The sequence below is a fragment of the Callionymus lyra genome, chromosome 14, assembly GCF_982586985.1.
Source record: "Callionymus lyra chromosome 14, fCalLyr1.hap1.1, whole genome shotgun sequence".
In the NCBI taxonomy this organism is placed as follows: Eukaryota; Metazoa; Chordata; class Actinopteri; order Syngnathiformes; family Callionymidae; genus Callionymus; species Callionymus lyra.
Genome location: NC_141831.1, coordinates 23,270,204 through 23,342,292, shown reverse-complemented (window position 1 = coordinate 23,342,292; position 72,089 = coordinate 23,270,204). Strand labels below are relative to the sequence as shown.

At 37.7% G+C, this 72,089-nt stretch overlaps 3 protein-coding genes and 1 long non-coding RNA gene across 5 annotated transcripts in view; 2 read left to right on the top strand and 2 right to left on the bottom strand.

Moving 5' to 3' along the window:
* Positions 1-3,885, bottom strand: part of nherf4b (NHERF family PDZ scaffold protein 4b) — a 5,703-nt gene extending 1,818 nt beyond the window's left edge. Inside the window, exons 1-7 of the mRNA XM_087807506.1 lie at positions 3,822-3,885; positions 2,621-2,639; positions 1,746-1,810; positions 1,482-1,681; positions 1,213-1,417; positions 187-323; positions 1-125 (exon numbers count right to left, since the gene is read on the bottom strand). The exon at positions 1-125 is cut by the window's left edge and continues 80 nt beyond it. Coding sequence (XP_087663632.1) covers positions 1-125; positions 187-323; positions 1,213-1,417; positions 1,482-1,681; positions 1,746-1,810; positions 2,621-2,639; positions 3,822-3,837 — 767 coding nt within the window. The 5' untranslated portion in view covers positions 3,838-3,885. The remainder of the gene's footprint in view (positions 126-186; positions 324-1,212; positions 1,418-1,481; positions 1,682-1,745; positions 1,811-2,620; positions 2,640-3,821) is intronic.
* A 2,963-nt stretch (positions 3,886-6,848) lies between these two features.
* Positions 6,849-26,614, top strand: cltca (clathrin, heavy chain a (Hc)). Its single transcript, XM_087807953.1, has 30 exons — positions 6,849-7,129; positions 11,790-11,997; positions 14,849-15,117; positions 15,200-15,361; positions 15,443-15,556; positions 15,911-16,084; positions 17,205-17,402; positions 17,500-17,700; positions 17,785-17,937; positions 18,016-18,138; positions 18,328-18,465; positions 18,543-18,707; positions 18,769-18,949; positions 19,320-19,483; positions 20,335-20,460; positions 20,552-20,694; positions 20,776-21,010; positions 21,084-21,206; positions 21,283-21,428; positions 21,489-21,672; positions 21,736-21,928; positions 22,156-22,313; positions 22,463-22,735; positions 22,798-23,115; positions 23,185-23,316; positions 23,385-23,495; positions 23,571-23,741; positions 23,811-24,032; positions 25,354-25,429; positions 25,510-26,614. Exons 1-30 carry the CDS (start codon positions 7,088-7,090, stop codon positions 25,641-25,643), a joined length of 5,037 nt encoding a protein of 1,678 aa, XP_087664079.1. The 5' UTR covers positions 6,849-7,087; the 3' UTR covers positions 25,644-26,614.
* Positions 26,615-27,240: 626 nt separating this feature from the next.
* Positions 27,241-28,395, bottom strand: ptrh2 (peptidyl-tRNA hydrolase 2). Its single transcript, XM_087807370.1, has 2 exons — positions 28,338-28,395; positions 27,241-27,852 (listed from the first exon to the last, which is right to left on the bottom strand). Exon 2 carries the CDS (start codon positions 27,841-27,843, stop codon positions 27,331-27,333), a length of 513 nt encoding a protein of 170 aa, XP_087663496.1. The 5' UTR covers positions 27,844-27,852; positions 28,338-28,395; the 3' UTR covers positions 27,241-27,330.
* A 7,300-nt stretch (positions 28,396-35,695) lies between these two features.
* Positions 35,696-70,244, top strand: LOC148066702 (uncharacterized). 2 transcript variants are annotated; one of them, XR_015713314.1, is made up of 8 exons: positions 35,696-35,981; positions 45,613-45,722; positions 50,035-50,132; positions 56,418-56,468; positions 57,844-57,923; positions 58,473-58,567; positions 62,943-62,994; positions 69,964-70,244. It is a non-coding gene; the product is annotated as an uncharacterized LOC148066702 (long non-coding RNA). The 2 variants fall into 2 exon arrangements; XR_015713313.1 differs by having other exon boundaries at positions 35,701-35,981; positions 50,032-50,132.
* The last annotated feature ends 1,845 nt before the right edge of the window (positions 70,245-72,089 follow it).

Below are 72,089 nucleotides of genomic sequence, written 5' to 3'. Positions count from 1 at the left end.
GCTATGTAAGGCAGATTCTGAGGGAGTGCCATGCTAGGAAGAACCGGCATCTTCTTCTGCTTGTATATCTCGTCACTGTCACCATCGATCACGAGGATGGTGATGCTACTTCCACATTTTTTCATCTGCACACAAGCCTGACGTTGGTCAAACAGTAACAGGAGGGAGCACAAACTGGCAAAGTACCATCCTGCTGAGAGCAGAGGGGGTGAGATCAGACGCCGCTGCTCCATTTATCCAGACTAAAAGATCTCCTTTGTGAACCCCGGCTTTCTCAGCTGCTCCTCCGTCCAGCAAACCCACAGAGAAGCGACTCTTGTTGCCTTCAGAGGGAGTTGACGGACAGAGATTTACCACATCAATTCGTTATTTAGATCAAGAAACAAATGACCACAATTCACAATGATATAATCACAGCAATTATGATAAGTCCAAACCTTATCAAAAAGAAAACAATACTTTAAATCAAACTGTAGGCCTGAGTCAGTGGGCCTCATTTCATGTCACTCTCCAGATGGTTGTCTCAGAAATAAAAGTAGATTTCTGTGTAAAAGGTAGTTATAAGTTGTTAAAAATATTTATTAAATGGTGTCTCCTTTTGTGATTGAGTTCGAAACTTCTGCTTTAATAATTAAGCAAATCTCCCATCGTTGTTTATACATAATAATACGAACAAGCCGTATGTGGCCCTAGATCTGTACGTCAGTGCCATGAGTATATTGAATTTACACATTTAAATGTTAAATTTGTTTTCAGTAAATAATTGAATTCAATAAGTTAGAATTTCATTTTATCCCTTTAGTAATTGAACAAAGCATTTTGAATATTTGAAAAAATATTTTTATTTTTTACTTAGACTTAGATATTCTAATTACAATAATTAAATGTAAATGTTGGTATTCTTTAATAGTACCACAAAACTGAATACTGAATTTAAAATTCTATGAATATAAAAAAATGTGGTCATTTAATTGTTTTACTCAAATTTATATAATAAACATTTAATTATTTCAACATTGACTCAATATTCCAATTGAACTGGTATACTCTCATAAACTGCAAACATCTGCATTGGAGAAAATCCAAGTTTCTTACAACTATGATAAAACTTATCATGAATATCTTATCAGCCCCCAAAGTTACTTGATATTGGCCTCACGTGCCTTGAGTTTGACACATGTGATTTATGTTTAATCACGTCGTCTATATTACCTTCCACGGCGGTGAACTTGATCCCCAAGCCTGTGGCAGGATCTCTGGTGATGTGACAAAGTCGGGGCAGTTTGCGTCCCTTCTCTTCACAGGCTCTTGCCAGATCTTCCAGGCTCTGCCCTCTGGCCTCCACACTCTCGCACTCATCACCGTCCAAGACTAACAAACACACGTTGTGTCCACTTAGCCGTATCTTCCTGGCAACCTGAGAGTCCAAGCAGATTTAGGTAAGACATCATCCTGTGCATACGTGTGCATCAGAGACTCACCTCAGAATGAGAGGCATCATTGACAAAACAGCCGTTGACCTCCAGAAGTCTGTCCCCATTGTTAAGTCCACTTCTATCGGCGACCCCTCCCGGCACCACCTTACTCACTATGTGACCCGAGCGCCCCTTTCTCGCCTGCAAGTGGAAGCCGAACGACTCGTCCTCATCTTTTTTCAGCACACACAATCCAGGACTGTGTCCTGGAGAAACAAATAGCCGTGAGTCATTTTTCCACAGCGACCGGAGAGCAGTTTAAAAACATACCTGCGTCATCTGAGATGACCATCGCTGGGTTGTCGATTCCCTCTTTAGGGTTAAACGTAAACCTTCTGTGAGGAGTCAAGAAGGAAACTCAATAATGTATGACCAGAATATATGGAAGTAGAATATCACAAAACACACTTATGAGAACAAGAAATGGATTATAACTTAAAAGTAGTGTTTCAAAATACCATCTGGATCCACTTATCATTTCTGGAATCCTGGTAAAAAAAATGGAGTGAAGCTTGCTAGAACTTAATGTGTGGTTGACTCAGGTGTGTTCCGGACGAGTCAGCTCATTGCTACCAATTATATTTTCAAATGCTTTAAAATGTGTCTAATTATACAGCTGAAGGGAAGGGCAACAAAACAGTTAAATCCTGCCCATGCTTGCTAGCTCGCGAGTCAATAAAAACATACATTACAATTATACAGAAATAATCTTCCCATTAACTTTTTCGACACTAGGCGATAATAAATGATGTCTTTTATTTTTTATCTCCTGTCATACATGAAATATATTTGAGCGGGATTGGGCGTGAGAAAACGCTTACAATGTCTTTATTTGACGCGCCATTACAGCGCACGATAAGACTAAACCTTCTCTCCAAAAGCCACGTCTCTTCAGATAAGACAGATAATCAGCTAAATGTAATAAAATTGATAGTATCAACACATGTCAGACAACTGTACGTATTCATCTCTAATTTATCCACATTTAATCAACGGCACCTTATCTTGACAACTTGCTCTGTGCCAAAAGTAATGTAATGTATATCATGTTATGTTAAATTAGTTAGTATTACCCTAAACTCTGCTACATATATACAATTAAATGCCAACGGTACATGAAACACAATTGGGAAGCAAACACTTACTCTTTAAACTCCACCAAACCTTGACAAGACAGAAAAAGAGCAGTTAACAGATCGAAATATCACAACACACGGATTGTTCTTGGTTGTCTACCTCAGCTTCAAGCATGAAATGTGACTCAGAAAAACAACACAGCAACCAAAAAGCTGTCGACTTACAGAAGTGCGAATCTCTGTGCAGCCTTCTGACTGACGGGACGGCAACAGAAAACCTTCTCTGGCAGAATAAGTGCTGACTGTAAGCACCATAAAAGAGCATTCGTTTATCTCTAGCCTTTGTCCTTATCAAATCAGGGGTGTGCACGGACGGTGAGAATGTCTAATGACGCTGCTGTTCAAGACACGACAGATAGTCGGAATACAGAACAGAATATAACTTGGATAAGAAAATGAAACACAAACCGAGACACATATCTGTCACTTGTTTAAGTAAGTAAGTAAGTAAGTAAGTCATTTTTATTTGTATAGCGCTATTCCAGACCAGGGTCACAAAGCGCTTAAACAATCAAAACAATACTCAATAAAGTATATACTATAAAGGTCAAGGTAAAACTGATAATACAACAGGAGTTCCAGAAAATTGAGGATAGCGTGAACAAATAAAAATGTCTTAAGATGTTTTTTAAAGGAGTCAGTAGATCCATCAAGCGCAAGGAGAGGAAGATCGTTCTAAAGCTTAGGAGCAACAGCCTACAGTAAGTTTAATTGATAAAACATTGATGTGGAAATATGTATCATAAAAGAAAGGTTTTCTTGGGAACATACAAAGACTGGCAACTCAATAGAAAGGGTTGGGAAGCACCAACAACCACTTCCCATCAGAGAACCATGGTCTTGGAATTAAAGTAAGTCATGATGACACCATCAGAACCGCGGTCCAGATGGTACGATTACGAGATTGAACTGTTAAGATTACCTTTTTTTCCATCAAGAGGTTTAGTTAAGTCACATATTCTGTAAATTGATGGTTAACAGGTTTATCAAACTATTAAATAACACACAAGTAAATACATAATCTCAGACATTTTGACACGCACAACACACAATTTGATTTTTTTTCTCTCAAAAATAAGATTTTACTATACAAATCACACCAGCATCTTGAAATGGTAACAATGTAAACATATATGAAACAACGATGATACCAAACCCATGAACAGTCATGTCTGTGGACGGACGTAAAAGGTGTAAAATATCAACGTACCTGCGCTTGAGTTCATCTTGTTTCTCTGTGGTGGTCACAGATGGACTTTTGTGTTGAACTTCACTTCAAACATTCGTCGTGAACACAAACACACTCAGTCTCCTCCCACTTTTGATACTTCATCAGTGTGAGAAAATGCTGTTCTCACAAAAATACACACACATTGTCGATGTATATGAAGGATTGAATGTATTGTCTTTGAATATACATATATTTATATAGTTGTCAGTTTTAAGTGGGTTGGCGTGTCACTGTTAGATCAGGACAAGGCTGAATGTGAGCACCAAGGTTAGTGCCAGTTTAAAAGTTACAAAACTAAACACACATGCTGCAGGGGGGCTGGGAGATAGCAAGAGTGACACACTGTGAAGGCCTTTAACCATTTTATATTGAAGTGAGGAGAAATTTTTACCGAAATAAATGAAAATGTATTATTGGTTATTCATGTCTGGAATGTGTTCTGCTTTAAAATAAGATGTTTTTTTTTCTACAAAGTAAAATTAGTCAAGAGTTAATTGAAATGAACCTGCTAACTAGTGAAAATGAGTGAAACAAAAACTCTATACGCATTATTTTATAATATAGGGGGTGCAAAAAAACGTTGGGGACCCTGATGTAGGTGACAACAAACGTTCCACTACATTGCGGTTGTAATTCTCTGTCACTAGGGGGAGCCATATTTATTTTATTCACTTGGATTACTCTCACTATCTTGGGGAAAACAGTTTTTTGTGGAATCGCTTCGTCCTTCAATTTCCAAAAAAAGCATTAAGGGTGGGTCAACATGGGCAGAACACACGTCACTAAACGTTGTGACGTAACGACTGTGTCAGTCGGAATTCTAACCGCTAGATGGCAGTCCTAACCAAAAATAATTTGATCTATAAACTGATCTGACCATTACTTATCCCAAGTTAATACGTTATACATTAAAAAAAATAAAATAATATTTAATAATAAAAAAGTGTAATATTAATCTTTTTATTGAGCCGTAAGTAAGACCGCATGATTTTTTTACACGATTAAATTATTATTTATTTATCAATAAAATAGATATATCTCACATAAAAGTATTTCCTGTCTCAGCTCTTACAGCTTTGAATGTAAAGGGATTAACAGGCCTGTGTGAGGTTGCCGGGTACAAAGGCCCTCAGGTCAATTAGTAACTTAACTGGTTCAAAGGTTTGGACGGAAGCTAATGAAAGTTACTTGGCACTTATTATTGAATTCCATTGGACTGAGAAAGAGAAACTAAAATATATATATATTAAACATTCCAAAAACGATTGTGTTGATTTTACTCACATACATGTATATTGCTTAGTTTGTCAGAATAATGTAAAAGAAAAAGGTGAACTGAAGAAAACAAAGAAATTATATTTTAATAGTATAAGGTTGATTATAAAAAAAGGCACATGAATATAAAAGATTGCGTGATATAAGCTATAAATGGCAAACATCGTTTTTACCTTAAGCTGCACGTTCAAATATTGAGTGAAACCAGAAGAGGCATCTAAGGAATATCAAATAATGGCTACCAAGTCCAAGTGTCTCCTTCATAGGAAACACTCAGCCACAGAAAGAGTCTCAGCTCCCATCTGGGCCTGAACCTTTGCCAAAGTGGAGTGTACTAACGGTCAAACATGTGTATCAGGGACACTTACCTTTTTGTCACTGAACCCCCTCGAGACTTTCCCCTGCATACTATAGTTTTTATAACACTTGTCATCCAAACCTGTTTATTTCTCATATATATGTGCCTGTCTTTTTGGGTGTCTGTGATAGTAATGCAGGGTCTGTGTTTAACTAATGGCAACCAATGAATGAATGTATGGTTTATTTGTGTCCAGGGCTCTGACCCGACTTGTATTAATTGTTATGAGAGTCTGGAAAATAAATAAATGTAAAAGTATATATATCATGTATGATTCAAACATAATAATCTTAAAAATGTGTACAAAGCTAATTAACAAATAAAACATTATAGTAAAGGAAGGAAACTGATTTGTACAAGACTAAACAGGATCATTTGGAGTCTATTTTGAGATCTAGTCTGATCAAATGCTGAATTATTTTTCTTTTTTTTTTAAACTACAAGTATAAAATTCTAATTATTTCAACTGAAGCCTGAATTAGAAATTGTTTATCCAACTGCTTACTCTTGTTTAAGGTCGTGTTGCTTTGTAGCAGCCAGAGGAGCAGGCCAAGACTTTCTTCTCCCTACCACCACATATTTTCATATTTGGTCATCCATCGTTCGAGCCCATTCATTTCTAAACGTGCTTTAATTGTAATTCAAATATAAAAAGAAGGCAAACGCCTGTGTTGACTTCATCATCAAGGACCTTTTTTTTGCCACTTCAGCAATCCACTGCTGAATGGACGACCCATTGCCCTTACATCTGGTTTTTAGGATTGAGCAATGGAGTTACATCCTGTGGCAACTGAAATTGTGGATGTTAAAAGAGGAAGCGTTGACTGGGGTGCAGAGCTTACACATAAACGATTTTGCAATTTCATTTCATGAGTATTATGACTCAAGAATGTAATTATTTACTTTTTGTCAGATAGAAAGAAAACACAATAATTATTATAGTGGCCATTCTTTTTTATGAAGGTCACATCTCAATAAATGAATGCACTCATTCGTTATTTTTAATTTCCCAATCTACCTTGTGTGTTAAAAACGTCAAATAATAATATAAATAAAATAATACTGGTTGTCTGGGATTGGAGTGATTTGATTGGCTGAAAGGAACAAGTGTACAAACGTAGTTCTGACGTGAAGTCACTCAGACGAATGATGTGGCAAAAAGCAAAGGACAAACATAAAGAAATAGATCCAGTCGTACCTGACCTCGTACCTAATTTGAGTTAAATATAGCATGTGTTTTTTGTCTTGTGATGTGGATCTTAATATATGAAATTACACGATTAAATAATTAAATTGGAATCGCAAGTAAAAACTTGTACATAGAAAAAAAAAAGCGAGTTGGTATTCATCCGCCTCATTTCCGGGATGTTTTCTCTGTTGGCCAACCTCCTCCGCCATTGCAGGTCCAGGGAGTCGGTGTAGCGGCAGTTAGTCGTTAGCCAAGGGAACCTAACAAGTAAACGCCACCATCGCACCGGCAACCATTACCCAACACCATTCATTCATTGGACTTAAAATCAGAAGTTCCCTGGCTTTCCGGTTAGGTCCCGAGATCCGACGTCGTAGTTAGTTAGCACAAGAAGAACCCGGAGGAGAGTCAGAAGGAACCGCCATGGCTCAGATCCTGCCTATTCGCTTCCAGGAGCACCTGCAGGTACGTGTTCGAACGGATGAATGAATGAATGGAGAACCTCGCCCGACATTAGAGATATACGCGGCGGGATTCACACACACCTTCGTTAGCTTGACGTTAGCTCGCTTGCTAGCCCGGCTGGGTGGATGACGTTTATCTCTGCTAGCATCTAGCTTGCATGCTAACACTCTAACTTAGCCACCCTTTTGAAGTGAGATGTCGACCTCCCTGCTCGATATTACAGGCTTCTAGTGAACGAGTCGTTACACATTTTAATAAATATGTTCGCTCCTCACACTCGAAGGGTCATGTGTGGTGTTCTAGTGGCTCTGGCTTCTCTCCAAGAAGCGTAATAGTTTCCTCGGAGTGAGGTGACGGCTAGCAGTTGTTGATACTCACTGACGCTGCGCGATAAGGATTATCAGTTGACAACTTCACAATGAATTGTAATTCTCTGTCAAATGGGTGTAGTTTCTATAGCGATTCCAGTTTCTAGATCGACGTATTCACGCCAAGTTTCTTTTGGGAACTTGGATGTTCCCAGGAGGCCTTATCTAACATTTCATTCATATATTTATTTAGTGCTCCCTGTACTCTTCAGTGTATTGAGCAACACGACTTCTAAACTTCTCCGGAGTCGTTCGACGTTAAATTATTTATTATACTTGAATATGAATAAGTGTAATTTGACCTACTTATTTACAAGACATTTAAATCCACACCTGACACGGAGAAGACGACACATCAGTTGAATCGGGTTAAATTGAATCTAACGTTTCCCTTTTTAATTCCGAATTCAACTACTTTTCTCAATGAAATATGTTTTTTCCCTTTAAATACATGGAAGGAGTGTGCCTCCAAATTGCCAAGTCTTAAAGACCCATCACATGACCACCATTGCACATGCACGTCTAGATGTAGTATTTTGTTACCGTGCAGGGTAAGTGCAAATAACAGAAAGGTGTTTATAATAGTTTTGTTTACTAACTGAACATAAAAGGCAAATATAGCTATGACTGCAGCAGAGGTAGTAACATTAATGTACCTCTTTTTTTGCAGTATGTCATATAATCCCAATTAGGACGTTGTTTTATCAGCAAACTAATAAAGGTTAATCCTTTTATTTTACTAAAACAAATATATGTACTTTTTCAGTCATCTACTGGGCAACTAATGACATTGATAACAGCTGTTACATATTTTGGTGAACTGTGGATTTCTAAAGTAATTGGTAAATACAATAATTTCACAAACATAAAGCAAATTAACTGGAAGGGATATTCTACAGCTAGTTCTGGTTCCTTTCTGCTCTTGTGATGGGTATTATTTGTAGCCGGCGATGCTGATGTAAGAAGGAGGAAGGAAATTCTTTCTTATCTCCACCATGGTCGTTGAAACTTTAACCTGATTTTAACCTCACCCATCTGCTTTTTCATTGTCTTTGAATCCTATGCTAAGCAAAAAAAAAAGAATATATATATATATATATTCAACCGTGGTTTACAATTTTAATTGCTCATCCAATACCTGTGACTTTAAATACAATTTGCTAAAAATGTTTAAAGTTCATGCATCAACATTAAAAAAAAAGTTACCCTGATAGACTTGCATATACATATAGTTTTTTAGCTCTGTATTTATGTTATGTTGCCTTTTTAATAATTCTTCATAAATTCATTGACTGAGTCAGCACAAAACTTGCAACACACATTCCAGTATCTTGCGTCTCTTTTCCTTTCCTCCTCTTATTCATTTGTCTTCTCTCATCCGCTCAACTTGCACAGCTTGCAATTTTATATATCATCCATTTATATAGTGTCTTCAACCTCAGTTTAATGGTTTGATCATGAGGTAAAAGTTAAGCATGCACTAACCTTATGTTGCTATACACAGAAAAGTTAGTTAGTTTTGGTCACATGTCATACTTGCTTCCAATAGAATATGTACTGCCTGCAATATGTTAAATATTTTGTGACAAATACTGCTGTTTTAATGACAACATTGGATGTAATCTTTAAATGGTATTTATCGACCTGGGTTTTGTTGATGAAATGACATTCCCATGGAAAATTGTTACACATGTTCCAACAGGAAAGCCAAAGTTATTGCAGACATAATGTTTCCAAAACAAGGAATTACCTAACGACAGTACAGTTTATAATGTATTTTTGTACACTTTGAGTCTTGAATTGTCGCTCAAGTTCACTTGACAAGTGTACATCTAAACATTTGAAGACAGTTTTCCAGGTATAAGAAAATGAATTTTTATATTTTATTCAATGTCAAGTCTTTTGGCCTCTATCATTTCACCGTTAACATTTGAATAAAGAACTCTGGATGATAGTTTGGTAAACCTGGTGAAGGTCCTTGACAATATGAAGGGTTGTTTCAGTGAAATTGAATATTTAATCAATATCCAGATGATAGTTAATGGTCTATTGTGGCTCAATCTAAAACTAACCGTACAAGGTCTCCAGACTGCACTTTGAACTGAACTACTAAAAGAGCAGCTGATATCTTGTGACTGACACAGAAGCTGATATATGGAGTATTTGACATTTGGCTGCGCTGGAGAAAAGTAAAATACATTTCAGTGACCACCTCAGCAGAACTCCATGGATCTGCTCCAGAAAAATATGCATTCCTTCCTTCCCCCGTCTGTTTATCTGAACAGTCAATGCAGCCTTCTCGCTCCTAACCCCTGTGCTGGTCACATGACCTCCACCAATGTCACATGTTCGAAAGGGAGGCAAGGCTGCCAGGCCTGTTGTTTCAGTCCAGCTGGACAATGAGCGCCTGGTTTCCTGTTGTAGAACATGGCAATATCGTCCAGCAAGCCTCAGCACATTACATGACACATCCTTCCCTGCTTTTCTTTGAACTTTACATGAATTTGATGCACACATGACTGAGTAATGCTGAGCAAGATTCTTTGTTGGGTTGAAGGAAGTAAAAGAAACAATTGCCTCAACAGATGGGAGTCCGTCGAGTTCCACATAAATAGCCAAAAAGTGTTACAGACTCTATGACTTCATCTTGACTTAAGACATTTTTTTACGTCTCTTACTTGGTCTCATTCTTGATCGTCTCGGTTTGAACTACATTAATAATTGCCAAGATATTCCGTGTTTATTCCCACAGTTGGGTAGGATTTCTTCAAAAGACTGTTATGCCTGAGCTTTTAAGTATCAGAGATGAGTCACAAGACAATAAGTCTTTGCTCGGTTTTGGAATGTATTCAGAGTTTTTATTATTATCTATAATAATAAATCCATTTTATTTTAAGGCGTCTTTCTGGACAAACATGAATGAAACTGTAACGTAAGAATACAAAGGAAGGAAATTTGTAATGGAGAGATTATCCTCTACTTAAAGAGCCAAATTTAGGTTGATTTATAATGTTCAATTCAGTTATGACCTAACTGAATATTCCCTGCCTTTATTGGGATGACAGAACTCTCACCGCAACACTTGGGCTGCCATTTTCCTCCTCCAGCCAGTTGTTATACTTGTTCCGCAAGCCCTTTTATCAGTGTCATCAAAGGAAACCAGGTTACGCACCAGTCAAAAATGTAGGTGGGACAGGGCCTTCAAGAGGGTGTGGCCAATCATTGATATTAGTTTTTCCTATTGCATGCAGAGTCCCGAAACAGGTTTTTGTTTGCTAATTGGGATCTCCCTCCCCTACACACACATGTAGAGTTGTCAGATAAACAATGTTAAATATTGAATTCACAAAGCATCTGCCACGGTAACTCAAAGTTTACGTGTCTTGGCCTTTTAAAGTATATATTTTAACTGTGTATTGTTTTTGATTGTTAAAGCGCTTCGTGAAACTGGTCTAGAAAGGCGCTTTACAAATAACCATTACTTACTTACTAAGTCAAGTATATGATTAGTCTTCGCAGTTCTGCACAAAGCTGCAGTCGCTGCCACCGATTTCAGTTTGTGCTGTGTCAGGGTTTATGTGAATCAGGAAGGATGTTCCTTACTTTGACTCTGTGTAGGTGTCCTTTTAAAATCTTTTGCTTGAATGCAGAAAACCTTTTTTTTTACTTGACACCTAACAGTGCCAACGTTGTGTAAACTCTTCTCAACACAACTGTTTCTCGTTCACATTTAGAGATTCCACTTAGCCCTTTATGAGCTTTAGCTTAACTTCATGCGTGATCCCTGATCCCTAAGTGATAATCTGCAGAGTTTGTTTAAATGTGTTTTTTCTCTTCAAGCTGTAGTTGAATTACAAAGTTGTTGCGTGCTATTCTAATTGTCCAGTACAAACGGTTGAGAATTGGACCTCACATTAGCTATACAAGCTTATAGGCCCCAGGACTGAGGTCAGTGCTGGGTGTGGTGATCGAGTCAACATGTTGTCTTTGGCTCAAGATGGATTCTAAACGGCTGCAAATTGGATGTGTTTTAAAGGTCAATGAAGCAATAATGCTTGTAAAGGGCACTTCTGAAGTATAAAATAACTTCATTTAATCCAAATTGATTATATTGAACAAGGATATTTCTATAGCTTAATGTCCTAAAAATGGAATGATGGAGGATAAAAATGTGTGAAAGTGTAACTGTATTGCTCGTAAAATAATTTAAGCAATGGCAGAAATATAATGCATTCTGTTTGATCTTGTACAGTGTATGTGAAAATGTAAGTAAAAAATCTTCCCGTTTTCAGCTCCAAAATTTGGGGATAAATCCGGCCAACATAGGCTTCAGCACGCTCACCATGGAATCGGATAAATTCATCTGTGTCCGAGAAAAGGTGGGGGAGCAGACTCAGGTGGTTATCATTGACATGGCGGACCCAAATACACCGATCCGCCGGCCCATCTCTGCTGACAGCGCCATCATGAATCCAGCTAGCAAGGTTATTGCACTGAAAGGTACGTTGAATTTTTTGTTTATCAATTGCATAATTTTAGTCCAAAAGTGCTTTGTATTCGTAAGATTCAGTTTATGTATAAATGTATATGATTTTCTCATTTTATCCTTACACGTATAGAGAATTAGGTTTTGTCTTTTGTAACATGGATTTAAATGAAAAACATTTCCTGTTTAAAAAAAGTAGACTTGTTTTTTTTGTCTGGCATCCACGATTGCTTTGACTTTTTGTTTTTCTCTTTTCTATGTTCCTCTCCTTTTTTTTATTTTCTTTATTTTACTGCTTTCTTATGTGTTTGCAGACGGTGAGTTAAAATTTACCTACTTAATTGTGAAAGCGAAATCCTGTTCCCAAGACGGTGTTTGTTTTTTTAAGCAAGACTGAATAACCCTTTTAAACAGTGACTCTTTCTCTTTTGTTAATCACTTTTGTAAACTTAACTTTACATGAAAACGTAACTGTCCAAACAGGGTTTAGCTTTCACAACCTTATAGCTTGCTGGCATTTCATCATTTCTATCAAGTGTTAAGAGTGATTTAGAACAAGTTAATGTTTGGTGAAATATGGGGGAAATTCTTGTACCTTAATTGAAAGATTATTGACATAGAATTTGTTTTAAGAATCATTTCATCTGCCATCTGTGTTGAGATCTAGTTCCCCAGTCTTTTCCATTTTCATATTTTGTCTTTTTAAAACATCTTGCAACCTGTTTTTTTAATCGTATTACTTGAATTGTAAAATCAAAATAGCTTTTTCTCTTCAAAGTCTTTGGAATGGGTCTGCTAAATGCACATTTTATTTAGTCTCCTGGGTTTCCAGACACGGCTAAGGATTATTTTGCAGATTAACTGTACCACAGTTCTCTTTTACACTTGGTTTTTACGTTTTTGTTTCTACTCACTGAGACGGTGATGAGTCTTTACATTTCCTGATGAAACTACCACCATGTGCCAGGTGTAAACTCTATCTTTTGTCTTCATATCCCATTAATATATTTCTGAAACATTGAGTTTTTTTTAGGAATCACTGCTTGGTCAGTGTTTTGCCTAAACTAGCAGTCGTGAAAGGATCATTTGATGTGATTTTTACACATCTTTTGAGAGGATGACGAGACCGAAAAAAATAAAACAAATTATCTTTTTTATTTTTGGGATTAACTAGTGAGACAAAAGCATATTAGTACCAAATAAATTTTACATGAAAACCAAGGCAAAGTGATGGATACATGCATACATGCAACAGAAGTACATTTAATAAGAAAATTGTGGAAACCTCTTAAAATGTTCTGGGTCTCTGAACCTGCTATGGCTTGTTGGTGTACTAGCTTGTAGTAATCTTTTCTTTGAAGTCACCTCAACCCCTCCCTCTCTTCCTAATCCACAAGAATGATGTCTCTTAGTTGACCCTTGTAATGTGACCCACCATTTAGCTGTGATAGTTTCATGTAACAATGTAGAAAGGACTAATACACAGACAGACATTTCTGTTCTCAAATCAATTAGATTTCCTTTGCTTGCTTATTGACATCTTGACTGCTTTTAATTTTGCCACACTGCTCATGACCACATTTCTATGATCAATAATAGCACGATGATTTCTCACTTTTAAATGACTATGAAATTACATGTAAACAAGGAAGCCGCTATGCTACTAAATGAAAGTGTCTCCCCTTAAATCAACTAACATGTAGAATAAAACACAGGTGAGTGAAATAAGATGACTTGTTTAAAGTGCTAGTCAAACAATCCGAATAGTAATTCTAAAACTTGATTACTTTTTTGAAACATATCTCTCCGCCTTAAGTGTGGCCCGTCGTCTTTCACTTCTACACATCAAAACTCGATTGCAGATGTTTGCCTTCACTGTCAATTGTTTGTCACTCCGTCTCCTTGTTTGCCGTCCTATCTGTGAAAAAAGTTTGATGGGGGTGATCCGTGTAGTCGGACATAAAACTAAACAAGTGTTTGTCTTTTAAATCAAAGACTTTCGCGAGTGTGCTGATGGTAACCTGAAAACAGTTTTGATGTCCTAATGTCAGATGAACAATTTCCTTTATGAAACTTGATTCAGACGTAGTACATTTATGTGATGCTTTAAACCAATTTCTTCTATCTTTAAGCTAAAGGTTTAAAAGTCAGAGAAAACATTTTAGTTCCTCATTATAAACACTTGTTCTACCATTGATGAAGTAAAGCAAGAATCACAGCCATACAAATTCATAGCCCTGACTTAATGGTTAAAATATGTTGATGGCATTATTTAAGTTTGTATGTTCCTTAAGTTTGCCACTGCAATGAATAAGATTCACTTTTATTTCAGTGTGTTCTGATTTTTTTTGTTCTCTTAAATAAGAAATCTTATATACAGTAATACTGTTTTTTTTTTGTACCATTAATTTTACTTTTGATCTACTGGTCATGGTAAGTAATTCAGTAAATTTAAAAGGCATTTTGTGATTAAGTAATTGCAATATAAAGTATATGTGGAAACTTTTATTACCACCATTCATTTGAGCTGAAGCACAAGACAATTGACTGAGGGGAAATGAAGATTGGAGTTTTCCTAATTGCGGAAGTAAGAAGAGCAAAGACACCATAAGGTTGTCTCTTGAACATTTTTAACTTCACATTAAACCTCACTATTTCCGACTACAGCATGTGCGGCATCCCCTATCTGACAGTCATGGCACTGTCGCTTGATCTCTGTGCCATGACTACCGGTGTTTCAAAATTCAATCTTTCTTCATAAAAAATGTTTTTTCCCATAAACAAAGTATTCTTCTTGTGTCTTGACAAAAAAGGATAATGTTCTGTTGGGCATTTGCTGCTGCCCTCTTCCTCTTCTCCATCTAGCTGCCAAAACTCTTCAAATCTTCAATATTGAGATGAAGAGCAAGATGAAGGCACATACCATGACAGACGATGTCACCTTCTGGAAGTGGATTTCACTCAACACTGTTGCGCTTGTGACTGACAATGCTGTCTACCACTGGAGCATGGAGGGAGACTCCCAGCCTGTGAAAGTTTTTGACCGCCACTCCAGCCTGGCCGGATGCCAGATAATCAACTACCGCACTGACGCTAAGCAGAAATGGCTCCTTCTTATTGGCATTTCAGCCCAGGTGAGCTGTTAAAGCAAGCATGTGGATGCAAGATCACATTTCTTGATGGAAGATGTAATGGGTTTTGTGCCGGTTCTTTTAGCAAAACCGAGTAGTGGGAGCCATGCAGTTGTACTCCGTAGATAGAAAAGTGTCACAGCCCATTGAAGGCCACGCTGCCAGTTTTGCGCAGTTCAAGATGGAGGGCAATTCTGAGGAGTCGACTCTGTTCTGCTTTGCTGTCAGAGGGCAGGCAGGAGGCAAGGTGAGTGACCTTGAGTCAAACCGGTGTAGTTGTTTCTCTCTGCTGAAAATGATAATATATTTTTCAACATTTGTCCTGCAGCTGCACATCATTGAAGTGGGGACTCCACCAACTGGCAACCAGCCATTCCCAAAGAAAGCAGTGGATGTCTTTTTCCCTCCTGAAGCTCAAAATGACTTTCCAGTAGCCATGCAGGTGTGTATAGTTTATGGGATTCCAACATGCCCTTGATCAAGCAAGAGGTAATTGTTCAAGTTAAATGATGTCAATTTAGTGGAAGGTCACATGTCAGGCTAAGCACAGTAGTGGCATAATGAACAATGAGGTACTCTGAATTATATAAATGTCCTTGAATAACATGTGGTCCGACCTTGACATCAGTCTGGGGAATGTTTGTATGTTAAATATGTAATATTATTGGAGAACATTCTAATCCGATTTTTCAAATTCAGTGCACATTGTAGACATGTTTTTTCAGTAATTATGAACTAATAAATGGTTTACTCACAAAAATATATAAGCTTACACAATGTTTTCTTTCTATTACAGATCAGCTCCAAGCAGGATGTGGTTTTCCTCATAACCAAATATGGCTACATTCACTTGTATGACTTGGAAACTGGCACCTGCATCTACATGAACCGCATCAGTGGTGAGACCATCTTTGTCACTGCTCCACATGAAGCCACCTCTGGAATCATCGGGGTCAACAGGAAGGGACAGGTTCGTCATTTACTGTCTTTCCATTAAAAATACTTACCTTCCAGTAATGTAGTTTATATGAATAAAATAAATGTGTTTATGTTTGACGGTTCAAGCAAAATAATTATTATTATTTAAAACATTTCTTTCAACGTGTCAAAAACAATTCTTAGTTATTTTCCAGTCTCGGACTTTGTAGGAAAACACTGTAAAATACTCTATGGTGTGGAGTTTCACCTGAAGGTGTTTGTGCCTTTGTGCTCTTGTAAAACTGCTCCAGAAAGGAGAACCAGATCTAATCAGCTGATGAATAATCCTGCAGCCAGGCCACACGTCCCATAAATATTTGAGTGAGGATCAGAAAGATGATCTCGGGTGCTGACATATGACACTGTGTGTAGAGCCATTGTCGCAGTCGATGTATGTTCTTGTGTGTGTATGCACAAGTCAACTGCGTTGTTGATCTATGTGAAGAAATGTTGTGGACCATTTGTAGAGGCCAGCATCAACTGTAATCTTATACTACAAAGTTGAAGGAACTGTGATCATTTGAATGAGAGCATGTCAATATTATGAATGCTTTAATTTCGGGCTCATCTATCTAAATAGCTAGTCAGTCATGTCCTTGCCCACATAATATTGGGTCTTTCGAGAGTAACTAAGGTATTGGCCTATGTTTTAAGTCTATGGCTCAGATAGGCTGTGCTGGACTACAGTGGGTCAACACAAGCTGCAATTCCCCTTGGCCCAAATTGCACCCCCACCTCCTTCCACTCCTCCTTCCCTCATTCATTCACTCTGGCGTCCTTTCTTCTTCAGCTGCTAGACCGCTCACAAAAGCCATGCGTTCTACTGACCCACTCAGATGACATTTACATTCAGTTGCTGCAGTCATAGACCCAGAGGCTTACTAATGACTGTGACTCGGTTGTGCTTTAGACTTATTGATGCTGCATATTTGACTTGTGTTCAGAACACTGTTGATGTTATGTCATCTAAAGAATTTGAAGTATCAATGTAATATGCATATTATGAGGTTTACTCAAAGATGTTAATTCAAAGTGCAAAAAAAAGAAAATTAATTCCTCTCTAATGAAGCTTAAATATTTTATCTCGCCTTTATCTTTTTACTTTCTTACAGGTGCTGTCAGTGTGTGTGGAAGAGGAAAACATAATTCCATACATCACCAACGTGCTGCAGAATCCAGACCTGGCTCTGCGCTTGGCTGTCCGCAACAACCTAGCTGGAGCCGAAGAGCTGTTTGCCCGCAAATTTAATAACCTCTTTGCAGCTGGCAACTACTCCGACGCAGCCAAGGTGGCTGCTAATGCACCAAAGGTATCACTGAGACATTTTTTCTTTACTTCATACCATCTAAAATAAACCTTATTGTGTGTTATCATTTGTTAAAGCTTGTTTATCTGCTACTCCGTAGGGTATCCTGCGCACCCCAGATACCATTCGTAGGTTCCAAAGTGTCCCAACACAGGCTGGCCAGACTTCCCCATTACTGCAGTACTTCGGCATCCTGTTGGACCAAGGCCAGCTGAACAAGTTTGAGTCCCTTGAGCTCTGCAGACCCGTCCTCCAACAGGGTCGAAAACAGCTCTTGGAGAAGTGGCTGAAGGAAGACAAGGTACTCGGAACAAAGAAATACACACTCAAGACTTAACGGCATTTCAGTTATGTTTTCATGACGCCTGTATGATTTGTGTTTTAGCTGGAGTGTTCTGAGGAGCTGGGGGACCTTGTGAAGGCTGTGGACCCTACACTGGCACTTAGTGTCTATCTAAGAGCCAACGTTCCCAATAAAGTCATTCAGTGCTTTGCTGAGACAGGGCAGTTCCCAAAGATTGTCCTTTATGCCAAGAAGGTGTGTATGCCAGCCTGACGGCTAAATAACGACGCGTAAGCCTAAGTGAAGAGTTTAATATCTCTGCTTGTGTTGCAGGTTGGTTACACTCCAGACTGGATATTTCTTCTGAGGAATGTGATGCGCATCAACCCAGAGCAGGGACTACAGTTTGCCCAGATGCTGGTCCAGGATGAAGAGCCTCTGGCGGATATTACCCAGGTAAACGCGAGGCATTCAATGAAACTCCTCTTACTGCATGGGTCACATGCAGTCAAAATTGGCTCTGGATATTTTATTTAATTTTTAAAAGTGTTGAATGTATTTATTCCTAATGTCAATTCATAATATCAAAATATTAAAGGGAGATGAATATTAACTGTGGTTTCCTTTTCTTTCTTTTGTGTTCAGATTGTGGACGTGTTTATGGAGTACAACTTGATTCAGCAGTGTACCTCATTCCTCTTGGATGCTCTTAAGAATAACCGACCTTCAGAGGGACCCCTGCAGACCCGTCTGCTTGAGATGAACCTCATGCATGCTCCACAGGTGAACACTTGTACCCCCTTGAGAAGCTCAAATGACTTTTAAAACTCACCTGCTTCTTTGTTTTATCCAAATATAAGGTTGCAGATGCAATCCTGGGCAACCAGATGTTCACCAATTATGACCGTGCCCACATCGCACAACTCTGTGAGAAGGCTGGACTGCTGCAGAGAGCTCTGGAGCACTACACTGACCTGTATGACATCAAACGTGCAGTTGTCCACACACATCTTCTCAATCCAGAGGTAGGCCTGCATTAATAGCTTGTTCATAAAGTTGAGTTTATTGACACTTTTCTCCATCCAGTGGTTGGTGAACTTCTTTGGCTCCCTGTCGGTGGAAGACTCTCTGGAGTGCCTCAGAGCCATGCTGTCGGCCAACATCCGTCAGAATTTGCAGATCTGTGTCCAGGTGGCTTCCAAGTACCACGAGCAGCTCACCACACAGTCTCTCACCGAGCTCTTTGAGTCCTTCAAGAGCTTTGAAGGTGAGATGTGGTCTTGAATATCAAAGTGTTGACTAACACTACCGTTTAAGCCAAGTTAAATGCCCAGAGGGCTTGAGAAACAATTGATAGGTGGTGCGGGATAGCCAGGCGGTGGAAGTAATGCTGTTAATGGGAAAAGAGCAAATAGGTTCTGCAAACGGTGGAAGTAATGCTGTTAATGGGAAAAGAGCAAATAGGTTCTGCAAACACTTAGTTTTAATCCTCAATGGAAATGTGGCGCCATTCTAGGATGTGGGATGCCATTCTTCTGAGCTACTGTAACAACTTGGGCCTGGACCTCAACCTTCTGAATTGGTTGACATTACTGTGTGAAACTAACCATTATGTGGACTTTCCTGTTCTCTCACAGGCCTATTCTACTTCCTTGGCTCAATTGTCAACTTCAGTCAAGACCCAGAGGTTCATTTCAAGTACATCCAGGCTGCTTGCAAGACCGGCCAGATCAAGGAAGTGGAGAGGATCTGCAGAGAGAGCAACTGTTATGACCCAGAGCGCGTCAAGAACTTCCTCAAGGTAACACTGACCAGCCAGTGGTGTCTTATAAAATTATATCCCTTAAATGGTCTATTTCGTTGTTGGTATCTTGATGTCTGTTTGCATCCCTTTTTGTTCCGTGATTTATCATTCCTCAGGCTAAACAAACCCCAAATTCTGTAATAGTAAAAATCTAACAATTGTTGGTTAAATTATGCTCATAAGGGCAGTAAATTATCTCTCTTGCTTTTCCTCTTGTCTTTGGAATGGCAGGACATTTATCAGGTAAATTAATCCCCCTCAGAGTTCAGGATCCCCTCTTTACTTTGCCTTACCCTTTAACTTAAAGCCAATGTTTGAAACTTGGATTTATGTCGGTGTGTAATTTACACACAGAATTAATACATGCACACAGGTGCAGCCATAGTATGTCTGAATTAATTTAATGTTTTTTGCCCTTTTTTAAATGTACAAGAAGGTTGGAGATACCCTTTTATTCTAGATATTTTAGAAACTGTGTCTTTGTAGATAGTATATAGACTAAGGAGCGAAGTTACTGTTTTATCCTGCATGTTTTTGGGAAGTAGAAAGTGCACAATCCCATTTTAAAATCCTGTGTGGATGGTGTCATCGCCAGCCAACTACATTTTGACACGTCTGAGATCTACTGTCCCTTTTTTTTTATTCTGTCTTTGCTATTGTGGTGAAGTAACTGCTGTTTTTTTTGCCAGCAGTCGTGAACGAACCGTAAAACATTTATGTAGTAACGCTCCCTTTATTTTTCCCTTGACTTTATTTCAGAACATTTGTGGTTCTTAAAATAGGGGCTGATTGTGTCAGTGAATCCATTTTTGTGTTAATCTGACAATTTTGTTTCTTGTGCCTGACAGGAAGCTAAACTCACAGATCAGCTGCCGCTGATAATCGTCTGCGACCGTTTCGACTTTGTTCACGACCTGGTCCTGTACTTGTATCGCAACAACCTGCAGAAGTACATCGAGATCTATGTCCAGAAGGTACGGTTGGTTCAGAAGTTCAATTCATTAAATCAATAAAGTTTTACCTTACCTTAAATACAAAACACTGCATGTAACTTGTTACTTACAGGTGAATCCCAGCCGTCTGCCTGTGGTTGTTGGTGGTCTCCTGGATGTGGACTGCTCAGAAGATGTCATCAAGAGCCTGATCCTCGTTGTCCGAGGACAGTTTTCCACTGATGAACTGGTTGCTGAAGTGGAAAAGAGAAACAGGTAAGGACCTCATCTAAACAACACCGGAGATAGTTGTCCAAATAGATTAGACTATTGCTGATCACAAGCCTTTCCCCACAGACTGAAGCTTTTACTCCCATGGTTGGAATCTCGAATTCATGAGGGGTGCGAGGAACCTGCCACCCACAATGCCTTGGCCAAGATCTACATTGACAGCAACAACAACCCTGAGCGCTTCTTAAGGGAAAACCCCTTCTACGACAGCCGTGTGGTGGGAAAATACTGCGAGAAAAGAGACCCCCATCTGGCCTGTGTAGCCTACGAGAGAGGACAGTGTGACCAGGAGCTGATAAATGTGATTATTTATTTTACCCAGCCTGCATTTCTTCCCAGTGTCTTGCAGTATAATTGATACCTCTTCACTTTAGGTGTGCAACGAGAATTCCCTGTTCAAGAGCTTGTCTCGCTACCTGGTCCGCCGTAAAGACCCGGACCTGTGGGGCAGTGTACTGCTGGAGACAAACCCCTTCAGACGACCTCTTATCGACCAGGTAAAGAAATTGATAAGTAGTTAAGTCTGGTGTACTATTGGAGTGAGTAACACGTATGCTACTATTCTCACCATAGGTGGTGCAAACAGCACTGTCCGAAACACAGGATCCAGAGGAGGTGTCGGTCACTGTCAAGGCCTTCATGACTGCTGATCTTCCTAACGAGCTAATAGAGCTGCTGGAGAAGATTGTTTTGGACAACTCTGTCTTCAGTGAACACAGGTGCTTAAAGAAAAATCACAGATGACATGAACGGCAAACTAATATCATTTATTTCTGTAGAAACTTGCAAAACCTGCTCATCCTCACTGCAATCAAAGCCGACCGCACACGCGTGATGGAATACATCAACAGACTGGACAACTATGACGCCCCTGATATTGCAAACATCGCCATCAGCAACGAGTTATTTGAGGAGGCCTTCGCCATTTTCAAGAAGTTTGATGTCAACACATCTGCCGTGCAGGTGAGTCACACATCCACACAGCTCAACATCTGTCTTTCATCTACTGACCACTATGCGCTTTAGGTGCTGATTGAACATATTAGCAACTTGGACCGGGCGTACGAGTTCGCCGAGCGCTGCAACGAACCTGCGGTGTGGAGCCAACTGGCAAAAGCACAGCTTCAGAAGGGACTTGTGAAAGAGGCGATCGACTCCTACATCAAGGCCGATGACCCCTCGGCATACATGGAGGTTGTTCAAGCTGCAGACAAAAGTGGTAAGAATTGAAAGTTCACCTAACTGGGATAGAAAACCATTATTCCCTACTGGTTTTATTAGCTATGAACTGCCGCTTAAATCGATGGTGAGCTGAGTCTGATTTGTATCTTTAGTTTTGAAGTGTAAGACAAGGAGGCCAGATAAATCTGATCTTGAAGACTCATTTTATATGTATTTAATTCGGTCTTATTTTGCTGATCTGTGAATTGACGTAAACTTTTGTAGGAAACTGGGAGGACTTGGTCAAATTCCTTCAGATGGCTCGCAAGAAGGCTCGTGAGTCTTATGTGGAGACTGAGTTGATCTTTGCTTTGGCCAAAACCAATCGCCTGGCAGAACTGGAAGAGTTCATCAATGGACCGAACAACGCTCACATCCAACAGGCAAGCAGCAGTCACTTTAGAATTTAAAATTTGAAAATATAGAATATTAATTGTAAAGAAAACGTTTACAAGATATGCACTTCACTGCGGCCCAGATAATTAGTTTGACCGGTCAACTAGTTTAATGAATACAATCTTTCAACCTTCAGGTTGGCGATCGTTGCTACGATGAGAAAATGTATGACGCAGCTAAACTGCTCTACAACAACGTCTCCAACTTCGGGCGCCTGGCGTCGACTCTGGTGCACCTCGGCGAGTATCAGGCTGCTGTGGACGGAGCCCGTAAAGCCAACAGCACGCGCACCTGGAAGGAAGTCTGCTTCGCCTGCGTGGACGGAACTGAATTCAGACTGGCTCAGATGTGCGGCCTCCACATTGTGGTGCACGCCGATGAGCTGGAGGAGCTGATCAACTACTACCAAGTAAGTTACTCACCCTGAGAAGTGATGAAAGTACAGATTTTGATGCCTGCGTTCTCTTGCAGGACCGCGGTTACTTCGAGGAGCTGATCACCATGCTGGAGGCTGCTCTGGGTCTGGAGCGTGCTCACATGGGAATGTTCACCGAGTTGGCCATCCTCTACTCCAAGTTCAAGCCCCAGAAGATGCGTGAACATCTGGAGCTCTTCTGGTCCCGAGTCAACATCCCGAAAGTCTTGCGAGCCGCCGAGCAGGCTCACCTGTGGGCCGAGCTGGTGTTCCTGTACGACAAGTACGAGGAGTTTGACAACGCTATCATCACCATGATGAACCACCCGACTGACGCCTGGAAGGAGGGACAGTTCAAGGACATCATCACAAAGGTCTGCATCCATCCTCCTACCATCAGTCCTGTTGTCCATCACTTCAAATCAAACTTCTTTCTTCTGCAGGTGGCCAATGTGGAACTATACTACAAAGCCATTCAGTTCTATCTGGAGTTCAAGCCTCTGTTACTGAACGACCTGCTGATCGTTCTCTCACCCAGACTGGACCACTCCCGCGCCGTCAACTACTTCAGCAAGGTATCAACTCCACACAAGAGTTGTGAAAGTCTGAGGTTTGCAACCATTCGTGTGTTTTTTTTGACCAGGTTAAACAGCTGCCTCTGGTCAAGCCCTACCTGCGCTCAGTCCAGAACCACAACAACAAATCTGTTAACGAAGCACTTAACAACCTCTTTATCACAGAGGAGGACTACCAGGTGAGACACCTCCCCCCCCCCCGAACACCCTTCACGACCCTGTCACAACTGACTTTCCTCGCCCACCTCACCCAGGCACTGAGGACATCAATAGACGCCTACGACAACTTCGACAACATCTCGCTGGCTCAGCGCCTGGAGAAGCACGAGCTGATTGAATTCAGAAGAATCGCCGCGTACCTCTTCAAAGGAAACAACCGCTGGAAACAGAGTGTGGAGCTCTGCAAGAAGGACAAGCTGTACAAGGTATGACGGAGCTCTCTGCGTTTTGGGGGCTTCAAAGTCCACTCATGTTCTCGTCTCCTCGTGCTGCAGGACGCGATGCAGTACGCTTCAGAGTCCAAGGACACGGAGCTGGCGGAGGAGCTGCTGTCCTGGTTTCTCCTGGAGAACAAAAAGGAGTGCTTTGCCGCCTGCCTGTTCTCCTGCTACGACCTCCTGCGACCCGACGTGGTGCTGGAGACGACCTGGAGACACAACATCATGGATTTCTCCATGCCATACTTCATCCAGGTTATGAGGGAGTACCTGAGCAAGGTGGGTCACTTGAAGCTGCGCCCTGGAGATTCTTAATGTCTTCAGTGTCTAACAGTTAAACTGTTTATCTTGTGTGTTGCTGTCGTCTCATGCAGGTCGATGCCATAACAGAGCAGGTGATAGTCAGTGCTCTGTGTTTGATTGTTAAGAATTTGGTTCAGAGGACTGCAGCCTTGCCTATGCATTGTGTCCACTGCTGCCAGCCACCACCGTTACACCTGTTGATTATAGTCAGAGTACATAGAAAAACTGTCATATAATAGTCCTTCCATTTATTTAAACTTCTCTCCTCATGTGGACGTGACGGAAGTCACTTGAGGTTATATTCAAATATGCTTTTGTCCAAACCACCAGAGTTGAATTGTGCAACTTTTCTTTCTAAACCCTAAAAATAATTTTAAAATCAGTATTATATATTTACAGAATGTGGAAAATGACACCAAAAACAATGTATCAATCAAGTATTAAAGCCCGTCTGTACCATGTGACTAACGTACAGATTAGACAACGAGTACCTAAACGCCGTCGAGTAATTTTTGATGTACCAGCTCTTCAATGAACTCTTATGAACTATCTTTCATCTGGTCAGTATACACATGTAACTTGACTTGTAGCAGCCATTTAAACAACAAGACGTTAAAGAAAAACAAGCTCTAATCATTATAAATTACATTAAATAATGTCTGGGCAGTAGCACTTTTCAAAGCGCAGCGCTAAGTGAAATTTAATTTATATCCCTGATGAGATAAAACAATGGGGGGTGGCTGATGTGTGGGGTGTCATGCAGAGTGATGTTATTGGGGGAAATGTTCAAGCATATGTGGAAGTGAAAGGAGAGACTCGGAGGAGAAACTATAGTAGAAACGGTGCTGCCTGACGACTTGCAGCAAACATTGAAAATATTGCCGACTCCACTTCCACACCATTCACTTGTCCTCCCGAAACCATCATCCAGCTCACAGTCGACAGTTGCATGCTCAGACATTCCTGGCAGGTGACGACGACCACACAGTTTAGTTTTTAGACACTGGCAACATCCAAGTTTTAGGATTGTTTCTCATGCATGCAGCTGCTGTTGCATTACTTTGTCATTGCTGCCTGGAAGTTGCACATTAGTCCCCTTTTCCATCTAACTGCACTGCAGCCCTGGGAACTGGGCTCATTGGAGGAATTAACCGTTTATTTTTTATCATATTTCGAAGTCATGGTATTGTTGGAGTGGTATACTAATCAATGCAGTCTTGAGTTTGCAGTTTCCTTTGGTCGCTTCCACGCATGTTGTTCACTTTGTAAGCGTTTGTGTCCGATTGTTGTCTTGCAGGTGGATAAACTTGAAACATCCGAGTCTCTAAGGAAAGAAGAGGAGCAGGCCACCGAGTCACAGCCCATCGTCTATGGTAGCACTTACTGCTCCAGTCATGTTTAGTTGCCTCGTTCGAACATTTTTCTGCATCAAGATTTGTCTGTTCTTCTCCAGGAACACCCCAGCTGATGCTGACTGCCGGCCCCAGCGTCCCGGTCCCCCCACAGCCGGCCTACGGTTATGGCTACCAGGCCCCCGCAGGATACGTTCAGCCAGCAGCGCAGCCCGGCTTCGGTTACGGGATGTAAACGCCCGACTCCTCTCACAAGCAGGCCTGAGCTGCCACCCACCATCGTCCACAGTCCTCCAGACGTCTCTCTGCCCTCCACAGGGGTCTCAACAGAAAATCCCCCTTTCCTCCCTTTTCTTTTTTACTTTACTTCTTCTTTTTTTTTAACTGTCATGAAGGACTATTTGTTTTCAAGGAAATATATTGAGTCATGATTCATTTTCTCACATTCCGTATTGACTAGATTAATTTCTTTTGTCTATTTTATTTGGGGTTTATGTACAATGTGGGAGGGAGGGAGCCGTGAGAAGAGCGAGTTCTCTTCCTAGAAAACCATGGTCTGTCGTGAAGCGTCTGATTTGCACTCTGTAGTGAGAAGAAATTAATGTAGGCTCTTTCTTTGGTGTGTGTGTGAGCAGCTTCCTGTTTGACTGTAAAAACATAGTTATTGTATATTGAGACACAACTACATTTGAACATCACAACCACCTCAACACTACGTTGTAGCAGTCTTGTTCCCACAATGCACAAACTTCAGGGCTGATTGTCGAAGGAGAACCCAAGAGAGTATTTTACATACGTACAGTAAAACCTATGCAGGACTCTCCCACAAATTTGCAGTTAGACATTTTCTTGTGCTTTAACGTGTCTAAAATGGGACCTTTCCGCCTTTGGAGGGACTGGACTAGTCTGTATCTTTCTGTCTTCATACCCTGAACCTCCCTCGCCGCCTGTCAAGGTTGACCTTTGACCTTGATTGACTCATCCAGCTCTGAAATCTCCCTGGACTTGTGGTAATTTGAAGTTTTTATTCAAAGGCTTGCGTGTATACAGTGAATCAATCATTAACTCCTTTGAAACTTATATTCTTATCTAAATGACCTTAGGTTTAAATTGTGCACTTAAACTATTTGATTGTGCATAAACAAATGAATGAAACAGCATTTTGTTATCCACTTAAAAAAATAAAGGCTTCTTGTTTGTCAGAAACGGCGTGCTGCTCTTTCATGTCCACTGGTGCGGATTGAAGCGTTTGCTGCTCTTTGTCACTTTTTAAGCATGTTTACATTTTCACTCGGAACTATCACAGCTGCTTATGAGAATTGACACGCATTCCAAATACAAAATGTACTCAAGGTTTTCAAGAATAGAAAATGCAATTTATTTACACATTTGTTTTAACTTCGACAAAGTAGATCAGCGTAAATGTGACCCTCGACAAACACCAGACATGTCACTGTACAAAAAGATTGTTCAGTTTTGTACTTGTAATCCGAGAGGCATCTTTGCTTTTCTGACCGGATGAATTAAGGTGTGAAGCATGAAGATAAGGTGTTTTTGAGGTTATTACGAGATTTGAAGTTGAGCATAAGCCATTAAACAAAGATGGTTTTGAGGACTAGTGTCGTGCGGAATCACTGCCCTCTAACGGTCAAATACGAAAGTGCACCTTGTGGCATTTTTGTGTAATAGTTTTAAGTAAAGTTTTGAAACTTCATGCGCTAAAATCATGAAAAAGGAGTTCCTACAGCGTTAAAGTGTTTTTGCAATCAAATGATCAGAAGAAAAGTTTAAGACAAGTATTTCAGCACAAACTTGAAAAAAATAGTCAAACATCCTGTTCACTAGCAGTTTAATTCAGATAACTAAACATTATTACAAAGGTGTGTTCCATCTCAGCATGATCTTCTCCATAATTGTTGGCTCTAGTAAAGCTTCAATTCTCCAGTGACGCTGTCGATCAGATCGGCAGGACCTGGACCGATGCCCAAGACCGTACGCGAGCCCGGTGCGATCTGTGTCCTCCCCGCGTCCTGAATCAGACTGACAGGAAGTCCAACTTCCTTGGCGTGACACAGGAGATCGACAAGAGTGTCCTCATCGGGGGCCTTCACCACCACTTTGGGCTGGCCGCAGTACTCCCACTGTTTCAGGAGCTCCGGGTTTCTGCGCTGCACCTGCTTGTACGCCGACACGGCGGCGTGGGAGCACTGAGCCGCCACCTTCCCTTTGCCCATCTTCAGGTCATTTCGGACCACCAGAATCATCTTGAATTCCCCGCCTTCTCCCATCACGTCAAACTCGCTGGCGCCGTCGTTCGCCGCCGTCGTCGTCTTTGAAGCTGGGAGGATGCGAGAGCGGAGATGCCAGCCGAGGAGAATCCCACAGCCCAGCCCCGCGACCACACCCAAGCCCACCGGGCCGTAAAGCAAGTCCATGACGTCAACCTGCAAACAACAGTCACACATATGTTTCAATAAGTTGTTTAGAACATTGATTGACACTTTTTGAAGCAGTAAACGAGTCAAACACCAGGCCCTGTATCATGTGGTAACAACCTTTTACGACATTGACGTACATTTTCAGACTTAATAGAATCAATAATCAATAATTTATTTTATCTACATAACTTTATAATGCATATACAACTTAGTCAATGCAGGCTGACTTCACAAGCCATAACTATAAACGTACATTACAAATAAAAGTTATTTTATATGCCTGTAAATGACAGGCTGTAATATATTAGATTTCATTTCTGGCGCTAACTAGCTTATAGGAACAGTTAGCTAGCGTCAACTCACTGAAAACAAACCCCCTAAACCGCACCAAAAGCAACTGCAAACGTAAAGTCGTTTATTTAGGTGAACTGTGGAAGGTTGTATCTAGGCCGGGAAAATAAAAGAACGCAATTTTATTTGTGTGTTCATACCTGTTGAAAGGTTTCGCGTGTTTACAGCATGAATGGAGGAGAGTTGATAGCTTTCTTCTTCTTTGACGAGGTAAAAACGCACTCTCGGCCGCATCACGCCGCCATGCGTCCAGCGGGGTGTATTACACTGACAATGTGAACGACTATAAGTATATGAATATTAAATATATTAATATTAAAAGGATGATTTATATTTAAGACTTGTGTTTCTTTACATTCAATTATACGCTTGTATACAGTTTTAATGTTTATAATTTACGTACATCTTAATAAAATGAGTTAAACTTAACTATAAATAAGTAAGTAAGTAAGTAATTTTTATTTGTATAGCGCTTTTCCAGACCAGGGTCACAAAGCGCTTAAACAATCGAAACAATATTCAATAAAGTATATACATTAAAGATCAAGATAAAACTGATAACATAAGAGGAGTTCCAGAAAATCAAGGAAACGCCTGAACAAATAAAAACGTCTTAAGATATTTAAATAAAAACCTGTTATTTCATCCACCATGAAAGGAGCTAATTTCACATGACTCTTAAAATACAGCATAAAATCAAATTTAAATAATAATGATCTTTTTATTTCTAATAACAAACAAACACATCTCATCTTGACTGAGATAACAGAGTTTCATAGAAGTCCGATTCATTTTAAGTCCCTCAATTTAAATTTATTTGCGTTCGTAAAAGCTTGTTTTGTTTATAGTTATGACCAGTGTTTGGTTAGTTCAGTTTGAGTTCCGAAATTCCAATTACTCTGCCTCCTGGGAACTGAAAAGTGTCAGAAGTGCCTCCAGTAAAGTGATCCACTTATTTATAGCACTTTAATTAGACCTGCTCCCTGGTGGCGGCACCAGGCAATTGATGAAATAAATCTCTTTTCTGCCTTTACTTCTGTCACTCTCCCCTCCCCCTGCCAGCTCCTGTTTATAGTCCTCTAACCCTCAGTGGCCCCTCCACTACATCACTCTCTACTCAAGATCATGAATGACAAACTTCTGCTTTCTTTGGTGCCTCACAGCAGGCTAATGTCAACTCGACTCAGGTCTACGATAAACAAACCATGTTTCTCTGCACGATGACAGAAATCACACAAGGCTCTTTTATTCTCCTGTTTGCAATTGTCTACGTATAAATCAGGCAGAGCACACCCCAGATTATCTTTTAATACAATTTAAGATGAAAAAGTTTCCAAAAGGCTCATCATTTCCCCGAGCTGAAGTCGACATGCTCAGTATTGAGTTTCTTCATTGTGCCTCTCTCAAGTGTTACTCAACAGGTTGGTGTTGTTTTGGTCAAAAGGACGATTGCGCAACCAGAAGCTGGGGCAGCTTCTGTGTATCGCTGGAGGAAGTGTTTGCTATTTTTGAAACATCAGTTTACAGGTGCAGCAGTCTATAACCAGAGCATTCAGATAATGTTCATGTTTTAGTTATTGATCATAACATTTCAGGTTCATTCTCCTCTGTGCAAGCATGGACGTGAAATGTTGCGTGAGCATGTTTGCAAACGGTTTTAGGTTCAGGATAAAAAGCTTTTTTTAAATAAAAAAAAAAAAAAGGTTGCACAATCTGACAACAAGAAAAAACCTGTGGATGGTTTTCATTTTGTTTCATCATGTGACTGAAATGACTATAAAGATTTTATTCAACGTATCTGTGAGATAGATTTCTTCGTAAAACACTTCCAGCAGATGGTCAAGTGCATTTCTCAAACAAGATCCTTCAACTGGACTCACCAGGAGTTCTCTGGAGACCTGAGCTGGGACACTGCTTACATGGTTCTATACTCCTGTTTACAGCGCTATTAATACATACTACCTGTTATCTAACACCACTTCCTGCTACTCACACTCTATAGAACTGAATTATGATAAGAGAATGTTGTAAGTAAGTCATTTATATTTATAGAGCGCTTTTCCAGACCAGGGTCACAAAGCGTTTAAACAATCAAAACGATAAAAATATATACTTAAAATGTGAAGAAAAAACAGAGATCGACACAGGAGTCTCAGAGAATCAAGGAAAAGTCTGCACAAATAAAAATGTCTTAAGATGTTTCTTAAAGGAGTCAGTAGATCCATCAAGTGCAGAGGGAGATGAAGATTGTTACAAAGCTTAGGAGCAACAGCCTGGAAGGATTTATCTCCTCTGGTCCTGAACCGTGCGTTCAGGAACCATCAGTAGATTCTGATCCACAGACCTCAGAGCCCGAGCTGGGGTGTAAGGCTGGATCAGATCAGTGATGTAAGGAAGAGTCTGACCATGAATAGATCTGAAAGTAAGAACCAGGATTTTAAAGTTGATTCTAAAAGAAACTGGCAGGCAGTGAAGAGATTTAAGGATCGATCAATCATAGAGCTTCTTTGAATGTCCCCACTGAGCATTTGAGATCATGGATCTCATCAGGAGCCACCTCAGCTCGGTCAAATCAGTAAAGCGTCAGCTGGTTAATCCTACGCTTGTTTTATGTATGTTGTGCTTGACAATGGAAAATCTAAATGTTGGTTGGATCTTCTTGGAGAGAAACATCACTCAGGTTTAATATTTGTGAGAGTGTTTGAGCTGAAACCAAACAGAGTCATTGTCTATTACTGCACTGATTCAACAGTGACTTTCAGGTGACACTTCAACCTCTGGTCTAGATATCAAAAGACATTCTAAAGCCAGAGTGAAGAACTTCAGTGTCGTAGTCTCAGAGCTAGAAATGATTCAAGAAAAAGTCACAACGTTTGAGAGAATCTTTTCACAAATATCCTTAAGTTTCTTTAACTGATAGATCTTTTTGTTCAGACTCATATTCAAACTAGCTTAATACTTGATTTACATCTTTTAACTTAGTCCACCACCAAGGAGCTGCGTCTAAAAAAAAAAGAAAAATTTAAAATAAATTATTTTTTTTATCACACTTGCATTTATATGTATATGAAAATGATAAGATCTTTATAATAAAATAATTGACACATATTTGTATAATACATGAAAGTTTAGATAATTTAGTCGAACTCTGACCTACTCTAGTTCAAAGGTGAGTGCGGTAACAGCAGTGATTGGGAGCTGAATGTATGGAGTGAGATTACTGCCATCGGTTGGAGCGAGTGTGTCTTGGTTGTTGTACACTCAAAACATTTTTTTGGCGCAAAATCACTCTGCTGCGCGCTCAACCAGTTATACACACACGCTCAATAGCACAAATGGCTGCACACGCTCCGTTAAAATGTCTATATATGCTAAAATGTAAGTCTATTCAAAGACAGTTGACTGAAAATAATATTGTTTTTTTTTCCGGATATTGTTTTAATCACTTGGCTTCCATCACTTCATGAAATGTAAAACATATAATTTTGTAAAAATGCAGCATACTTGGTCATTAGTTAAAAATGGGATTAGATGTATTTGATTTTTCTTAAACATTACATAATTGATAACTTTTTTTAAACAAGGTGCAATACATAGTTAATGACTTGTTAAAAGGGTTTTGTCACTGGCTAGTGAAAAAAAAAAGGATTTTTCCTATGAAATGTTGTGAATTTAAATTGGGAAAAAGGTGTTCCATTCAAAAGAGTATTCATGATACGTAAAAGATTATTTTGTAAAAATGATCAGTGGCTTCACATAGATGAGTATCATCAATCATTAATAATAATTTATAACTAAAGGCAAACTGAGCAAATTTGTTATTTCAGAAGAGTGTATCAAACTGGGTGCCCTTCGTATGACTCAGTACCCATGAAGTAGCCCTCAGGTTCAAAAAGGTTGGTGACCCCTGTTATAAACATAGAACTGTTCTTGTCATTCCAGCTCAGAAAAAAACAACCAAAACCCCTCAATAATTTCTAATATAATGCTGAATAAAGTCAATACAGCAGGTGTTTTTTGTAAGTTGAATGTGAGCTATATTTATCTAAGGAGCACTAGGGGTGTAAAGGAACAAACTCCCTCCCTGGCAAATAAAACCAAAGACATGAGGTGACCTTGTTTGTCTGGGTGCTATCAGCAGAAGAAGCCTCCGCGTCTGCCATTAGTCAACTAATGAAACATGTAATACAACTTTAAAGACACATCAGAGAACTACTTATCATCTCCCTCACAAGGTTTTGTCTGACCCAGCAGCGCCGACCGTCTTCGCAGACGATGAAGATAAATACCTGTTAATCTGGTGCACAATAAATAAGCCTTGTTTACGCTGAGACCCAAATAAGTTCAGAGTGTACTCTGAGGGAGGCCTCTGCGGTCCGGCGTGTGAGAATGACGTGTTTATTTTCTAAGCTACACAAGGATGTGGTGAGCCACAGGCACCACGGGCCAAGCAAAGCTGGTGCTTTACATTTTTTAGTGTTATACTCTACATTGTAAACACACGCAGAGATGTGTTGCTATTTGATGCAGAAACTGTTGTCTTACCTCCTCCTTTCTTCTCGTTTACGTCCTGTTATTGCTAATCTCTGTTTCTCCAAACCTGAGTCTAGTTCTCCCGAGACGTTTTCCATTGTTTGATTGATTCTTTAACTGGCAACTAATGTGAAAACCCAACTCTCCTGACTCACTCACATGTTTCAAATGATGAAGTCTTCCTCTCCAAATGCAGTAAGTCTCTCATCATGACCATGTTTTAAAGTTATTACTTTTATTAAGTTCTCCCCCATCTGAAATATTCCAGTCCATTATGGCGTAATAATAGTTGGAGGTGGAGACCTCCGGGATTGATGACACGCGGTGAAAAACCTGTGTTTGACCAATGACAGTGGAGTGGGCGTGGTAATGGTGAACAAGATTTTAGCTCCAGAAAAACAAATTGTTTTCAGTGGCCGTGGTTTAAGCACATTTTCTAATATAAATACTTCAATAGTGAAAATAGAGTTTTGTACAAACAGACACATACTGATGAGAACAATAGAGGTCCAAGAGCTATTTATTTTATTTTATTTTATTTGATCATCCTCTCAACACTGTCATCAGTGAGCAGAGAAGCAGAATGAGTGCAAGAATGCTCCTTCCCAGGTGCAAAACAAATAGACTCAAGGACTCATTCATTCCTCGGGCTATTAAATTGTACAATTCTGAGTTCGGGGGCAGGAGTGGAGTAAAAGTATCTGGATGTTCTGTTGTATGTTAGTCTTTGTATCCTGTGTCTTTGTTATTTTTCTTTGTCTATGTTCTTTATCTTTATTTCTCTTTGTTCTTGTTCTTATTTTATTTATATTTATTTTTTATGAAAAATTGCTTTATTTGCTGTGGCTTATTGGAAAAAAACAATTTCCCGAAGGCACCTCCTGAGGGATCAATAAAGTTCTACCTACTTACCTACCTATTTAGGGAGACAATTAAATCAAATCAACAGTTGTTCTTCAAAATACATTTTTATAAAATGTTGCTGTTTTACTTTTCTGTTAATATGTAAATTTGAAGATTTTATTAACTTAAACTATATAACAATAATCACAAAAGATGTTTTTTCAATTCAGTTTGTGACTTGTATAATGTGTTATATCAATGGTGTCTGTATTCCTGAGCTGGGCCTGTGAATGGTTGGACGCCACACGAGGGAGAGCACGTTGGTTAAAATATGTTTCTTGGAAACTCTCCGGGTCGTGACCGGGTCACCGGATAGTCAGGAGAGACACGGAGGCGAGGGCGGGGGAGAGAGGGAAGGGGTCACCGGGTTCAGCCTGTCAGTGTCACTCTGTCAGTCACCCTTGATGCCGCAGCTTCGGTAAGTGAATCAATGAGGAAGAAAAACTGGACTGCTGTTCTAAACAAAGCCTGTCACTGCTAATAACATGCTCACGTTGCTCACTAAACTAGAGTTATTTTAACTCTGCCGCCCAGCCAGACGTCCTCCCAATGAGCGCGAACACAGACGCACAGAAATGTCACTGCTAGTTTGTGTTGTCGTATTACCGTTCTGGACTGCTTTTACCACTATTTAACCAATATGTTTTTTACCGTGAAGTAATGTAACTGAAATTATTTCAGTTATTTAAGTTTGTGGATGTTACCAAACGCATGCATTTTTCTTTCTGATTAAAAGCAGAAACTTCATGAAGAGCTTTGTTCTCTCAGTCATCATTCAAGAAGTTTGACTGGCAACCTTTCCAGTGTGTCCACTATACACACCTTTTGTAGCTGTGTGTTATGGAGAATTTGAATAAATTAAAAAAAAAATACTGATACTTCCTGTTAAGCATAAAGTTCATTATCATTATAGTATTTTTGTACTGACAAAAATGACTAAGTAGATTCACAGAACTAACCTCTATGACTGGGTATCAAACTTTGGTTCTTTTGTGAAAATATTTTGCTAGTATTGAGTATCAAAACATACTTCGTCTTCCGGTGCCAGGTTTCTGTCGGTACCTACGCATGGTCAAAACTTGATGAATTGTAGATTTTTCTAAAGACAAAAACTAAGAACACAGCTTCTGAAAAATGAATGTTCTTAATTTAATTATTTTATTTCAGCTGGAAAAAGTATCGTCCAGGTAGCAATATCTGAGTGAAGTTATTGGTATTAGTACCAGGATCTCGGTACCTTGCATTCTCAGCAAGGTTCTGTCAAATGTCAATATAATTTAGCATTGCTCTCTAATATAAATATTTTTTATGGACTCTCTTATATAACTAGTACATACAGCAATAATTGGACCTCATGCGGTTCATGTTAAATTGCTAGATCATAGTTTAGGGTTTATATGGCAGAAACAAGTTTTGTAAGTTGTTAATGCAAGTCAAAATATTGCTTGTTGTTAAACATATAAATAACCCCATTGAAATAGTGACCAGACATAATGTTTTAGTTGTTTTGAATAAAGTACATCAATTAACTAGTTGCCAAAATCAAATTTGGGAGCCAATCTGTGATCTTATTTGGATCGCATGTTCTCGTTGAACATTTGATTGAACATTTAATTTCTCTGAATCATTTTTTAGAAGTTATTTTAGGCTCCTGAGGCAAGTTAGACCACAAGAATCCTAAAGCAGTTCTCAGTAATCACATTAAATCCTTGTTTCAGTAAGTGAACACAGTCACCTTTATTTTAATGGGTTCGCTGGGAAACTTTGCCCAACGTCAGTTTATTACCAATCGGCCTCTTCCAGTAACCCCTCACTCATATCTCCTTAAGGAACCTGTCTTGCTTGAGAGGGAGGGGGGTGAACAGAACGGCAAGTGCAATGATAGCGAGGGAAGAAGAGGAGAAAAACAAGATAGAAAGGGCCTTGCTTGTCTGCCTTCACTTGTTGTGTAAGAGCTGGCTGTTACCAAAAAGAAATAATGGTTCTGTTGATCTGTCAGAGAGCTGAACTCTCCCACCCCTCTGTCTCCCATGCTCAATAACAACCTCTCTAACTCTACACTTGCCCTCTCTCACCCTTTAAAGTACTCTGTTTTGCACACTTTCACTCCTCTACCTTCTCTCTTGGTGTCCCTCCCCTCCTCTCTTGGTGCCCCCTCCACCCTTGTCTTCCTTGTTTTTCTCGCACTCTGTGTATGTGCGTCTGCCATGTGGTTGATCTTCCCTCTCTCTGGCCCCTGCAGTATGTGCTATATGTGAAGAAGAAGAAGAAGACGAAGAAGAAGATGTGGTGCACCTACAGCTCCTGCATCCTCTCATCACCGCCTGCACACTTCACTCTCCAGCCTGGTGAGAAAAAGGAAACATTTTGTCTTCTTCATGCGCGACTTCTGCTGCTTCCTCACTGGTGCGTGTTTACGGTTGAAGCGTGTTTGGTTGTTGATATTTGTAACGACGGTCTTATGTCCTGTTATTGACGCGGTTATGTAAGCCTTGCATGCGGCTCATGCATTCGCACCTGCACATGTGATCTGGTCATAAGGGGCTGGATTTATTGAAATGTGGTGCGCACTGTTTTGACAGGCAGTGGAGTCACTACTGCACTCACTGACCCTCTGACTTAGTGTACATGAGGATAAAAAAACAAAACAACAACCTCCCCCCCTCTCAAAGTTCTTTCCCCCTTTTGGGTCCCACTGTGTCAGTCACTCTCACTCTTGTCGATCCTTCTAGTCTGTGTTAGGGGCCATCTCTCTCTCTCTCTCTCTCCCCCTCTCTCTCTCTCTCTCTCTTTCTCTCTCTTTCCCCCTCTCTCTCTCCCTCTCTCTCTCTCTCTCTCTCACTCTTGTTTTTCTCCATAACCCTGAGCAGTGTTTTGCTATGTTTTCAGTGTCGGGAGATGTACTTTGTGCCCTGTTGATCAGATCAGACTTCCAAAACATCTGCTTGTCTTTGCGGCTCGGGGTCCATCTGTCATCAGGGAGACTGCTGTCAAGTCATGTGCCCCCTTCTTCGCCCACTGGGGGCTGAGCTGGAAACTTTAATGGGCGTGTGCCCTCAATTTTCTCTCTTTTATAAGCCAATTTTCGGCGAGCCCAAATGCAATTTGAGAGTATTTTTACCATTCTCTCTGCGGCCTCGCAAACTTATCTAACAGGTTCTAACGGAAGAATGGCGCTATCTAGTGGCCAGAGCTGGAACGGCAGCTGCTGGTGTCACTGGGTTCATGACAGAACTCGGTGCTCCTGGCTGGAGCTACTCTCTTGCATTTTTATCGAGTTCGACAGGCGGATGCTGTTTTTAAATGCTGATCTGAGTATAAAGGCGATCTACTGTTTGATACCTATCATTAAAGATGATGATAGTGATTATATTTATACATACATGACTATGAATTGCTATAAAAACATCATGACAAACAATGATGTATGGATGCATTTTCACATTGATGTTTTTCAGGGAGACATCCTGATCCCAGTGTAAATAAAGGCTTTCCTGTCAATCAACAATCGGTCCAGCATTTCAAGTAGATAGCAGCGTGTTTAGTCACACAGGGAACTGTTTTGCTCAGACTAAACAGTCATGCATATTTGTCAAAACAGCACAGGATTTCTTCGTTTATAAAACGATTTAAATGAGCAATTGTTTATGTAAATCACCGAGACAGTGATTCCGTTGGTAAACATGTATCGTCCTTTTATCAGCCTGGAGATAACAGCCTCTCTCAACCACACTGGTCATTATTTTGTTCAGACATCCAGATAGATGACTATAAAACTCCCTGCGGTTCCTGCGAATCATTTATTATGTTGTTGTATTTTTGTGTTTGGCCGACGTTTGACTTGAGTTTTTCAGCTAACCGTGTTTGTTGAAATGAGAAACCGTGTCTGATCTTGTTTCTGCGTCTACTTTTCTACCACGAGCCAATAACACAGACAACAAGCACCAAACTAACCTCGGAGAATCATAATTACACATTCTGAGTTGTGTGGAACCGCACATTGATATTCTTGAGTGATTTGTGTCGACTTTACATCATGACAGATATTTTCTATTTTCGGGAGTAAGGGGTTTAGCATCTGAGGCATCTGTGGAGACGTGCAAGGCAAGCTGTCCTATTTTGAAGCAACACATGTCAAAACGACCTTCAGAACCCAGACTTATTTTTCACCATGTCTCATTTTTCAAAACAAAATATTTCCTTTTTATCTTGTTGTCAGAACATACTAGACTTTTAAAATGCATGTATTATATTTGGATAAATCCTTTTAGCCATATAAATAATCCATCTATCTTGATTAAGATCATACCTGCTGATGTGCACCAACGTTCATCCTGTAGTAAGAAAATCACATAATAAGGAAGCAATTTAACTACATGATCTATTTTAAAGAATTCAAATGTATTTAAAAGTAGATGATACATTGGTCCTCAGGGTCTTATATCTGTGCTGAAAAGACTAACCTCCCTTCAGCCATGATGTGCTTTAACCCTCTTCTTAACCTCTAGAACAGTTTTCAGCTCATTATTACTACTAAGATGCCAAGTTTACATACTTTTCATGTCTTTGTGATAATTTTCTCATCCTATATTTGAGATTAAGCAACAGTTTCCTATGTTAATTTAGCAGAAAAAAAGGAAAACAACAAGAATATGCCCAATATTGTGATGAGTGGTGCCTTACTATAGTTCGAATCTCTGATTTATCCACAGTACAATGAAAAGCAGCAGAGAAAAGATTATTTTTAACGCAAGATTTAAGCCTTGAATTGCAATGTCTTTTGTGTTTATCTCAAGCTCACCCCCCATTTAGGCTAATACAGAAAATGGTTTAGGCCAGTTTAAAAAACAGTTCTATAATTATCTAATATTTGCCCGAATTTACTATTTTTCAATGATTTTTAAACTCAAAGGATACTAAGGACAAAATAATTACAGTAATAGTAATGATAAAATATTTGATATAATATAATTATGAAATACATTGGAAGCATATGATTTTTTTCTATGCTAATGTTTAATTGTATTTTATTTTATCTTATTATAGTTATATTGTACTATAGTTATATTGTACTGGGTTCAGTCCATGGGACCAAATCCGAGGTTATACAACTGTACATGATCGACTTGTAGTTGTGAAGATACTTCAAAGTAACAGTAGAGGGTGTTATTGGTCCTTTTATGAGGTATTTTGTTTCCCCTTGCGCCTCTCAAATATTCAGTGATTAAACATAACATGTTTGTCAACAAAATATACATTAGGTATCGATTAAAGAATTAACCTCATACACACACACATACATACATTTTCTGTAAGATCTCAACCTCAATACAACTTGTACAGCTTGATGTGAGCTTCAGAAATAGTTTCAAGAGCTTGACTCTGTGATGTTAGTTTCACATGACGTGACATGTGACCGTGACAAAATGCTGTTATGTGTTTGTCCTACTTCTCTGACAAGAGACGCGTCTTTTAACTGCGTATTATTCTAAGATCATGACTGAATGTATCGCCTCTTGTTCTCCTAAACACGAGATACCATGAATCTCGTTAATTGAATGTCTTTTAAAATAATCTGGGAAGCTAAAACTTTCAAGTTGTCTAAATAAATTGGCTATAATTATGAATCTTAGTTATCGGTTTCCTTCAAGTCACGTGCCGTATTACTTCTCTCCAGTAGAGGGAGCGCCAGAGCTGGTGAGACGCTTCCTCCCCTTATCATCACCAAACCAAACCAAACCGTTTCAAAAAAAGTCTTGAATCGATTTGAAACGCTGTTTCGAATGCCAAAATAAGTTAAAACTATTTTTTTATTATACGAAACCTTGGGATACAATACAAGTTTAATCAAGGGAAGTATTTGAAGATAGTTTGCAAATATATCTTGAGCTTTAGATGATGATTCGTTTTTTACCTTTTCCAGTAACTCCACCGTGTCTGAAGTGAGAAGTGGTGCATACAGAGGTATTTGAGGTCAGGGGTCACCTGAGTCATTTAATGAGTTCACTGATGTCTGGAGTCATTACGTCATTATGGGCAGCGTGGAAATGGATGTTCTTAACGCTCAATTAAGGACAATTAAAAATCAAAGTAAAATAAATCGATGTCATGCATGTCGCTCGTCAAATAAATCTTCATCCTCTTGTGGTAGCAAGTATTTGATACATGCCGAAATAAGAAAGTATTTTCAGACTATTATTCATCGTTGTTTTTCTTCACAACAGAAAGATTAGAAAAAGGAAAAAAAAAAAGAAGAAATAAATATAGAAAAGGTCCAAATTCAGTTCAAGTTTCTGATTTTAAAAAAGTTTTACTTTCTTATAAATGTTTACTTTTCGCAGTTGACAATTATGGTATATGGTATATAAAATATAAAATACTCACCTCACACACAAAACCCCCCCGCCCCACACACACACACACACACACACACACACACACACACACACACACCCACACACCCACACCCACACACACACACGCACACTGAAACAGTACATTGGGTGAAAATGATGTTATGTCAATCTCAAACTTTTGAAATGAAGATATTTCATTAAGACTTGTCCATTTTTATGTAATGCTTCATTAAAACAAGCTTAAAACAACTACTATTGTTATTTAACTCTATAGCTCCAATAAACTTCTTTGTTCAGAGACTTGCATTTCTCCTTTTTACTTTTTTTCCCCCATTTCCATTTTTTACTTTTCGACCATTTGCTTTTTATTAAATTACACACTTTAAACAAGTATTTGTTAACGGACCTTTTAAAGAACGTTTCCAGTTCCTCAAAACAAAGTGGAAAATCACTGAAACATCATTTTAACAAAGTGTAATTTGTGTTGATCCTAGTTGTCGTATCCAAATATCCTTTCATTAAACTGAAATCCTAAACAAATAACTTGATCAAATCAATTATAAGGTAAGGTAAGGTACAGATTTGACGTCACCTAGGATTCTTTTCAAAGATGGTTATTTATTTAAGCATCTTGTGTTAGAAATGTGTACAATTAATGTGTAGGAAATACTTAATGTTGATATGGGATCACCAAAAAAACTTAAGATATTCATGAAAATAATAAAAACAACCGTTTAAGTGCACACAAATAAATGGGACTAAAGAGATGGAATGATATTAGAAAGAAATTATCTTTATGAAATTCTAAAACATCCAGTTTGAATCCATGGATGGATTAATCAATTTACAATTAATTACATATTTTATATTGAAACAAATACAGCTAAATGTTTAAAAAATAACCACTGTTTTGCCTTGAAATTTAAATACTCAACCCTCAACAAAACAGCAATCTAGTATTAATAAATATTTGACTTAGTTACATAAAACCTGAGAGTGTAAACTTGTTTAAAGCAGCCATATTGTTTCTTAATCATTTACAGTGGTTCCCTCGGTTTTAATTGATATTTAAGGACGACATTGTCCCTTTGATTTGTTCGTTCTGTCAAAAATACTTTTGAAAATACTTTTTGGATTACACACGTTTCACATGTTACACGCCTTTGTGAGTCACCTGAGAATGTACTAGGAAGCATTGGTGATTTTACTATACACGACTACATTTGCTGAGATGAAGTTTCATTATTTATCAACATGCTTTCGTCTTCAGATCCCCACGAACATTGAGACAATGACTTAATGTTGTTTGATGCATCAAATCAACATGTTATTTCTGTGTGATGGGCGTGGACAGTGTAGTTCTAAACATTGACCAATAATTTTCTTCACTTGTATTTTTCCTCTGTGAGTCAGTCGTGACTCAGGCAGTGTGGCGTAATTGTCCGTTACTGAGCGCTGACACCTGGTATGCATGTTACCTGGAACATGAGTGACACATCAGGATCAAATTCAAGTCATTCCTTTGAATAGCTACATGTCAAAGATCTCCCTTTGTTAAACTTAAACTTCAATTTAGTCACCCAATTCACCCAAATGCTTTAGCTTTTTTTAAGTATTATTTTGTGATAAATATGTATACATTTGGATCCATTTTCTCACTCATAACGGTGGATTCTATCGACATTTTTTGTCATATCACTGAACATTATAGATAAACACCGAAGATATTTGTATGAATGATGTTGTATGAATGTTTGTGTGTGATCGTCTCCAATTCATGCTCCAAGCATTCGTGGCATGTGTCCTACTGTCTGTCTTCAAGGCCTCAGGAGTCTCTAGAATAGAACAAAATACACACAAGGACACACACACACACACACACCGAACTATTGATGTATTTTAACAATAACCTTTTAAGCAATTTACATTTCTCACACACATATTTTTCACACACACACCCACACACACACACATTTAGTTCAGAAGGAGTGAATTGACCATGAATACTTTTTGTTAACCAAACCATGTTGAGTATTTTTAGTTCTTTTGATACAAAATAAATTGTGTTATACTGAGAAACAGCTCTTAAAGAAGAAGAAACTTGTCAAAAGTCAAATCTGATGATCAAAAGAGATTTAAATGTTAATGTGACTTATCATTAAATATATAAAATTAAAATTAAAATCATTATTAGTATGTTAATTAAACGTTTTGAAAGAAGAATATTTCATTTCTGGCTCATCCTCCTATTTATTTGATTGTATTTATTTTCATTTAACATTAGCTGTAATTGTTATGTTAAAATCAGATAGTAATCTAATCCGGATTTGTAGATTAAATCGCTAGAAGAGTATTTTACGAGGTGTTCTTCAGCAAACATTAATAACCTTGAACATTGTAACTACAAGAATGTTGCCAGTGACGAATGAATTCAAAGTACATTAAATGGATCTGTCATTCAAAGGAGCCGGTGTGATGTTGTGACCAGTGTCTGGTGAGCGGCGCTCGTGCAGGCAGGTCACTGGCAGACCATGTCTAATGTGCTCTAATAGCCCTGGACAAGCACGCTGACCTGTAGACGGCCGCTCCATCCACACTCAGAGGAAACTAAGGACTTTTAAATCAGTTATTAAATCCTCAAAACGAATCCATTTGGTGAACAGTTTATGTACTTGAGATTTAAATGATAATATCACAGATTGACTTCATTAAACCACAGTTTATAACTCGTAGATGCCCTTTTTTCTTAGTTTTTGTTTTATTCTTATTCGTTTTATACAATTAAAAATATTTAGCTTTCTTGTATGATTAAATCTTATTTATTTAAAAAAATTAAATGCTTTTTATGTTAATTTACATGATTAATTTTAGATTTTCATCACATTTTCTCGCCACAGCCACATGGAATTTAATTGATTTAAGTGATCGTGTTTTCTAATGTTTTTTAGTTTTTACAACTTTTAAATAGAGTTGATGTTAACTTTGATAGGATAAGAAGGAGGTTTTTTCATTTATTTCCTCTTTTGCTGCCATACATTTCGATTTAATCATTGATATTAGAATAGCAGACATTCATGTCATTTTGTTCATTTGTTTCGTTTTAACATATTTTTTAAATGTTTTATTAATTTTATTATTTTTATTATTATTTTTATTATTAAAACGTTTTTCTCTTAGAATAACCTTTTTAAAAAGATTCAACAAGTTCTTTCCCTCAAAGATTACCTCATATATATACATAGATTCAATACATTTTTAAATTTAAATTTCATTTAAATTTGTTTATTTTTTCTTTAAAGCTTTTCCCATATTCAAATCTCAGCAGTGACAGGAGAAATTAACCTTTGATAACAGAGGAAACTGATTTGTCATCATCCACTAAAGTCTTTGTTATACATCAATGACACACAACCCCCCCCCCCCATACACACACACACATGTATAAACAACTTCATGAATAGTTAAATGTTGTACAGTAAAAGGCGGTTCAATGGCCTCTCAGAGACAAAGACTTACTTCCTCCCCTGTGTATTGTGTTACCTGCCCTGTCATTAATCATCTTCTGTTCAGTCCTGCGAGAGGAAATGTGTGTGTATGCAGTGTGTGTGTGTGTGTATGCAGTGTCCCACTTTCAGAAACGTAATGAGGCCAAAGACAACTACCTGGATGTCGTGGGCTGATTAGCCGTGACTCACCTGAACAACCTGAGAGGACTGGGCTTTTGTGTAAGCTGAGAGGCAGTGACGAAGCAGCCGAGAGCAGGTCCTCATAGTCACGCAACAGTCTTTAGGCTTTCTGTCTGTGGTGGGTAAACATCACATGAGATGGAGGTGGAATACCAGTCCTTCTCCGACCGGGGAGTGGAGCTCTTTGATAAACATGTGTTGATGTTGCTTAAGTGGGATTTACCCAGTTTCACTTAATATTTCTTCTGTTGTCTGCCGGCTCTTCAGACGTCAGGCGTTCAGTTAATGGCTCGATGTGAGATGAATTTTAATGGCATGGATATGGTGTGACTAATGGTGAAGATATCTGGGAAGAGGCTCATCCGTCAAGAGAATTACTCATCCACATGTGAAAAAGAGGTTCTGTCTTTCTTGTATGTTTGCCAACCCAATAAGTCAGCTGGGGGTTTTCCAGACGAGCACAAGACGATAAGACGATCTGTCCATTATGGCTCGGGAACATCTCTCTGTTCCTCAGACCTGCTAGTTGACAAGATGGTTTTCCTGGAGCAGGTTTCCTTGAGGAGCCGCACATGGCACAATAATGATCATTCAAAGCTTTGTGACCCAGAAACGTAACTCACGTGTCCTCTTTGTTCTGCTCAGGACCCAACCCTCATCCATCATTCACAGTCCGGATGTTCTTGCCTCACCCGTCTTTTGCCAGATTTGTGCGTTGCATAACTTCTAAACAACCATTTGCGTCAGGAGAACCGTTTGTACACAGAAGTACGATTATGGCGAAGCAGATTGACACACTTTTTTCCCTCAAGCATCCGCCTTTATTTGTCAAGATTAATCACCACTTACTCACTTGTTTGAACTATGAATTCAGATGTTATCTTAACGACCGGCAAATCATTTCTTCTCAGGAAATTCAAAGAAACAAGAATGTAGTTCCTGTTTGCCACAATGGTTGTTTAAGAATCAAATAATGTTACCGGATGGTCGTTCTCGCGCCTCTTTCTGTGATGAGTCACAATCATTTAATAACCAGTGGGCGTGGTTTACTCTCACACCCAAAGAGTGTCAATGAATTCTATCCCACAATACAACAAATTAATATATATATTTTAAAATATCAGATCAAATACATTATCCTTTAGGGGAATGGTGGTCAATATTAGAAATAATAGCAGTTTTTTAAAATGCTAAAAATAACATGTTTAAAAAAGGACAATTGAAAATTAGATTACTGTCATATTTTAAACACATTTGATTACTGGAATTGATGATTTATCAGTAAATACTAATTTACTTGCCATATTTTGATGTGTCAGTGTCATCTTGTCATCTCATCATTTTAAAAATCATCGACTACAAATCCTAGCTTTTTGTTTTGTACCAAATGTACAAATTAACGTAGACCTTTTAACTTCAAACGATCATTTTCTGCTTTGAATAATTAACTTTAATCACACCATTTTCAGCTGAGAATTGTTTTTTCTTTTGTTCTTATTATTTCTTCCCCTTACTTAAATTTGACTGAACATCATATTTACTTCATACTTTATTTATGGTATTTTATTTATTTATTAATGGTGTTACAGGATTCTGACTTTATCTACGTCTTGTAATAAACTCCTTTGTTTTCCAAGATTTACTTTTTGCATATTTTAGTCACTCTTTTCAGTTTTATTGTTTTGAACTTTTTACCAAAGCTATGGTTTTCTTTGTATGTGTTGAACTAAAAGCAGGATTTAAATGTAGGTTTCTTCCACCTTGTGAATTTGACATCAAACCTGTCTGTCTTCAAAGAAATATTTATCTTTTTGGAATTTCTTTTTCTTTTCCAAATAACAAAGGGGTCTTCCCCTTGACTCAGAAGTCACACGAATAAATACACTTCTACGCTGTTTCACGCCTTTCATGTTATCTTTGTGGCCTGTTGTTCTTAGGAACTGAGCATCGGTGACCCTGAGGCCTTCAACTGTGGTTCTGCGGACTTCCCCAAACCAGTAAATCACAATGAGGATCAACATCAAGCTGATCTGAAGTAAATGTCCAGGTGAGTTTTTGTTGTTATTATAGGTGTACTTCCAATGTATTTTTAAAAATCACACCAATCTTCACATCATATAGTCACATAAAATGAACAGCTGTTTTCAAGAGAAATATCTGCAACCATTCCATTTTCAATTATTTTTTACCTTCCCCCCTTTGGATTATTTTTCTGTTCATATGGTGTTAAAAATGCTGATCATTGTCACATGATATCTGAATAATGCTTTGTGGTCTATTTTAAAGTTCTGACTAACGTGAAAATGGCTTGGATCAGGGCGAAACATCAATCCTCAGCAGCTTTTTACTGTGAAATTCCCCATGTGTTACTAGAACCAGTCATCCTTCCCCCCGACTCATCTTTACATCATGCTTTCTTCTATTTCAATTGACTTATACTAAGCATTCTGTGTGTGTCTATTCTTTCTGAGATGCACTGGCAACCTGTCCAGGGTGTCCTGCCCCGTTCAACCCTTTTCATTTAGTCCCCAAGTTTTTTCGTTGATGATTTAAAAAAAATATGTTATTATATTTTAAAAATGTCTTTAAAACAATTTAATAAACAGAGGTATTACCATGTTATATCATTTTGAAGGATTTGATCTTCTTATTTTGAATAAACTTATATACAAAAAATTCCCATGTTCTGTTCACATCACTGGCAATAATGATTCTGATTTAAGTTCTAAATAAAAAGCCTTAGCCAAAAAGTATACTCAAGGGATTTAGACAAGTGTTGTTTTTAAAGACACTGCTTTGTGTTGATTTTTTTTCAACTCAAATGTGCTTTGATAATAGCAACAGCAGCAGAGTGTTCTTCAGGTGTGATAATGAAGTTTTTGTTGAGGTGACACAAAATCCTTATGGAGCAGAAACTGTCACTCACTGTGGCTTGTCTCAATTGTTTTAATTCAAATGTAATAAAATTCAAGTTTTAAGTTAAAAAGACACCTTTATCTTGCAATAATATACTTCATAATTTGGTTGATTTATCCATTTATAATATATACACCAGGTTTAGATTTTTACATAGAGTGGAGTGGTTACGTAGAGTGGTTGTTGATATATAATAACCATTGACACAATTTAAACTGCTTTGCATAATAATCAGAAAAATAAGGCGCCTTTAAAAACCAAAAAGTACTTTTAAATGTATGCTATTTAAAAGAACCCTTAAATGCAACCCTCATCAAATTTTTGTCATCAGTAACACGTAATTCAAGTGATTCTTATTGCATTATTGTGGTTTTAGTTTCTCCTTTTTTAAAATTAATTATTATAAATTCCACATTGGTTAAATTCCAAAATCTTTTTATTTTATGAGTCCTTTTAAAAAAAAAACTTAGTTCAACATTGAATTTGGTGGATTATATAAAACAGTCTTAATCAGTTACTATAGAACTATAGTGCTGAGATGAAATTACTATTTTAGTATTTTAAGATAATATATACACACATAATGGCAGCTTTGAATCAAATGAATAACAAAAAGGACACAACTAATATAAACTAGACTATATATAATATACATATACAGGATAATACAGTCTTCGTTGGCAGTTTTAGGAATCTTTTTTTAATAAATAAATAATAAACAAGCAGAACTAGAATCAATTAGTATTTAACTGTTTAGGGACATCAAGGAAATCAGTTTGTTAACTATTGCAGCTGCCCAAGGAATGTACTTTAGTTCAGTTGAATTTCAAAGACTCTTCATTGTGAAGATGCACCTGCAGCAGAGCCCACATTACATCCACAGCACTCCTCCGCGAAGACCACCCTGAAAAAAGTCAAGGCGAGCGCGGCATCAAGCCAGCAAGTTGTGAAAGCCTGTAGACGTCGACTCACAACGGTGTTTACTGAAATATTAAACTCTCGTCGAGAACTTGCCGTTCCGACTCTCACAACTCCTCATATCATGTCACGTGTATCTGATCTATCTGAGCTGGATCAGTCGCTGCAGTTATATCTTGTTTTGATTTTCTCAATGTTTTGGACGTTGGGGGCCATTGTGGAGGTGAACAAGTTTCACAACACAAACAACCCATTCTGAATAGAGCAGCTGCTAAAGAGATGAATCCATGTCTGCAATAAAAGAGAAATCTGGCAGATTTCATCAAAGACGACAGTGTTAATAGGAGAACAGGGCGTCCAGATTATGAAGGCAGTCTGCCAGGACGCGGACGAGCACCGCCTCCTGTGAATAATAGTTTGGGCTTGTTGTCGGTGCCATGGTTGCTAACTGCTCCCTAATCATCTTTTGGCCAAACCATCCGGCGACATGCAAGTGATTTGGCGGCGATTAGCTCGCCACACTCAGCCGTTGGAAAGTTTGGATATTTTAGTCCCATCAACGACATCAAAAAACCCCCCAAAAAATCAGTTCGACTCCGGATGATGTTGCAGATTCTTCATGAGCCGTAAGTGTAACTTCCAGAGGGTTATCATTCTGTCACATAACCGCCACCGTCCTCCGTCCTCCGTGTGCCGAGGAACATTAAAGTAATGAGCTGTGAGTAACTCCAAACTCCAAAAATGCTGCTTTCTTGGCAGCTGTTTTCATTGTGTTAATTGAGTCTCAAACCCTGAGCCCCTTACTCCCTCCACTTCTCTCGGGCCGCATGTTCGGCGGTATGAACTTGGTGAACCAAGTGCTGAGGATTTATTTCCCTCAAATCACTTCCGCTTTCCTCCCCCCTAAATCTCAGCGGCTCCCCGCTTTACGGCCAAAAGCTCCTTTATACTGTCAGATATCGATATCTTGGTTTCTTTACACCCTCCTGGGCTTGTTAGCACTTATTACATTTTCCACCAATCCTGCATTCCACATGTGCGAGGCAGATTGGAAGTGGTGCGTTGATGAACGGCTTCAACCATCATCTGTTCCTGCACCTTCGCCGGAGCTCTGCGTTATGTATCCATGACTGTTTAACAACCTGCTTTTTTTTTTTCTTCTGCTAACATTTAGCACTCACGATCTGGACGTCAAGCCGAGCAAAGTCCTTTGTAGAGTGGTTATTGATATATTTACTCCATTAAGCCTCGGGAACCATGGTTACCATTTAAACCGATTTGCATAATAGTCGGACAAATAAAGCACTTTCAAAAACAAAAAAATACTTTTAAATGTATCTTATTAAAGATATTATTAAAGTATTAAAGTGTATGTAGTTCTTATTAGTTAATTATTATAAATTCGAATTATATGAACATTGGTTAAATTCCTAGACGTCTTTGTGTGTTTTTTTTAATATATGTGGTTCCAAGGATTTTTTTTTTTATGAGCCTTTTTTTAAGACCTTAAACATTAAATATGATGGATTTAATTTAAAACTTTATTAATCTGTTTTTTCAAGATGAATAGAGCTTAGTTGAAATTATGATTGACACATATGACATAATTTCAACTAGATTTAAAATAATTAACAGCAGCGACACAACTAACGTAAAATACAGGAGATACAAGGACAGAAAAGTAATAATACATAACACAGGGTTTAATGTTGACATTATATTCTTGGACTAAACTTTAATATTGATAGAAATAATAATTTAAAAAAAAAAAAACTGTGTTTGTGTTTCACTTAATTTTACCATTTTACTTTTTAGTAAAATTGTATACAAACGTCTTGACTTGTCAGATGCTAATGTGACTTTAGAGAACACATTTCAATCAGTAATAATCAATACAACACAACATATATATAAAAAAAATATATATATTTTTGCGTAGCCCGGTAACAAATGCCTCACGAACTGGTACCGTACCGTGGACGAGGGGTTGGGGGGCGCTGACATATACCATAAACATGGATGTTTTCGGATATAACTGGAACAAATTAGAGCATTATTGTGAACAGCTTAGCTGATCACATGACATCAATAATTTACATCATAAATAAACACATGGAAAGGGAGTATTCTATATTAAGTGTGGGTCCCTTTTATTTATAATTACTTAGGTCAAGTTAGCTGTCAGAAAACTACATTCTACATATCTTTTTCATATTAAATGTTAACTACTAGACACAGATAAGATCCAGATAATGTTGATACTGTTATTTAGAATCATGGGATATTTAGATGTGATATCCTGGCAGAATAAAACGAGTAAGAGTAGATTTGGCCTGTTGTGACTATTTGATGATCACCTTCAATAGGACCAGATCGATGCTGATCCACTGCAGTAACTCTAGCGACTGAGTAACATCTATGCCTCGTCGTAATGAAAGCCTGTGTTGCCACAACATGACGGCGAGCACTATCAACACGACCCAAACAGCAGTCATTAATCTAATCTCTGTCTGTTTCTGAAGCAGTTGGACGCAGCTATAGGTGAAGCTGCTCCAGACATGACACGGACGACGCGCCGCTCTGGACCATCAGCATCCTCACTGGGATGATTTCATCAGACCAGGTACACACTCTATAGCTCACCTATTTTAGGTTAGGGTTTAACTCTACCTGTAATAAATCTATATCTTTAGACTTTGTGACTAACATACACATGCAAACCTTCTGGATTTATTAACTTCAAGACCCTTCTTACCTTTTTTAAAATAGCCCAATCCATTATGAATCAGCATTTCTATGTCCCTCATTGATATGAATGACCAGACAGGAATTTGGGAAATGATCCATGTGTGTTTAAAGTTCTTTCCTCTGTCCCCACCATTGATAGAGTTGGCAGCTTCAGGAATGTCCCGCTTCCCTCCAACATCTCATGTCAAACACACAGTGGGGGTCAAGTGCACTGAAACACTTTACACTCGTTTTAACATGATTTTCTTTTTTCTAATTGTTCTTCTATCTTTTTTTCTTTTTTTTTTTTACCTGTTATCTTGAGCATGAATGTCAGGCTCTGTCTTTGGGGACTCTGTGTTCTGTTTGAAAATTAAAAGACAAATATTGCTTTAAGCAAAACCTCTTCATCATTTTTGCAAATTTTACTTTTGTGAATTCTATTTGGCAGTCAGAGCGTAAAAAATATTTATAGATATTTGTGATATAGTTATTATACACTTCATCAAATAAAACGCTTTCCTGCCCACCCCTTTCATTATACACAACTTATACCTTTAAAATGTAAACTTTTGTTTCTTAACCGGTTGTGTGAGACACATTTTCTTCTTCATTAAATTATAGAAATGCAAAATTAGCAGTGTTATATATTATATAACAGTTTTACTGCTCAAAAAATTATTTAATATAAAAACAACTAGAAATCAATAATTATTAAAAAATAATATCATTTTAATAGACATTTTCTCAATATGTGGTTTTCCATTCAAATTATTTTACCAAATGATATTATATCATATTATTGTATTACACTTTGAGTTGTTTTAACAACTATTCAATAATATGTTAGTGTAGCAAACAGGTTTCACATCAACTTATTCCAAACTAAAGGTAACAGTTTGTCTCAAAGCAGAAAGAGTGTGGAAGATAGCCGGGTGAGTCCGTATCAACATCCAGGCTGGCTTCAACATCTCACGTGAGAGACTGGACTTTAGACGTAATTCTTTCACTGATAAAGTTTTGTTTCCCAGCAAAAAGTGTGAGAAAACTGCGAACAATTCGACAAACAGGTGGCGATGAGGACGAGACGATTTAGTCTAAAATGTGTTAAAATGTCTTTTTTCAAACGAACAGTGTGACGCAGGAGGAGCATCGTCTGGTCGCCTCGCATCCGCTCAGGCGTAGATTAGAAGTGACGTTGCATGCTGTTGTCTCGGTACACAGCCTCTCCCCCTCACTTGCTGACATTGTTTCTCTTTCTGTCCATCTCTTCTTCTGCTCTTATTCTTTCTCACGCACCGTTAGACACCCACTGTGTTTGACTCTTTCTCTCCCGCGCTCTGACCATGTCTGGCAGCCGCCTGTACGTCCGTGATGTTTGCTCCAGTCAACGGACAGCATCTGGAGGCAGGATGCTTGCATCAGTGTGGACCAGCCACGCCAGGAAATATCTTCTCTTTCCAGGGCTTTTACTGATCTTCGGACGTTCCCAGGATTCCCCCCTTTTTTTGAAGGACATTCTGCAACGTCCTTCACAGAAGACTTTTTGGTTTAATTCAAGTTGTTATTAAGGGCATCCTGTTTTTGTAGGGTTTTTAATCATTTTAGCAAAGAGACAAAATAAAAAAGGTTTTCTTTCATTTAAAGTTATTTACTTTTGGATGATAAAATTTGGGTTTTGTTTCAGTGCTACTTTTTTGAATTAGTTGGTGATTTAACAGTGTTTGTCAAGATATTAATGAATATTTAACTTTTTTTTAAAATGATTACAACTTTTACTTTCCCACATTTTCCACAAGAAACTAGAGGAATATTGAGTTTTCGTCTGCACGGCGTTGTCCTCTCTTCTGAGGTTTGGGTCAGCGTCTTGACTTTGGCGGTATTCGCCAAAATGAGCCAACTTCCTGCCACAAATGCACGTGATTCAGAACAACACAGAGCGAGATATGTTCTCATTCATTCAGCAGTGCTCTTGAGGAGTAATGAAGTCATGCTTTTTACTAACGGCTCCAGACGCTGATGTCATGAACATCAGCTTTTTCCCCTCTTAAATCTTTAGGATAGCGCACGAGAAAAAAAAGAAAGAAAAGAAAACACGATGAGCCGGGAAGGAATCCTAGTGTCAACACGGGATGATCCAGTCGTGGATCGCCTCCATCGCTCAAAGATATTTCTCTCGCTTTTAATGTTTGAATCTGGCTGATAAAGGGTTAACAGGCTGTGAATTCTTGATTGCCAACTCCCAGGATCGTATCTCCTGTAACTCAAATCAGGGCCATCTGCGCTGGGCGTATGCCTGCCTTCCCCCCTGGCCTACTGCACTCAAAGACTCAGTGTGCTGTGGTTTGCCCGGCCCCGTCACGTGACTTCTCTGAAAGTACCCCCTCCCTCCGCCTTCCTCTTTATTTCCAGTAAACTGTTTGAAAGGAGGGGGTGACTCAGAGTAAAACCAGCTTCCTTTTAACCACAGCTTGTTAAAGAATTTGTCAACGTGGACTCAGGGGTGCATTTTTCTGTGTGTGTGTGTGTGTGTGTGTGTGTGTGTGTGTGTGTCAGGGTAGTCTTGAATGTGTAGATCTTCTCTTTTTTCCCTCCCTCCTTTTCGAAAAGGCACCGAAATCTGCGATTGCGTCAGAAGTGCTTATTCACTCCCCTTCCTGTGCCAGAGAGCGCGGGCGCAGGCTTGTCAGGAGTTAATGAGATGAACTTTAGCCGTCCTGATGTCGCGCTGTCGTGTGTGTCTTCGGGATGAAAGACGTTCATTGAGAAAAAAGAAAACTCATTGACAGAAAGGGGGGGGAAAAAATGTGTGTGGGTGTCGACTGTAGGCTATCCATAGATTACTGCTCGTACAGCACATGTCCTCATCGTGTTCCTTTTGTCCCTTTGAACTGTACGCCGACATCAAACCACTATTGGAGACTATTAAAAGTGTCGTCAGGTTCCTGAAAAAAGTTGAGGTCATGTTTGATGTCGTAGTTCTTGTTTAAAGAATATTCACAGCGACTTACATTTCCTCACGGTTTAGTCATGGTTTGTATATGGTTAGCTTGAGCGGAAAAATGTCTTAAAATATATATTAAAAATGTGCCCATTTATCTAGGACTTTTGAATATCTTTACACTGTTGTTTCAGTATGTTATCTAAAATTAAGAGCTGAACTTGTAATTTTGTTGGATTCTACATCTTTAAAAAAAAAAGAGAGAAAATATACATATTTATATGTAACAAGTAATGAGATTAAGATATTGAAATAAAAAGAAAAACATATGTTATGTATATAAATATATATATATATATTAAAAAAAAATATATATAAATATATATATTTATTTTATTTTTCCCCCCCTCATATATCTATAAATATATTTTTCTTTTTTTCTCAAGTTCAGGGCTTGATTTTAGATAATATACTGAAACAAATGTGAAAAATGCCATAAAAATATATATATATATATATATATATATATATATATATATATATATATATATATATATATAATATTTTAGATAACATACTGAAACAAATGTGAAAAATGCCATAAAAAAAACAAATATATATATATATATATATATATATATACACACACAAAATTGTAATTAGAAATAATTGAGTGAATATATTTATTTAGATAAATTTTAAAAATAAAAAATTAACCAATTAAAAAAGGAACAACTTAGAATGACGATTATGAATAGTAGATTTGTCTGAGTGAGAACAACAGGCTTCCGAAAAGCTTAAAAAAAAGATCAAGCGCACGTTTTATTTGCCACAGGGCGTGACTCCATGTGGGGTGAAATGTTGCTGAGTAAAGCATCTCTGCCGAGCAGACAAAACCTCCATGACTTTAATGATGCCTCGACAAGATCTTCCCAAATGTAATTGCTTTCCAGGCCAGCCCACTGGGCTGCAGATGAGGGCGGTGGTGGAGGGGTGTGGTGGGGCAGGCGCTGGTGGCGACACACACGACAAGCTCATGAGGATGGTGATTTTCCACAAGTCTTTGTGGCTTCAACCTCATCAGAGATAAAAGCTTCCATCCTCTCCTTCTCTACTTCCCCGACACACTCACTTCTTCTGCTCCGCTGTCGTCCCTTTAATGTCAGTGAGGTCAGAACTCTCTGAACCTACAATGTCTTTGTTTTAGGGAGTTCAGCAGTGTTCAGCCTGCGCTCCGACTTCAGCCGAGTCAGGTGTTCCCTCTCCAGAACCAGTCCCCTGAGCTTCAGCTGCTCACCAATCACACTCTCTCCCCTGCCCGGTACCCCAGCTGAGCAACTCCCACTCCCACACACAGACGCACAGCGACAGACTGAAATTAAAAATACAGTCAACTTTCCTGATTGGACGCGAGCGCAGGAGAAATTCAAAACTTGAACCAATGAAATGTTCGGTCCACCGGCTTCACCCACCACCCCCCAGCTCCCCCCACCACCTTATTAGGCGACCTCCCCATGTCTCTCAGATTTCCCATCCGTTGGGTTGCACCCTGAAAAGAATGCTGTCAACACTGTACTGGTTCTGTTGACCATATTAGGTCATGAAGTATCAGGCCCCTCCTTCAGGTTTTTCTTCCTATTACAGGATGCTTTAGGATCGGAGGCCTCGATTTTGAAAGAAAACAAGAGATCTGTAATATTCTGTTATGTGAGGAAATCTAGTTTGTTTCTTTTGTGACAATTCCATGTTAAAAACGAAATTATTTTTCACACCTGTGATACATATAACTAATACATAGATCATAAAACAATAAAATACCCTGTAAAATGAAATATTAATTCATGTACACGCTTTTAATTACTGATAAAATACTTTGTATCTTAAAATTCATCCTAATACAGTTGAATATATCTGCTTTGTTTAAAATAGACAACTAAAATATATTTCAAAGATAGAAAATGTGTTTGCTAAAACAATAAAATCCCCTATAAAACGAAATATTAAAATATTAATGCTCCTGTAATAACTGATCAAATAATTTATATCTAAAAATTCATCCTAATAAGGTTGAATACATCTGCTTTGTTTAAAAAAGACATCTAAAATATATTTCAAAGCTAAAAAATGTGTTTGCTAAAACAATAAAATCCCCTGTAAAACGAAATATTAAATTATTAATGCTCCTGTAATAACTGATCAAATAATTTATATCTAAAAATTCATCCTAAAAAGGTTGAATGCATCTGCTTTGTTTAAAAAAGACATCTAAAATATAATTTAAAGATGAAAAAAATGTGTTTGCTTAAACAATAAAATCCCCTGTAAAACGAAATATTAAATTATTAATGCTCCTGTAATTACTGATACAATACTTTCTATCTAAAAATTCATCCTAATACAGTTGAACACATCTGCTTTGTTTAAAAAATACAACTAACATGTATTTCATAGATAAAAAATGTGTTTGCTATAACAATTAAAATCCCCTGTAAAACTAAATATTAAATCAGTAATACTCCTGTATTTACTGATAAAATACTTTCTATCTAAAGATTAATCCTAATAAAGTTGAATACATCTTTTATATTTAAAGAAAGGCAAATAGAAATGCATTTTAAAGACCAAAATGTATTGGAAGTAGTTTGTGTTACTGTTTGTAATTGTGCAACTTAAAACAAAAGATTTCTGCAAACCATTAAACTCCATATGACTAAAATGTCATCATATATATGCAGAAATCAATAATATTAATTATTTTATGTATAAATCGTAATAAAACACTTTCTTTTCTATTTTATGTTTTTATGATCATTCATCCTGCAAGAAATCAAAAAACATATATATAAAACAGCCTCATAAAAGTGATGAACCTATAATTTACTTCAGTTCATATGATTTAAATATGTATATGTAGAGTATTAATTTAAATTCTATCCATTTTATATAAATTATAAATATATATATATAAATATAACTTTTATACAGATATTTAAATATAATATATATCCAAACTTTATTCTTTAAAAAGTTGTTTGATCAAATATTTCACAGTTAAGTTTAAAAATCTAAGCTGTCAAATGTTACAATTGTATCTACCTTAATATATAATATTTATAGAAATCATTAAATTACAAATATTCAAAAGAAATTAACATAAAAATGAGAATTCCGCACTAACCTTGATTTTTAAAGCTTCATCTTGAAGCGCATTGACCAGGAGTTTTTTTTCTGTTTTCCCAGAACTAATTTAAAGAAGGTCCGAGCAGAAAAGGGCTCCTCTTCCCAGAAAAGGTATATTGGGGGGAAAGTGTGTCATTGCCTTGAAAGGAGTCTTTTGTTAAGTTGTCAAAAGGAATAGGCATGAGCAGGCCAGAAATGTTGAAGTTTGTGAGTCAGTGAGACGGCTTTGTGCTTTCCGTTAGAAAACTTAGTGATTAATATCTGACACGAAAGGTTTGAAAAAAACCCAGCAGATCTTTCTACATATAGAAGAAATGTAGTTGATTCTTTAATGATGAAATGCTATTGAAAATATCTAAAAGAAAAACATCCATAAATAATCAATAAACATAAACACATCATTGCAAAATAAATAATTGACTTCTACTCCTCAGAAAATCATCCTCAGTTTGGACAATTCTTTTAGTCACTCCTCTAATTATTACAATTTCTGTCTCTTATTAATTATTTAAACAGTTTAAATAGTACATTTAACAAAGCAATAATTGTGTTTAAAATCACCTTGTTTTTAAAAAATCCATATAGTTGTTAAAAATGTAACTTTTGTTTGAAACTTCATCTCTCTTATGAATCAAAGAACTGGACATATTAACTTTACAAAGCTCTTAAACTCCAGACAAATTACATATATAAAAATAAATATTTCCTTAAATGTTTCAAAAGTTTCTTGAGATTGACTTCTTAACTGTTCAGATCAGTTACATGATCTTTCTTTATTTTTTTAAGCAGTTAAAGAGAACGACAGGTCCCCACTCTTCCCTCATGCTGCTTTTCCTCCTTTCATATTTAGAAAAAAAGGCTTTTTAAATGTATTTTTCGTTATCTCTACTCATAGAAAATACATTTACCTATCAATTTAAATCAATGTGTTAAAAAAGGCAACACTTTAAAGGTAGAAAAACTTCAGTTGAATGAAAAGGAGAGCTCCTCAAAGTCTGTGTTTGAAAGTAAGGATTATTGTCGCTAATTCTGAGTCTCAAAAATCTTTTAAACCAATTATCTAAAATATGAAAGACATTTCAAATAAAAAGTGTTGACCAATTGTTGTTTTACGGTGGTTTCCGTTGAATTTTCATTAGTTTATTCATTTCAAAACAATCACCAAACTTTAAAATATATTTTTGTTCTAAGAAAATTACATTTCTTGAATCCTTTTTAATTATATTGAACAAATAAAATGGTAAATTTCAAGTATTTTTACAAGTTCAATAAAAATTTAACGTTAAACAAATGTGCTGGGTCAGATTTAAGCACATTGTCATTTGTAGTTATTAATTCAAAGGAAAAAAACAATAACCATCATAATAATAGTAAGTTTAATTCGATTTACTTATATTTATATTTAAAAAATCTAATATTTGCCTTTCAGCATAAACTTGTGTGTGAAAATCTCATCAGACCTTTTATTTGTTGTTTTTTCTCTCAGGAATGTGGAATCCAGGCGAAGTGAGCCGTGCAGAAACGGATCCAGGATTGTTCTTTGGGATTTATGGACTTACTTGGAAAGTGAGTCAAAATTTACTTTCCTAAAGCGTAATAAAGGTGAAAATTGCCTAAATACAAGTACTGTGGTACTATTTAAATGATTTAATTAAATAAATTGAAATATTTCACTTATTCATATAACACTCGAAACATTTTGAAGTGTAACTAAATTTAAAATATCAATATACATTATTTCACTAAATAAAAATCTGATTTTTCGATAAAAATTGTTCTTAAACTCTTAAAGAATATTATACAATACAAATCTGAATTTTGCTTGATTAGATTAGAGTTATATATAACTCTAATCTAATCAACCAAAAGGATTATATATATATATAAATAAATCGCATAACCTTAAGGTTCTAGAAGTTTTATCACACTGTGCACAAAAGTATTCATGAAAACATATATTTAATTAATAAATGTTCCCCTATTGCTTCATCTGCGTTGTTCATTATATTTCATGAATCTGATTCAAATAATAAATGTATAAATAAATGATCTGCGACTGTAATGTGAGTGTAAGTTATTGTGCAGGTTAATAAGAAAATCCTTGTCATTGTACAGATCAAAATCCCTTTTTTGGACCCGAAGTCTAATGACTTGGACCTTTTACTTCTGTTTTTTTCTTGGAAGAATTGAACTGTAAACTGCACACAGAGGTGAGTTGCTGTCAAAGATACTTTTAAATGATGACTGTTTAATATGGCGATGCAGAAAAATGCTGCTGCTCTTCTTATCTGGCTGAGAGTTTTTTAAATGCTTGAGATGAGTTGTTGCTGTGCTGAGTAGGGAGGCCATTTTGTCTAGCTGAAGTGAGGGGAGTCGACCATTTTGTGCGTGCAGCTGCAGTGCACTTGCCTGGTCTGATACTGAAACTCAGAGAAGTCAATCGAGAGCGATATATATACGAGCTAACTGGAGGTTCTGCTCGAAAGCTGTGGCTTTACAATCCTAATCCTGGAAAATCCTCAATTTACGTCTTGGAATTTGCAGTATGTGTGTTACCGTCAGAGGCTCGCCTCTTGTGTTTTCCGAGCGAACGCTGGAATTTGCCCGTTGTGACACACGCGGGGTTAAAGGCGAGCCGTGCTCCCCTCCGGGCCCCCTTCCTTATCGTTGGCAAAAAAGCATTGTCACGGGCCGAAGCTGGGAGAAAAACAGGAGGGTCTCCGGCAGATAAACAGAAAGTGTGGGAGGTGATGGAGGGAGAAAAAGGAAGGCAAGGAGGGGTTACATGCACGTTAGGCCAGGTCACTCATACAGGACCAGATTAGATGCAGAGGTCCCTGGGGCCCCTACCAACAGAGGTGTGTGCCTCCCTGTGCTGTGGAAGGAGAGACTTCACCCTGCTCTCCAGCCTGTCAGTGGCCCCCCGAAGTTCCCTGCGGAGTTTTTTTTCTGGATGTTCTTCAATGATCCACTAGTTTATTGACAGCATATTAAGATGTGAGCAGGTGATGTTCTCCCTCGTGGCAAACCAGAGAACAAAAGGGGATTTTGAAGCTGGGTTTGTGTGTGTATTTGTGTGTGTGTGGGCGTAATAGTCTGAGCGGTGTCAATGCTTCAAAGAGTGTTTTTCATCTGGGTTTGTACCTGAGCTTCAGGTGTGTTCTTACCAGTCTCAGAGGAAATGCTGTTTTTTTTTTATTCAGCTTTCACCTTTTATTCTCATTAGCGTGAATGAAAAGATGATGTCACTAATGTGCACGGCTCTGGGGGCCCCTGAGCTTGACCCCGGACATGCGAGGTGTGGTGAAGTATAACAAGAGCGCTGCTATGGGAGACGGTTTATTATTGTGCGATCATTGTTTCATAATGAGTGACACAACTGCCCGTTACTGGGACGATAGTTGGGTCTGAAATGCAGCCAGAAGATCCTTAACAAGTTAAACTCAGACATGTATCATAAAATATAAATATTTAAAATTAAAAACTTAGAAGATAGCATTACTTATATTATTCAAATATATTTCTTTCTTCTTCATCTTTCTCTTTTGTTAAAGGTGGTTATTTATCTCTGATATTCTCAACTCACCGTATAATTATGATGATCAGAATCTTACATTGTATTACTAGTTTAGGTCCAAACAAATACATATTTTTTAGTCATATGAAGAAGTGTGAAAGTACTGCGTCTTGTGTTTTGGCTTCTTCCAGGCAGGACCACCTGACACGCCCTTGTTCATGTTGCTGCTCCTTCCACGCGAGTTGACAAATCTGAGGTGTAAACCAGAAACCTAAACACAAATACTTAGAATCGTCTGTTTCCTTTATCTTAGTCCATCCAGCAGCGATTTCTAAAGACAATTGTGTCCTATTTGGTGCAACAAAACTCTATATAACTTTTCTATTGAAAATAAAGCCATCATATTGTCTGATATATCACATTTGTAATGATTTTTTTGGTTGTTTACTATTGTAGCCTGTTTTGTTTTAGAGAAAGTCTGAACTTGCATCACTATTGAAGTTTGTCTGACATAATAAAAAATATCTACAATGGAATATCTCGAATTAACAAATTATTTTTCTGCCAGAGCAACATATTATTTAATTAATAATTTCTGATAGATCAATAATATGTATTTGTCTGGTTATCATTGAGTTTTTACTTTAATATAATTTGATCTAACAATTACAAAGCTTTGTGTAGCAAATCTTTTTATTTCCTAATAAATCTATTTATTCACGTTAACGTTAGTAAAACTGACCACTCGTGTTTTTCTTACAAATAAAATGTTTTATTTTGGAAACAAAACAAACGATCAGTCAAAAAAAACCTTTGATAGACACATTTATCTTTAGTTGTATTTGTTCTATAATTGCCATAAATCTTGACTTCATGAATTCTAAATAACATGTTGCCATGATAAAGGCGACCGTGATAATTTTAGGGAGCCAGCTGGCGTCAGTCAGCTGCAACAGATACTGTTACTGGCTTTCTTCCTCCGGTTGTGTAAGATTTTTCGTTGCTTTAAATAATAGTCACGTTGAAAAGGAAATCAATATTATTATAATTTGATTTGATCATTTTGAACAAGTCGACAGTGCTTTAAATGAAAGAAAATGATATTAGAGATTACAGCTGTTTTTTTTTTATTGTGAATAAAATATTTTTTATTTTTAACCAAATAAATGCGTTTATTCAGGTATTGATCAGTTGTTGATGTTTATTGTTGGCTTCCGAGAAATCCTTTTCTTCCCGTATCTTTGGAAAACTGCATAGTTTCCTTTTCCTTCCATCAATCTTTCCATGGTGTTTTGCAGACTTTCATATGTGACTGATAAACCGAAGGTCTTCTGTGTTTTAATAAGAAATAATTTAGAATCATTTTTGAAAGAATATAAAGAGAAATATATAAATATTTTTACTTTAACATATCAGTTCATATCAAACATAAAGATGTAAAGCAGGAGATCCAAGTGTAACTGATGAGTTCTGTAACAAGTTTCTATATTGAAAGAGGAATTGAAACCTTTTTTTGAAATAATAATTTTAATGACTTATTTGTCTCACACTGGATCAATAAAATTAAACACAAACTGTCTATTGTGTGTTGTTGGACTATGATTTCTAGTTTGAAAAAACAGTATATATGATATATTTTATTATTTCTTATTCCACCTCTGCAATAATGAGAAATTCTGTTTATAGAATTTAACCTTATGTCTAAAGACGAATGCTTGAATCAATAGTAACATGAAACGTGCAAGAAGGTTTTTGATTAAATTCCTGAATGCAGCATTTTTAATGTGTCCGATCATTTTCTGGCTCCATAAAAGTGTTTCTGTTTGATTGTGTTTTTGTTTTTTTTAGACTGCTCACGTACTGAACCCACATGAACTAGTCTAGTTTCTCAAAAAGTCCATGCTGGTTAAGAGGTACTTTTTGGGGATTTCCAAATTAGGATCCTAAAACTAAATGGTCCTCAAACACGGAGAGCAGATCTTTAATCTTGATCTGTGCTGCTTCTGACATTCTTAATGAAACATGTTTAATTTTGCTGGGTTGGTGTCAGAACTTCGCTCCAAATTCCATTCTGGCTTATTTTGTCTTTTTCTGTGGAGCCGTGACACCGGCTCCAAAGCAACAGGTGAGCGTAGCAGGGAAAAGTACATGGCATTAAATAAAGTATTTTCTTTCTGGATGAGCACTTATTTTAAGAAAACTCTGCTTCTTTGTTGATTCTTTTTCTCTCCACAACAATTCACTTGATTTCAGGACCTAAGGAGCCGTTCCATCAGTCATCGAAGCTTGTATGACATTACATGACATTTCTTCATGTCCCCTCATGCACATCCATGTTTTTAAATGTTAATTACTGTTATAACTTGCATTTGGAATGACCGCCTTCACCGTTAAATGAAAGTAACAATTTAGATCATTGTGACTTTTTGGGGGGTTCAATCAAAACAAAAGTAGGGCATTCAAATGTCTTGTGTATCATTTTAGACACTTGTCCCTGTAATTTAGTCGTATATATTTAGTGTTTTTGGAAACTTTGGGTCTTGGACTTGAATTTAAAACAAGTCTTGTGGGTTTGAACAATCCATTTCTCTCAAGTTTGTAATAACAGACGAGCGTGCTGTCGGGTCGAGACCTTGAATTGTTGTTTCTTCCAGTCGTTCTCGGCCACATTAAAAACACTACAACGGTAACCTGGACCAATTCTGGTTAGAATCCCGTAATGCATAAAAGCTGACTGCCTCTGACCAGTTGAGTAAGCAAGAATTTCAAATAACCCCCTAAAGCAATTATCCATGTCCTTTGACTTCTCCTGTAGGACTTATTTCTTCTTCTGTGATGTGTCATGAAATTCCCTTTATTTCTTGCGTTTGATGTCAAAGATTTCTCGGTTGACGCTTTCTGATCAAAGTTGTTTTTTTGTGGCGCAGGACCGAGAGTTTGTGTGAGATACTGAAGGTTCTAAGATTCATATGTAATATATATACACATGGTTTTGTTTTGCAGTCCAGACTATGACTTCAAGATCACACCTTTGACTCACTATTCTGTCTGTTTTTTATGTGATTCAGGAGACGTTTGTGAACATCCAGGACGCCCCGGCACAGATGGCTTCTTTCAAGGGTGAGTTTCATTTGTGTATCAATCAATTTCAGTTGTTTTGATTGAGATGAAATGATATAAGAAGATTGTTTTTTGGGGGGGAAAAAACAATTCTAATGTTAATGTTTCCTGCTTTTAAAACAAAATCCTGAAGAAGGTTTTGACTTGAACAGTACGGTAGACTCGCAGGGTGGCACTTTCTGTTCCCAGACTTCAAAATAAAACATTCTTAGCAAGTGGTTGTGCAAGACATACCTTACACAACAACAGAAATCTGAGAAGATTACACACAAGTGCAACATGGGGCTCAAAACTATTTCTGTTTCTCCTCAACTTTGAATTAAAAAAAGTTTATTTGTATAATATTCATTTATTTTTTAAAGGAGACGCATTCATAAGAAAAATAAGATACAGTTTAGATATAAATTATTTGGTTAGAAATAAAAAATAAAATAAAAAAATTGGTTGCATTTATAATTGGCTCATAATAACTTAGTATGTGGCTGAACATGTATTTTTGTTTAACAACAATATACAATAATTTTATATGATAAGTTATTGTTACTATATGCAAACATATCCATTTAGTTATTAGCTTTATATTAGTTTTAATCTTCATTTAATATTTTTTAACTACTATATCATTTATTATATATTTATTTAGATATAGACATACGTGCAATTAAGGACTTTATCTCTTCATCTTCAGTTTTTTGAATAATGAGTTTGTTTTATGACAATTATGACTGAGATATTTAAAGTGAAATTATTTTATTTTTTTTTTTTTAATTTCCGAAGCATTTAGATGGTTTGAACTTTAAAAGAATGTCACAATTTAATAGCATACGATTACATGTTGATTTCAGTATTATTTATATCTGTGGTAATAATAAAAATTACACCACAATAAAAAGACAAATATTCCAATTAATACCAAATTCTAGTATCTATTTTTACAATTACCAACAAGGTTTAAATGGGTCTCTTGACAGTTTTTTTTCGGACCCTATCTTTGATGAAGTGTTCTCACGTCTGGATGACTGCTGAGACCATGAGTCTGGTACGCGGCTCTGTTTTGGCTCCTCAACAGTGTAAATGGTGACGAATGGCTTGTGTTTTTCCACTGGAGGACTATGGGCATAGACATGTCCTGGCTCTTCCACAGGAGCAATGGGCTTGTTTCAGTCACAGAGAGACTCTCTGGTTCATCTCTGATGAGACCCTGTCGATATCCAGAGCCCTTCAATAATTCCAAAAGTGAGAAAACTTGAAATGAATAAAGTTTGACGGAGATGTTGATCTTCTATTTTAGATGTTGCACAGACCTCTTTAGTTCATGGTAATGACATCTGACGTGGTCCATTTATTTCTGTAGATCTTAAAGTTGTGCGTTATTTTAAGCTTACATGCTGTTGCGTGACGTGGTTTCCTTTTCTGTGTGCGCTTCTTTTTTTTTCCATTCATTTTGAACACGCTTAAGTGTGGCTCTGTTGCCATGATGTGCGACAACAACCCCGGCGGCTGGAAACTGCCCTTCACACACCTGCAGGTGGGAGTGCCATTGATCGCTCAAACGATCAGAGGAAAAAGTAACATGCTCTCACGCGCCGCGGTGATGCAGGATGTGATGTTGCGTCAGCGAGCCAAATTGTCTTTTGGTGAATTTGGTTTTGAATCTGGGTGTGTTTGTTTGCTCTGGGTGAGACTTACTGCTCATGGTTCAGGGCCTTTATAATCGTTTACAAGCCTCAATTCTAAGACCCCAAAGTTGTAGAATAGGAAAAATCATGGCAGCAAATGTTTCATTGTTATCAAGACTTGACATGTTATCGTAGCGAATATTACTTTGAGGAAAAGTTTGACTTTTCATTTTAGTTCCGAACTCTCGTTCATATTGTGCTTGTACAAGCAAATGGTGTTTGTCTTTGTCACATTGGGATTGTATCAATAAACGATTCCCGGTTGTTAATTTTTTCCGTTTTAGTGACGCAGTAGAGAAGCGATGTGTATTTAGCGCGGTAACGAAGTATTTATTCTGCTGACTATATTTATCAGGATCTTGTTATGTTCTTCAGATAGTCCAATATCTCAATATAAACTGGTCCATTATACACATTACCCACTTCAGAGAATCCTTACTACAGCTGCCATTTTATATAGAAGTTAGTTAATGCTTGACAAAGAAGCAGTCATCCCTTTTTTTTTTTTTTAGTTAGACACATATTTGCATGTTACAATGAAAGAGTCTTAACAAAGGTGTTCATTGATTGTTTCACTTTGACTCACTTTCTGCTTCAGGGAAGTTTCACTTTTCACTAATCTGTAACCGTCGACTTCCCTCCTCAATGAAACCTCGAACTTCAGCTCTCGTGTTCTCACTCAATGCAACATCACCTTATGAATGGGTGACTGACAGTGAGATTTAACCCTTCAGGTGCTGAATGACTCAAGCATGTGTCAAAATGAAGACCACGGCAGACACACCACATTTACATTTTAGCATGCAATTCTACTTTTCTTTGTTCATTTTATATATTATCAGAATCAAAAATTGGTAGCGTTGTAAATATACAAATGATTTAGAATCAACGGTCTGTTAAGTGAAAAACAATCTTGACGTTATATGTAATAAATAATTGTTTTGAGACAGAAATTGACATCTTCAACTTCTGAACTGATGCAACAAACATCCTTTACTTCACTATTTTGTGAAATCATTTATTGTCAAATCATGTGCTTGTTTACCGGGAAAACTGCTTTTACATCCAGATTTTCATTTATTTATTAGCAATCATTACAGCTGCACGTGACAGTCAGTGCCTTTGATTGCCAGTGATTTGAAATATGTTTAAATAGGTTGTAAGTAATAAAAATAATTAAATTGTGTTCTTAATAAGATAAACATTTTAGAGATTAAAAATAAGTTCTGATAGAAGTTCATGTACATTAACTTTGGGACAACACATATATTGGCAGCTTCAGTTAAAGTGTTTTAGATAATAAAACATTTTTTTTAAGGTTTTCCATTGATTAGATTGCTTGATATGGTTTAAAAAATAGCTGTTCTGTTTTTCTTTATGACTGTTTTTGCAACATTCTTTTTATTTTTAATTTGTTCATTCCTTTCTTGCCCCAACAATATTTTTTTAGATTAAACCTACGACGGCCTCCTTGGTTTCCTTTGATCACAGGAGGTTATAAGAAGATTGGGCTATGACTTTTTTACCTCCTGTGACTAATGTACAGATGTCTCCTCCGGGACCTTCCAAGCGTGCCCAGACATCATTTCAGTCTGGACCAGTTAATGCAAACTCGCCCGCTTAGCTTTGATCTACAACAGGAACAATCACATGACCAGTGATTCAGAAAAGTGTTTAGTCTGCTCTTTTTATCGTAAATCCTAAAGAATGTTGTGGGAAATAGGTGACTCAAAGTAGCTATTTTATAAAAGACCAAATGTCGGGAAGAATAATTGAAGATTTTAATAAGTCAGACGATCAGAGAAGAGTTAACTGCAATAATGAACAGCTTTAGTAGGAGATGTTTTTGGTTGATATTAGGAAACTAACTTTCTTCCTGGAGAGTAGATAAGCAATAATTAGTGTCATTAATAAGTTGTTTTGTAATCTGGGATTTGTAGTTTAAGTTAATGGTCCTGCTCAACAAGGTGTTAATGAGTGCTTCAGTTTGAGTAACAGAGACATTACACGGCTAATTGACATTCCTGCGACCCACGATCTTTTGCTCCAACCTTCTGATATTCACGTTTCCTACTGCTCTGTAAAGCTTCACTTTCACTCCATAGTTGATCACATTTTTAATAGCTGACACTGGACATTTAGAATGTTCCCCAGGTGTGACGTCCGATGACAGTGATGTCCTGATGATGCTTCTTTTGTTGGTGTGAAAGAGAAATACTCTAAAGAAGCTGTCGTCTTGACAGAGTCTACCGTTTAACTTATCTTGTATATTGTGTCTGACAATCCCTGAGAACTCATCCGTCACCGGGGTGGGGTGGGACCACCGACACAGAGAAGTATTGAGATTCAGAGAGACTTGAAAAGGTTAGCCAGTCAAAACCAGTATGATGGGCCTTGGGGGGACCTGAGCGCGTCTCCATGAGAATGCGCCCATTTCCATGTGAGCCCATCTTTTCGGCAGGAGATCATTACCAGCACAATGGACCTGCAGATGGCTGTTTCTGACGCACAAGACCGTCAGCATCAGGGGATCCCAGCAGGCCGTCCTGCTCAGAGGGAGGTCCAGCCAGTGGCCCTTACCCCAAGCAAAGATAACACAACGACTAGTGTTTCAACTAGTAGAACTGATTTTTTTAAATAGAACGAAAAAATCAAACTATCAATTAAATGTATCTGTCTGGTGCTTGTTTTGTAGCCTCTGTTGTGACTTACCAGAAAGCTTTGTTGCTTCTATTCAAGTCATTGTGTATAATAGATGATGTTAAGCTGCATATCTTATATGCAATTTATATAAAATAAACAATAAAAATAAAACCTGTAAGAGTTGCGAAATTTATCACAGCCCCGCTTCGAAAGTTGTGAAAGTTGCGAAAGTTGCGAAATAAAATGCAATTCCTTTAATTAAGTAGTTGTATTTTCCTCTTCATCAGTAACACTTTTTAAATACTTATATACATATTATTATTATATATATAAAATTATTGTCTAATAAATTTTAATAGCAGAAAAAAAAGAAAATAGTTATATATGTCTTCCCAGTTGTCTCTACCTCAGATTTCTTTCAAGTGGATTGATGTTCATCTGTTTGTCTAATTGAACACTTTACTGATATAATTATATTCAAATACATTTCTTCAGCTATTACACAAAAAACAAATTTTTAAAAACACCTTCTTGTTTGAAAAATCAAGGATTGAAAAAAATGGACAAGTTGTGTATTTGCTTTCCAGATTTTATTTTTTTTAAACAAAATCCAAATATATCGCATACATTTTTTACTGTTTAGATTTCATTCTCCATTGATTTCAGACATTTCATTAAAAACAAATTTGATACATTTTTACCAGAAAAAAACAGACACTATTTAACAGATGTACATTTCTGCAGACTTTATTTAAAACCTTACATCACCAAAAAAAGCTCTTCTACTGCTTATTATTTACATGTACATTTTTTTAATTATTTTTTTCTGTTGGAAATTCCTGAACGTCAATGCATGTCTTTAACCATTTACACTCGGCCACGTCACTTCATCTTTAAATGTCAAAGTTTCCATGTTAGCTAAACATGCAGCAGAGCACTATTTTTTATCCTTTCAGTGAGCGGCTGTCCAGGTCACCTGAGAAGGGACTTGACTCAAAGATGGTATTGATCAGTCCATTCACGAGCAGACCTTCTCAAACACTGCTGGACGCCTGATGGGATCAGAAGCAAACAGACCAAAATTGGTTTTGACATTGAAAGCGACCCTGTTTTTATTTACTGTCGTTACTGTAGTTTAAACTCAAAGCCTGCGGGGCGACCCTTTTCTCAACACTCTAGTGTCCTTTCCAGAATGACCCGGTTCCTGACATCTCATTTTATTGTAATTAAAAAAACATTGTGATAATTTCTATCACAAGTTCTAAAAAAACATATTTTAGCAGCAGTAAATGTCAAATATATGAGGTTACTCCATATTAATTATTGATTCTAAAATTGATCAGCTTAAAATCACATTTTCACATTCGTTTTCATTGAATATACTTTCGGGGTCCCCAAACTCATTTCCCTGTGAGTGCCACATAACTTTTCCCTTCTCTGATGGGGTGCCGTCAGTTTGTTAAAGAAAAAGTGTGACTATTGAAAGGGTGCCTAAGCGTAAAGATTGATTGTTTTCCAGAAAGCTAGACATACCCAAATTACAGAAAAGTCCGAAAAATAAACAACACTATTAATTAAATCAACAATAACCAAATAACCCTCTCTGGATTCTCCACAAAAAAAGTCAGGAAATATAGTTTTAGGCTCCAGCAATTAGATATATTTTACAACAGAACTTCTTAGAGAAAATGTATGTAGGTGTAAACAACAAAAAACATACAGTCTTTTTATTGAGATACGCTTACAATAAATCCCCTAAAGTGAGTGGTCCTATATTTTTTCACGCACTGTATATGAAGGAAAAAAACTCAAAATGTGTCTCTGTTATTCTTTTCTGAACAAATACTTTAAATAAGATACTTGGATTGTTTTATCTTCCTCCAGAAAGCTTCTTGAGTTCTAAAATGAAGTTACCTAAAGTCCACTTCTTGGTCAGCCCTTTGTGGTGATGTTTTTGCATTTAATTCTTTAACATTAAATCTCTACCTGTAACTTGTTTATTGCTATGTTTATTTCTCTGGTGACTGCCTCAAGTTGAATATTGTCACATGCAAGTCAGCCATTAGTATAAAATGAAAAGAGGTATTTTTCCAACCAAGAAAAAAAAGTAAGAACATTCTGTTTCTTGTTTTTTGAGACATAAAAAAAAGAATCTGTAGCTTCATCACTAAGCTTAAATCATTGCTCACCTTTTAGTCCATCTGCAGCTAAGATTTGAACTGACGTCTATAAAATATGATGATATCCTTTTGAAAGTTAGAGGTGATAAAGCAGCAGCTGACGATGCTCATTGAAATATGATTATTTCAGCTCAAAGTAGGCAACATGAGCGTCTCGCTCGTCTCAGGACAGAGCAGTAGCTCCTTCAGTTTAGATGATCACACAGTTTCTTTTGTGGTCGTTCAAGCCTTCCCTGATCCAAGACTATTTGTTGAATCATCGACTGGCTCTTCGTCGCTCACTCATCAAGTGTTTTGTGTACTCTGGAGTTAGTAATATGCTTAGTCACCACGGCAACAATCATCTTGTGTCTTGAAGGCCACAGAGATCCACTGATCTACTTTGAAATCCACTCCTGACTTTGTGTTGCTCATCAACGTTCTCCTCTGTACTCTTTTGTTGATCATGTGTCGTCTTATTTCACCAGTTGCCGTGGATGTGTGGAAGAGTCACGCCAGACAGACCCTGACTCAGAGGCCGGTCAAATTCCCCACCCTGTCTCCGTCTTAGTCATCCTGGAAGACCACGAGCTACGAAGGTTGGAGTCAGAAGTTTGACATGTTAGATCAAACAAAAAAATTAAAGTAAAAAGATCTTTTTCAAATTTACCTGAAGCACTGTTTTATTAAAAAAAAATTTACTAGTTAAAGGATTCATTAAGAAGTCATAAATAAAACATCTTTACCAAAGAGTAGTGAGTAAGTAGAGCAACAATATATACAACTTGCTTTAAAACTTAAATTATTATTAAATTACCATTTTATTCAACTAAGTTGTACAAATACGAAGACGAATATGAATACAAAAATCGTTTTTTTTAAGCTTATAATATGTATAAATACAAATATATATATATATATATACAGTATATATATAGTTTTAAGTAAAACTTGAATACGTTTTTGAGAACCTATGAAACATTATTCTTATACATAATGAGGATTCAGAAAATATTTCACCTTTCTTTTTAAATACTATACATATTCAAGTACTTATCTTTCTTACTGTTGAACCTTTTTACCCTCAAATATTTGAGGTCTTAGTGGCACACGACGACGCTGTGACATTTGTCGTGCACTGTTACCTTTGTGGGCGTCTGAGCTTCATGTCACGTTGTAAATAAACCACATGGACCATATATACAGTATATATATATATACGCCTCTGCTGTTCTCTGCGTATAGAAATACTCCCACACTTACGTGTCCCCGCACCCTGCTGTGTTAAATTAGTGACATACATTTACGTTTATGGCACACTCTGCTTTTATATGCTCTCATTTCACTCATCTGTCAAGAACTCGTGTTTTGCTACACTTTGGAAGTCGTTTCTCTGGCTTCTTAAATCAAACTTTTAAGATTTAAGCGTCAGTTGTCGCATTTAATTCTTTGTTTATTTTCATCAAATAAAACTGCAATTTCTCATTTAAATAGCAGTGTGATATGGTAAAGTATTACTTTTGTTTTGGCCATAAAATAAGAAAATGAGAGTTAATCTTCTCTTGCATCAGTTCAAATGCGTCTTGTCATATAATAACAAAGTTTATTTGTCTGACTCATCAAAGTAGCTCCCGTTCCAAAGCAAGATGATAACACTTCTTAATTAGGTTAAAGTGATATCGAGGTCATTCTGCGTTGAGATGGTGAAACAATAGCAGCATAGATCACACACAGTGACCGTTTCTCCTCGTGTGACATCACATTAGCGCAGTCACACTCCCTCTATTTCCAGTCGTTGCTGCTCCACAAATATACCGTGGTCTAGAAGTGCTGTCTCACCTCATCAGGGTCCAGGAAGTCTAACCTTGTGACCCGGGCCGCCGCGCACACCTTTACGACCAGAAACAAAGACTCAATGTGGAAGAGTTAGGGGGTTTATGTGACCGTCTGGGAAGTTATAGGAGTAATGGGCTGCCGTGATTGTTGCCCCCTGACTTCCTGGCAGTCGTGCCGACACCCCCCGAGGATCGCAAGGGTCCGAGTGTGTCACTCGTGTGTGTCGTCTGGCACAGATGGCAGTGAAGCGGGGATGTGATAAACACCCTGGACCGGGGGATCTCCATCCAGGAGTGGGCTTAATATTTAAGTGGTGAAGTCATAGGGAAAAAGCCCGCTTGAATCGTAGGAAGAACACACACACTCACACACACACACACAACCATCGAGTGGTTGCACGTGACTTTTTCCTTTTATACAGCGTGACACACTCATGATTCCATGATTTCATTATTCCTGATAAATCATCATTTATGGGGCTATCAGTACAGATAGGTGAGGCAGGAAGCAGAGGAAGGTCAGAGTGCCGTTTCACCAAACCGATGTTGTGTTAGGTGTGACCTGTGGACTCCAAGGAGAGTTGGGCAAGACTGAAAGTTACAGAAGTTGTTTTGATGGTGTTGTAACCGGACCTAAGGTGGTCCGTGTTGCCGTCCGGAGAGCAAGACCTTTGACACAGTGTGCCTTCGGTTGGGAATTCAGTTTGAGCGCGGTAAACAAAAGATGTCCAAACAGTGACTCGTGTGTTAACAACGGCAGGAAATGATGCTAGCTGAAA

What these genes read in the sequence shown, in the direction of transcription:
- cltca (XM_087807953.1), top strand. Translation starts at nt 7,088, where the DNA reads ATGGCTCAGATCCTGCCTATTCGCTTCCAGGAGCACCTGCAG. An exon ending in TCGAGATCTATGTCCAGAAG is followed by an intron (nt 20,461 to 20,551) that starts GTACGGTTGGTT and finishes TGTTACTTACAG; the next exon opens with GTGAATCCCAGCCGTCTGCC. An exon ending in AGAAGGACAAGCTGTACAAG is followed by an intron (nt 23,742 to 23,810) that starts GTATGACGGAGC and finishes CTCGTGCTGCAG; the next exon opens with GACGCGATGCAGTACGCTTC.
- ptrh2 (XM_087807370.1), bottom strand. Translation starts at nt 27,843, where the DNA reads ATGGACTTGCTTTACGGCCCGGTGGGCTTGGGTGTGGTCGCGGGGCTG.